This window comes from Ovis canadensis, chromosome 2 (assembly GCF_042477335.2).
Source record: "Ovis canadensis isolate MfBH-ARS-UI-01 breed Bighorn chromosome 2, ARS-UI_OviCan_v2, whole genome shotgun sequence".
In the NCBI taxonomy this organism is placed as follows: Eukaryota; Metazoa; Chordata; class Mammalia; order Artiodactyla; family Bovidae; genus Ovis; species Ovis canadensis.
The window spans coordinates 211,039,666-211,111,754 of record NC_091246.1 but is presented as its reverse complement, the minus strand read 5'-3'; the positions used below and the strand labels follow the sequence as shown (position 1 = coordinate 211,111,754).

Below are 72,089 nucleotides of genomic sequence, written 5' to 3'. Positions count from 1 at the left end.
GCGGGTTGCCATGCCCCTTTCCAGCTCTCCTGCACATGTATGCGTACCTATCTCTCAAGCCCCAAAGACTTGTTCAAAGAAAGTTCACTCTCCAGCTGTTTCGGTGTGGGTGGATTGGAGTGGGAAAGGCAGCTTCAATTAAAGCTGTTTAGTCACTCAGTTGTGTTCGACTCTCCGTGGCCCCATGGACTATAGCCCACCAGGCTCCTCTGTCCATGGGATTTTCCAGGCAATAATACTGGAGTGGGTTGTCATTCCCTCCTCCAGGGGATCTTCCCAACCCAGGGATCAAACCTACATCTTTCATGCTCCTGCATTGGCAGGTGGATTCTTCCCCACTAGCGCCACCTGAGAAGCCTCAGCAAGGAATCATTGTTTCCCATACTGCCATCTGAGGAAGTTTTGAAGGCATTTAGGAGATACTAGCTATTTGTCCCTCTTACAAGGCATGAGTTGTTAGCCAAAGCTCTGATGTCAAATAGGTGAATACTCATTCGAAGTCATTAGTAAGATCAGGTGACTTCCCCTATTGCTTTGGCTTGGAGTAAGGAATTTGAGGACCTTGCATTCTGGTCCCACATAATAAACAGATTACCTCTCCTGAGCCCAACCAAACCACCACATTCTTGCTTTAAACAACATATATATTTTGCCATTTTGGAATGAAAGGGACAGAAGCTTCAATAATCTTTCTGAATTTAAATTGATTCCTCTAGGATTTCAACTCATTGGTCCTCATTCTATTTAGCCCCTGGGTCACACACACAAAAAAGTCGAAACTCCTTGGCAGAGCTCATTCTCTAGGTAAGTGGGGGAAATTATCATATTCTTGCCTAAGAACAATTACAAATTACTACAAGACATAGGCCTTGATTGTTCTCAACAAGTTGAAAGAAAAAGACCATGTAAAGCAAAATGATTAAAAATGTGGCTCTGGAAAGATTAAAACTTTAATCTTTAATTTAAAAGATTAAATGATTAAAAACTCTGGCTCTGAGTTTGAATCCTTGACAAGCCATTTAGATTCTCTAAGTCTTAGTTTCATTGACTATAAAATAAACAAAATACTCTAATAACAAAGCCAAGTGCATAGATGAGTTGCAATGATTGGATAAAACCCTGTGTGTAATGCACATGTTATGGCGCTTCTCTAAACATGGACCATAATATTATGATGGAAGCTTCAAATGTTTGCTTCTTGAATGCCAGGATATGAAAGCTATACTTATATACATGGCATTTGAAAGGAATTTAGAATTTATAGGAGCTTCTGAATGCCAGTGAAGGGTTTCCAGCCAACACTGACCTTTATGTTGTCTTTTGACATCTCTCCCTCCAAGGTTTAAGGCGTGGAGAGTGTTAAAATGATCTTACACAGCAAATTAGTATCACCAAGTTAAGTCCTCTGACTCCAAATTCTATGACCTATCCACTTTGCTTGTTTCATGGCACTGTGTTGATTTGGGATATAGCTATTTAAAAATTCTTTCCCCCTCCTTCCATCTTGAGCTAGGGACTAATTCTCCTGCTTTTGAATATGAGTTGGTCTTAGTGACTCAATTCTAACTTCTAAGGCAAACTACTTCTGTCTGGATCTCTCAAAGGATCCTTGCCCTTAAATTCCAACTGCCATACTATTAGGAAGCCCAGGGCTGCTGGAGAGGCTCTACATAGGCCAACAGCCTCCAGCTAACAGCATTCTCTGAAACCCCAACTGGAAGCCAACATCAGCTGCCAGATTCTACAAAGAAGCTTTCAAGATGGCTCCAGAGACCCAAGAGAGGATTATTAAACTGAACCTAGTCAATCCTCAAACTGTAAGACACAGTAATAATATATTGTTGTTGTTGTGTGCCACTAAGTCTGGGATGGTTTGTTACACATCAACAGTTATGTAGGTAACAGAATGGAAACAGTGGTGCAGAGGGAGGAGACGGCACTCACGCCTTCGGGTACCATTTGTAGATGTAGGCAAAAGCCTTCAAAAAGCCAACTGATCCCATGAAGGGAAGGCTCCACTGCTCTTCCCACACATAAAAGAAATATAATGCAAGCTCTGATGGTTTGTCTTTGCCCCTGTAATATCAAATCACCCTGTGCGCTTTGCACCCAGAGAAGAATAGAAGAGCTTGCTTTGCAGGAAGCAAATCCCCCACAGTACATTCATTGCCTAGTGCAGCAAAAAAATAAAAAAGAGTTGAGAGCAAATGAATGCAATGGCCTTTACCCACACGCTAAAAGTAATGATGCTCACTGCACCGTGCCTATATGTGTATGGGTAAGAAGGAGACCAGCAACCCTCTCCAGGCCAAGATTCTTGTTCCTCCCTCCCTACTGTCTACCTTCTCCAACTCTACCACCCCACCTCAGTGCTCAGGAGTCTTTTTCCATCTGTTATTTTCTCTTATTCTTTCAGCTTTCATTTCTCTGTTCCTACTAGATTCCCCCTGTCCTTAGACAGCTTAAATATTTGCCTTCTAACATCAGCAAAACTTTCCTTCACCTTATCATTTTCCTCTTGCTCTCCAATCAACAAATACTTGTAAGCCTACCATGGCCTCCGTTATTGCATCATGTGCTAGACTTTGGAAATACCACCAAGGAGTTCCCAGACCAATAAAGGTGCCAAGAAGCTTCTCTTCACAAAAAAATGTCTTGCCATAAGTTCTGCTCTTTTGACCTCCTGTTCTTCATTGTCTGATCACAATTTTCCCTGCTAGGACCTCACTTCTAGCCTCACTATCCCACTGAAACCAATCTTGCCAAGGTCTTAGTTGCTAATTACAAGAGCTGACCCATAGCTTATCTCACTTACCTAAAGTGTTGAGCACACTCTCAGATTTAGGATTTTCTTCTTTTTTTTCTTCTTTACATTGAACTACATGAAGTAACAGTTTCAGTAAATCAAAAACAGTCAAATAGTCAGGATTGGGGGGAAAGAAAGGATGAGTGGGTGGACCATGTGAATTTTTTAGGGAAGTGAAACTATCCATATATTATAATGATGCATGTGTTCAGTCATGTCTGACTGTTTGCAGCCTCATGGACTATTGCCCACCAGGCTCCTCTGTCCTGGAAGTTTCCAGGCAAGAATACTGGAGTAGTTGCCATTTCCTGCTCCAGGGGATCTTCCCAACCCCAGGATCAAACCTATGTCTCTTGCATCTCCTGCCTTGGCAAGTGGATTCTTTACCACTGGCGCCACCTGGGAAGCCCAATGTTGCATACACATCACTATTTATTTGTCAAAAATCTGTGGAAAGTATAAAAGCAAGAGTGAACTCTAATATGAACTATGGATTTGGCTGGTAATGATGTGTCAGTGATGGTTCATTGATTGCAATAAACGTACCTCTCTGGAGGGAGAAGCTGATGATGCAATAAGCTGTATGGGGTGTGGTAAAGCAGGGGTGGGGAGAATTTATGAGAACTTCTTGTACTTTTACTCAATTTTGCATTAAATTTAATAGTGCTTTTCAAAGTGAGTCTATTAATTTTTTTTAATAAAAGGTCAAATGTCAGCAGTTTTACATGGTTCAACCTAACAGTTCTACTTGCTTCCTCTGGCTACTCCTGCTAGGTCGTTTTAGGCTTACCTCCCTCAGTTCCTGTCTTAGCTGTTGGTGTTCCCCAGGGTTCCATATTTTCATCTCACTATGAAAACCCCCACGGGAAAAAGAATTCTGCCCTGAGAATTCTGCATATCAGGCTCCAGAAAATGCTCTTCCACATCTCTTGACCTATGACCTGAAAATACTGGGCAACTGCCCTCCGAATGCCATAAATTCTGTAGTTTGCCCCTCTGCCAATCTCAGACAGAAGTTTGGGGAGGTCCGAGAGCCGGAAACTTTTCATCAAAGGAAAGGGAAAAGTAGCCTTTTAAATTCTTCCTCTCAGATAGCATGAATGCAATGGATTCTTTTACGAGAAGATATCACGTCCCACTACTGCTAAACATCCTTTTTCTTGTTTCTCTTTGGGCTCCAATTTGCAGTTCCAGAGGTTCTCACAAAGTAGCACAGTGTTTGCTACAGTTTCACATGATATTTTGGACCATTTTGCAATATAAAGCCATTTAAATGATCTAAAATATGTAAATCTGTAAGCCTAGAGAGCATACACGAAAGCTGATGCTGGTTTTTTACTATCATAGGTTTGGTTTCCTGGGACCAAACTCTGAGAGCCTGAAATTTATTAGAGTTTTTACAAGGAAAAAATGCTCAGTGGAAAAGAGCAGTAAAGGAAGCAGGATGGGGCCCAGGGAGAAATTGAACTGTGGAGCAGTCACTGTTAAAACAGAGCCGTGGTCAATACTATCACAAGTTTCACAACACTGGGGGCTGGTCCTTTAGCATTATCCCAATGGTGGTACCGCCAAACCGACCTAGCACTGAATAAAGCCTGCTCCCAGGGAGAAGGCATAACTCAGGGTGAGTCAGGTCCTTGCAGGAGAGAGCAGTTCTTGGAGAGGGGACCATCAGAAGCAAACACAGCAAGCCGCAGAAATAAGGCCTCAGTCCTGCATGGAGTCTGGATGGCACCTCTTTGTGTCCATCATGTTGACATGGCAACTAAATGGAAGTTAGATGGAAGAACTGCAAATTCTGATCTATTTAAATGTTTAAATTTAAAAGTTTTTGTGATAAAAGTCACATAATATAAAACATACTATTTTAGCCCTATTTAGCTGTACAATTCAAAGGCACGAAGTGTATTCATACTGCTGTGCAATTCTCGCTATTGTCCATCTCCTGAATTTTTCACCCTCCTAAACTGAAACTCTGTCCCCATGAAACACCAAGTCCCCAGTTCCCCTTTTCACCACTCCCCTGACCCCTGACATCTACCAGTGTACTTTTGATGCTATCAATTTGGCAAGTCTATGTATCTCATATAAGTGGAATCAAACACTATTGTCTGCACCTAATGTATATGGGAATACATTTTTAAGGTTAACTTAATATATGTCCTGGAGGAGGGCATGGCAACCCACTTGAGTATTCTTGCCTGAAAAACCCCATGGACAGAGGAGCTTGGCCAGCTACAGTTTATGGGGTTGCAAAGAGTCAGACATGACTGAGCAACTAAGCACAGCATAGCACAGTATATGTCCTACAAACAGATTTTTTTTTCCCTGTGCTGTATAGTAGGTTCTCATTAGTTATCTATTTTATACAAAGTATATATATGTGTGTGTGTGTATGTGTATGTGTATTATATATATATGTTTATTTAAATCTTCAAAAAATTAAACAATTTTAGCTTTATTTTGTTCTTCTTTTTTTCATTGTAAAAGGAAAGCCTATGAAAGTGACACTAACAGGGTTGAAAATAAAAATGTATACAAGCCAGAATTTTGGCCAAAAATACAAAAGTCACATATGTCTCACTGTTTATATTTGGCACTGTGAGTTGTGAGTTCAAATGTGTGGAAAATAATGACATTCTTTGGAAAAACTCAAAGATTATGCAGTGTTTTATGGATCTTCTAAAACAGAGAAAGTGAAAGTCTCTCAGTTGTGTCCAACTCTGCAACTCCAGGCTAGAATACTGGAGTGGGTAGCTGGTCCCTTCTCCAGGGGATCTTCTCAACCCAGATCTCCTGCTTGGCAGGTAGATTCTTTACCACTGAGCCACCTGGGAAGCCCTCCTGGAAAGGAGAAGGGGACGACAGAGGATGAGATGGTTGGATGGCATCACTGATGTGATGGACAAGCTCTGGGAACTGGTGATGGACAGGGAAGCCTGGCGTGCTGTAGTCCGTGGGTTTGAAAAGAGTTGGACCTGACTGAGTGACTAAATTGAACTTATAAGAGAGAAATCTTGATGAAATACATAGCAAATTCAACCTTATAACTGCTTTGAGTATATGATGAGAATGGCAACTAAATACTATTAATATTGCACTGAAGCAAATAGACTTAGATAAGTGTCAAATAGATAACACATTAGAAGAATTATGTAAAACAATAGAAGATCCTCAAGTAAAGAGCAAATTGTGGTCTTTGTTAGAAAATGAAGTTAATTCTATACTTGTTCTGGTTATTTGGCATGAAATATTGCCTATCATTTATTACAAAAATAAAGAAATCTAAATGTGGATGTTTTATTTTTAAAACTACTTTAAAGTATTTTCATTTTAGAGTAAATTATTTTTCTAGATGAAAAGAATGCAAATGTGAAAAAAGAGGCATTTTAACAAAATATAAAGAAACTAGAACAAAAAGCAAAACTGTTTGCATGGACATGAAGGAAAAGATTCACATATAAATAATTCTGAAGCTAAATTCTCTAGGGACTATTTTCTGGCCATTTGAGATAAAGACACAATCTCAGTTGAGACTAAGAATGACAATGAACACAGATAAGTTGTTTCATTTAATCAGAACCCCAAGGAAAACGAGTTTTGCCTGGGGATCCACTACGAGTAGCTAAGAGAGACTGAAAAGATGAGGGTGCCAGGCCTGTATACTGACTGTGACTTTCTGATAAGATTATATTAGGAGAAAAATGGAGATAGATTCTGCCACTTGGAAAAAAAAATTATAATTGGAGGACTTCCCTGATGGTCCAGTGATTAAGAATCCACCTACCAGTGCAGGGGACCTGGGTTTGGTTCCTGGTGAGAGAACTAAGATCCCACAGGCCTTGGGGCACCTAAGCCTGTGCACCACGGCTACAGAAGCCCACGTGCCCTAGAGCCAATGCTCTGCAACAAGAGAAACAACCACAATGAGAAGCCTGTGCGCAGCAACTAAAGAGTAGCCCCCAGTAGCCTTGCAACTAGAGAAAACCCACTCACAGCAGCAAAGAGCCTGCGAGCCACAGTGAAGACTCAGTGAAGCCACTAAAAAACGAAAAAGGAAAGAAAAGTTTAAGCCACTGATCTAGATTAACAATGTGATTTTTTATTTTATATTTTCATACATTTTTAATTTTAAAATCTAATATATTTTTAAAATATTTATTATTTTATACTTTCTAAGGCCTGTCTTTCCTACTTATTTAATAAATTATTAAATTTAAAAGTTATAGGAAACTTTAGCTTTATTCCAATAAACCGGATTGACAAATATCAAACATAAAATATTTATATCTATAAGACTTAGGAATGTGATGATGGGAGAAAAGCCAAAACAATGGCATTTATTTTGGGGAAATTATCCTGGAAGAGTTATAACAAAAAATTTGAAAACTCATAGGAATTAAATTTGAGGTTATTTGGTCTAGCCCCTTCACCTACTGATAACCATGAAACAAGAGAAGACTCTGCCATTAAGTGAAAAATTTCAGGGACATCCTAAGAGTAAACCCCAATCCTGATACTCTCCAGGTTACAAAAATTTGTTTTCCTCTGAAATCTGAACCAGGAAGTTTCTTCTCACTTTACTCCTAAAAGACAACCCCACCAGATGAATGTCAAGAAAAACCAACCAATTGAATTAAACTCTGTAGAAATGCAGGAAAGAGAAGACTATAGAGAAGGGCCCCCAGAGAGAAATTGTTATGGTATGCCATGTTTTTTTTTAACTATTGTTCATCCTGGATCATTCCTGTTTTGAGATAAGGATCTAACCTATTCCATAAAGAACTCAGTAATCAAGCTTTAGAAAGTCAAGCATTCTATTAGGACTTCAATAGCCCTTCAGTTTCAGTTCAGTTCAGTTCAGTCGCTCAGTTGTGTCCGACTCTTTGCGACCCCATGAATCGCAGCACACCAGGCCTCCCTGTCCATCACCAACTTCCGGAGTTCACTCAGATTCACGGCCATCGAGTCAGTGATACCATCCAGCCATCTCATCCTCGGTCGTCCCCTTCTCCTCCTGCCCCCAATCCCTCCCAGCATCAGAGTCTTTTCCAGTGAGTCAACTCTTTGCATGAGGTGGCCAAAGTACTGGTGTTTCAGCTTTAGCATAATTCCTTCCAAAGAAATCCCAGGGTTGATCTCCTTCAGAATGGACTGGTTGGATCTCCTTGCAGTCCAAGGGACTCTCAGGAGTCTTCTCCAACACCACAGTTCAAAAGCATCAATTCTTTGGCACCCAGCTTTCTTCACAGTCCAACTCTCACATCCATACATGACCACTGGAAAAACCATAGCCTTGACTAGACCTTAGATGTTGTCATTACAGAAAAGTGCCCTTTTCAGGTGGGCATAGCTCTTCTAGGGGAGTAGCTTATTTTGTTGTCCTTCAGTTGCTAAGTAGTGTCCAACTCTTTGTAACCCCATGGACTGCAGCATGCCAGGCTTCCCTGTCCTTCACCATCTCCCAGAGTTTGCTCAAACCCAGGTCCACTGAGTCAGTGATGCCATCCAACCATCTCATCCTCTGTCATCCCCTTCTCCTCCTGACTTCAGTCTTTCCCAGCATCAGGGGCTTTTCCAATGAGTCTGCTCTTCACATCAGGTGGCCAAGGGATTGGAGCTTCAGTTTTAGCATCAGTCCTTCCGATTGATATTTGAGGTTGATTTCCTTTAAGACTGACTGCTTTGATCAGATCCTGACTGTGTCTTAGCCTCCTCATCCCTTTGGCTAGAGTCCTCGCTCAGGGCATACAGCACATAAGAGTTCACAGTGGCCCTGCGTGCTGGAGAAGAAAACTCTTGGAATTCCTGCAGCTATTCACCCAGACCCAAAACTTGAATGCCATGTACGAAGTGAGGATAAATCCATTCTACCAGAATCTGTTTTCATTGCTGGCATCCTTGACTGTTGGCACAGTCTTCTTAATCATCTGACCTTTTAGAGGCGATTTCCTCATCTTGGCTGGATAGCTCAGGTTAAATGCTACATTTGGCCCTATTTTTAAATTGCCCAGATGGTGTGAATGGGTGTGTGGCACAGGGTCCACACACACGCTGGGGCTACTTCCAAGGACTATTTGTACCTTGGGTGTAACCAGCAGCTGTAGACAGAAGGGAATGGAGGTGAGGGAATGGTAAGGGTCAGGTCAGGGCCTTTCTTATCTGAGTACAAGTGATTTCACCAGTTACTTGGGAAATGCTGAGTCTCAGTTTGAATTTCAGAGGGATCACTCTTGGTCACCCATTAAATGGCAGCCAAGTGCAGACTGAAAGAATGTGATGGACAGAAAATAGGAGGCCAATGTTGTGCCAGCTGCTTCTGATCTCTGTCATTCCCCCACCCCCCGAGTTGGATTTGAGGGGGCTGGGTGTGGATGAATTAACAGGAAAATGGTCCTTCCTTTTCATTACATAAGACACAGGTCATTTTTTGCCCCTTCGTGCTGTGACTCAAAATGTACTTTGCTTCCCTGGAGATTAAACTGATGTGATGCTGAGAAAAGAAGAGAAAGAACAAACAGGACTAGAGAGAAGAGGAACCACAATTCCTAAGATTGGTAAGCTTTTAGCCGTAATGTCCAGGGCCACTATCATCCCGAACTGGCTTCTCTCCCTGTTTATTTATAATTTCCCATCTCTATCAAAAGTGATTTTCCCTCAGAGGAAGTTTCCTCTTCTTCTTCCACTGATCCAGGTCCTTGTTTCAAAACAGATACTTAACATTCACCACTCCCAAGTTCACACATATCCAAACTAACTCCTTCCAGCTCCAAAAGTATGGAGAGTGACTAGAACCCAAAGACAAGCTTGTAGCTAAAATTGTGGCTTGGATCCAAGTCAAGAGCCAGCAAAGGCCAAATCCAGCCCACCATCTGCCTCTGAGCAGCCCCTGAGCTAAGAGTCGGTTTTACATTATGAGTGGCTGGGGGTGGGGGAGGGCGGACTCAAAAGAATATTAATATTGTGTGATGTGCAAAAGTTACATGAAATTCAAATATCCACAAATAAAGATAAGAACACAGACATGTTCACTAGTTTCCATATTGTCTGTGGCTGCCTTTGGACTCCAGTGGCAGAACTGACTGCAAGAGTCAGTATGATCACAAAGCTTAAAATATTTGCTATCGGGCCATTTCCAGGGAAAAAATTTGTCAATCCTGAGCTAAGATGTGAAACATGTTTGAGATGGGAAATAAAAACATCTCAAAAAAATGTTTCAAGCAAACCCCAAATCAAATAGCCACATTCAGGTCTGAACACATAATTAGGAATAAGTGGTATTATCCTGATTAGGGTATTTTTAAAAAGAAGAGACATACAATATCTACACTCTGTACTTGGTGAGCATCGAGATAGTAACACTGTGTTGCCTGCTGCCACATGCCCATCCTAGCCTACTTCTTAGAGCTGGGCAAGTGCTCATTAAATAGTTATAAGGTGGATGGGAAAAAAAGAGAAGAGGAAGAGATATAGAACAAGTGAAACAAGAGTTGCATAGGGTTGGGAATACAAAGGGGACCCCAAGAAAACCTCAGATTTGTCTATTCGTCCATATTCATGGAATATGTCACAGGTTCTTGAAAGTTAGCAAGAATGCACATTTTGGAAGCTAACATATCAAATGCTAAGTGTGTGCCCAGGAGACCAAGATATGACTAAGTAACCATGGTAATTGCCATGACGCCTACTCAAGCCCACCTTGTCCCACCCCCATCCTCAGTCACCAGACACTCATCTATTTAGTCCAGAGGCTAAATTCAGACTTGGAGATTAGCAAGGGGAAGGAAGTCAAATCTGACGCTCACGAAATAAACAGCACCACTTGTCACTGTTGATCTTTGATTAACTGGCTCTTCTTTCCGAACCAAGGCCTTTCTTTCTCTCTCTCTTTCTCTGTGCTTGCAGGTGACACCCACACATATCCTTCAGTGTTGGCAGAGATGCTCACTCAGATAACAACTGGAGTTCATGCTGCACATTTTCATCGTCGTGTGTCATCATCACCAAGCAAAACCACAACTATAGGAAAACAAAGCTGTTTGCTGCTCTTCTGTCTCAACTGACATTTCCACCTAGCTCTCACAATGTGTTCTTTGGAGCCAGAGGAGTGTTTCAATCTGCCGCTGAGATAGCTCTGCCCGTTGAAGTGTAAATAGAATCCAATCCACCCTTACGCAAAGATAAATTCACCTTTCTGTGACATTTTGTCCCCTCAAATTCCCAACATTCCAAAACTTTTCACTGAGTTTATACAGGCAAATAAGATAAGGAAATGGACTTAGGAAGCACACATTCTGGCCTTTAGAGTGGCCTCAATAATGAGATTAGCTCAAAACAGATGACATATTCTTGGATCACCCATATTTCATCCTTAGTGTTTTTCAGGCATGGAGTCCAGTGTCTGTACTCTGAAAGGAACAAAAGTCACCCTAAGGAAGTGAGCTCCACTTTGCCCTGGACAGTGGCCTGGATCTCTAAGTGCTGAGAGCCTGGGAATCTTCAAAGAGAAAGCCACGCATTCCTTTGGGATGCCAAATCTGAGAACCACCCACTGAGATTCATTCCAGAAGGGCTAAATTTCTGAGCACCACTGTTGAAAAGCTAAGAGTTGGTGCCTCAGCTAAAGAGACACAGATAACATGACCAACTAGTTTCTGGTAACTCCCAGATCATCCCATTTACTACTGCTTAATTTGGTGGTCAAGCCACCAGAGAAGCCCAGGGTAGGGGTTAGGGCCCCTATTATGATTGATCCAGAAGTTTCTTTGATTTTTTTCTCACTCATCCATTATCTCTGTTCCACACAAGGAGAGGAGAAAGTGTTCTGCTTTAAAAGGAATCAATCTCTCTTATCAGACTGGATTTTAAAAAGTGAATTCAGGGCTGTGGCACACTGGTCTCTTAGTTACATAGTTAGAACAAGGTGGGAGGTCTGTTAGGTAAAGTCATAAAAAGTTTGCAATTTATTTCATTTTGTACTTGAGTTACAAAGGGCTGAAATCTTTTCACAGAACCAGATTATACTATTTTTATTAGCCCAGTAAAGGAATATTTATTAAGTCTATTCATTTAATGCCTGATTTTCTTTTACCAACTTATCCTTTTCTGGTTGATTTGGTCTGAGTTACTAGCTAAGTTGAATCTTTCTTGGAGTAGGAGATTTTGGTTATCTTAAAGTTTAATGAGTTCCATTTCCACAAAGAAAATAGTCCATTTGGAGATGAAGTCATAGCACACCTAGGCCACACTCAAAGCACAATTTGCAATCAAGTAGTGGTAGCTATTACATGAAGTAATAGCTTGTGTCTCTTGTGCAAGGGCCTTTCCCTACCCCCAAGAGGGTAGCACTGTGTGTGGTGATTAATATACCTATTTGAATTTTTCAACTTGCTCCAAATGCCACAATTTTGTTTATTTTTCTACTTTTAAACTATTGCATGCCATTAGCCTGTTCAGTTAAGACAAGAGTATGACAGGAGAAGAAGCTTAAACTGTCTGTTCTCAGCATCCTTGAGTTCTTTTAGAATCATAGCCAGGCAAGGCATTTATAGAATTTAGTGGGTCAAGAAAAAAGGAAAAGAAAGAGCAGCGATTTTGTAGTAGGATGAGATTTTAACAGCAAAGCCAACATTTTCAGATTATTTATACTGAATGCATGTTTAAAACATAGTCAATACTCCATTAAGAGGCGATTTGGAGACTTCAATGAGAAATCGACTTAATCTCTAACTTAGCGTGACTTTTTAAGATGACTCTAACAGTATTGGTTTTTCTCACTGCACAAATATTTCTAAAATGTGAATGAACTTATAGCTATCAGGTTTTCTTTCACCAGGTTTGGCTGTGTATATGTTTTACTTCCTGTCTCATGAATAAAGTAGATTTTTGAGCTTACTAATAGGAAAGTGGAAAACAGAACTGGCTCTCTTCTTCTCAGAGTCTGATTACTTTCTTTAGACTGGCAGTTAATTTATGAAGGCTGGTGAAATTCATTCATTCGGTCAATCAATATTTGTTAAACACCAGGCTCTGTTCTGGGCACTGGAGATAGGACAACAAACAAAGCAGTCAAAGCACCATCCCTCTTAGATCTAGTTTGGGGAAATAGGCAGGAAACAAATAAGTTTAAAAATCATGTGAAAGAAATTGTGAAACACTATGGGAAAAAAACAAGCAAGAAAAGCAGGTGTTTTTTGGAGGGATTTCACAATGGTAGAAAGTGACTCTTGAGCAGGGACCTGAAGAAAAGGAAGGAGGAAGCCAGGTAGATATCTGGGGAAGACGTTTCCGACAGAGGAAACAATATGTGTAAAGGCCCTGAGGCTGGAACGTGTCTGTGATATTTGAGGAGGAGTGCATCAGAAAGTATACATATACTTATAAGAAAGAGATTTCCTGAGCCTCAAGTGCCCTTACAGACACCAAGCCCCGTATAGTAACAAGTCTACAACAGTGATGCCCTTGGTTCCAGGTTCATCACTGCCACCATCTCAACCTCCAGCATGCAGTTAAATTTAGCACTGTGGAGTCAGTCCCCAGGCCTGCCATGGTTCCTGTACAGCAGTACAGAAGGCTGAGATGAGGGATCTGATATCCATTTAACCACCAACATCCCCATTAAATTAACCATGAGAACTAGTGGCTCAGTTAGTTAACCTGAGGAACAGACAGAATCAAGGCTGAAGTTTGATCTTTCTGATTCAGCGTTTACATCACATAGAATGCACAGGTAAGCCCTGCCTGACGTCTCAGAGACATAAACTATTGCTCTGATGAGAAGCTGTGACTAAAGCCATGCAAATAATCCAAAAGTGTACTTCCCTTTGAAGTAAAACTAATATTTAAAAGTCTGGATTTTTTTTTAAAGGTTAAACTGGAGATTTACTAGAAGGGTTTATCCCATACTTTTTTTAAATAACAGATTTTCTCCAGATTCATCACCAAAAGTAAAGCATATCTGCTCTACCCAGTTAAAGCACAAATTTTTTTAAAAAGCACATGGTAGTTCAGTAGTTTTATCACTGAACACAGAACATCATGTACACTAAGTCTCTTTAAACTGGCATGTTCATCCCCAAATAAGTGAGCTCACAATCAAAAATTACAGAAACATTGTTAATTATAAGACTCTTACAAAAATAGCAGCAAATGGCATTGTTTTCTTCACAACTGCCATATCTGAAGCTGTAAAAGCCTTGCTCCAACCACTGTTTTTAAACCATTTCTTGGTTCATAGTAATAGTGAAAACGGACTTCCCTGTTAACATTTCTACTCTGGTTCTGTTCAGAGTGAGTAAGAGAAATCTAAAGTATGATTCATCTTCAGTAGACCTATTTTTCCCATCAGAAAATAAAACCATGTATTACCAAAGAGCAAATCTTTCCATTTTTTAATTTATTTTTTGCCATTGCCCTTTCTAAACATTCTCTAGCTCTGTCCTTTTCTAATTCAACCTGATAGCTTGGATTAAGGAACCCTGTATGCCAAGAGCCTGGCAGTCTGTCACGTGCCTCACATAAATTCAACAGTTCTTCATCACCCAAGTACCGCTAGGTTTGACCTTCTTTGAAAATAATTAAACTCATGGAATGGAAACCCATTTTAAAATCAACCGCAGTAGAATATCCTCTGTCTGGAATTATAAGATTTCTATTCTTCCATATGTTACCGAAAAAAGTTAAAGGAGACCTCTTTATATACATAAAAGTGGGAGGCAGAACGCTGTACATTTTTATTACAAGCTAAAGTATTTTGAAACAGGGAATGCGAGGGAGTTTAGAGGCTCTCAAATTTTGTAGCACCTCATCCCTGGGTAGTGGGTTTAAATTTGTGTTATAACAGTCTCTTCTTTCTCAGGTCATTGCCCGGCTTAATTTTTATACATAGGTTATCTACACGACGATAATAATAATAGCTAACATATGTCAGGCATGGTACTACGTGTCAGGGACAAGCAGGAAAAAGAAAAAAGACGAACTTGGGACATGCCCTCATGGAAATGATAGTATAAAAACAAACTTTTTTGATCATTATCTTCATTTTATAGTTGGGGAATCAGAGTTTTAGAAAGGCAGGGACTCTCCTGAGGCCAACTAGCAATAGAACTTGAACCAGGTCTGCTGCTGCTGCTAAGTCGCTTCAGTCGTGTCCGACTCTGTGACCCCATGGACTGCCAGGCTCCTCCATCCATGGGATTTTTCAGGCAAGAATACTGGAGTGGGTTGCCACTGCCTTCTCCATGAACCTGCCTCTAAAACCTGGACTTCTCCAACATCTGAATGAATCAAAGCCCTGAACAAATTATAACGGCAACAGTCAAGCTGTTCTTCAAGGTCCCCAGACATACTCCAGTTGACCCAAACTGGAACCAGAAAAATATCCATAGTGTGTCCAGGGTCTGGCCTTGCAGAGTGTCTTGAGAACTTTGATGCTATCTCAAAAGCATCAAATATTTTTCCATGTTGAAGGATCTCCAGGGTAAACAGGCAGCCGAACCACAGATTTCTGGAGCTCTGAGCCCTAAAGCCAAAAAATCCCAGAAAGGAGCTCTCATCATGGCTCTTTCTGCCTGCTGTTTCTGGAAAACTCCCACCAAATGCTGGCCATCCCTTCAGCACATGGCAAGAATTGTGTCATTCCCTTCTGTTCTCCCTCCTTCAGAGGTTTCTCAGGACTCATCCCTCCTGTTCTAAGGGACGCTAACATCCTTCTTTCACAGTATCTTTACTTCTCTCTCTGGATACGCCCTCTGCATCCCACTTTAGATTTCATGCAAACAATAAAGAAACCAACTGTGCAGATCTAAAATACATGAAACAGAAGAGGCCCCTATATGATTGGACTGAAATGAGCGGCTGAATAAATAGCCCTTCATCATATTCAAATAATTTTTGACCTAAAGAGACCTTATTTCCTGACACATTCTTCCTTGGTGTGGGAGGACTACTTTATTCTTTCAAAATCATATTGTGAAGACTACATTGAGTTCCCATCATAGGGAGTAAGGAAAGCAAGTTGGTTTGCCTCCCATGACTCTAAAGAAAATCTCTTGGTCAAAATGACCAAATAGGACTGGAATTCAAAAAGAGTATCTACATCTTTACAAACTAAAACAGCGTTAAATAGGAACTAAGTGGCTCATTTCATGAGTGAGAGACAGTGTTTTAATGGTTTTAAAAATGTTTACGTCTCACCACTCCCTCCCCATTTCTAACCTATCCCCACCTTAAATCCCCATTTTTTCAAAGGGAGTGATTTCCTAACTTCTTCTCCATCTAAAATGTCTTTCAATATCACGCTTCGCTTGACCACAACGTGTGGGTGAGTTAGAAAGGAGTGGAACTGGAGGCAGATTTCAAGGCTTAACAGAATGCACTCACTTTTGGTTTTCTGCCCTAACCTCTCAATCCAGTCAATAAATACACGGTGAGTTTGAATTTGGGCTGTGGCTCTAGGAGATAGAGACTGCCACAGTAGCCTTCCTTCACTTCATCTCAGAGTCTCAAAATGACGTTCTTTGGTCTAGTCATTCAAGAAAATTTGGCATCAGTGGCCTAACAGGAGGCCACGGTGGCTGGCTGAAGACAAGGCAGGCCTTTCCTATCCAGAGCAGTGGTGTTGAGCAGGTGAAGAGGGGCCAGCCGGCTTGCATCTGGATAGGCGTCCGTGTCAGGAGCGGTAGGCCGCAAAGTCTCGTGTTGGCGCATAGGGCTGGTAGTGCCTTCGGGTGGGCCCTGGCCTGCGGGGGGTCATGTTCATGTAGTCGCTCTGATGCATCCTGTTTCTCTTACTCTTCATCTGTGAAAAAAAAAAAAAGAAGTGTCATTGTGCAGGGGGTAGGACACAGAGAGAGGTGTCTGGGGAGGAGTTCTATGATTTGGGGACAACCACTCAGAGCACGGCCAGTCAAATGAAGCCATGAATTCACTGAGCACCATGGAGTTCGATGGTTAATCCAACCCAACTACTTTGGACTCTTCCAAATTAACTTGAAAATTTTGAATCGAAGAAAGTGTTTTAGAGAAAGGCACCCCTGTTATTCTCAATGCAGCCATGTGGATGAATTCCAAAAGCATGTCTAATTAACATATCAACCGTTGATATGTGAATATTCTTAAAGGTCCTTCCTCCTTTGAAAAGGTTAAGCATCCCCATGGCAATCTTCTTACGTTAATCATTTGCTTAAATAAGCCATTTTTCCCCATAATTAACCAGAGGAACTTCAGCCCTCCAGAGTCTGAAATAGTCACAAATATATAGCAGTGGAGTCCAAATTAATTGAGTGTTACATTCTAGGCAACTAGTTACATTCCTGTTCCTTTATGTGTATGTACATTTCCATTCGGGTTTCCCTGGTGGCTCAGGTGGTAAAGAATCCACCTGCAATGTGGGAGACCTGGGTTCAATCCCTGGGTTTGGAAGATCCCCTGGAGGAGGGCATGGCAACCCACTCCATTAAAAACAATAGCATCATTCATCTCCATTCCTCAGACTCAACTCCCTCTGGATGAATTTCTACCAGGGCTGAGGGAAATAAGGGTGATACTAACCCTGGAACAAGAGCTATATACACCATGAACCTTAGCAAAGTTTTGACTGAGGGTTAAGAACATCTTTTCTGGATCAATGTGCTGGTAAAATTTACTTGTTTCATAAAAGACCCATAAAAATTCTAAAAATAGAAAGCCATCCAGATTTCTGGATTTAGAGTTCTCTAAAATGAAAAAAAAAAAAAGTCTATTTCTTGGCATATAGGCCCTGATGCAAAAGTGAATACGTTGGACAGGAATGTCATGAACACCTGAATAAGCAAAAGACTGGCCTTGTTTCCATGCACTCCTACCTGAGCCCTTCCCATCTTCTTTGTGAAAGGGCCATGAGTTAAGTGCTGAAAGTTGGCAAAACACTTGTTTTCAGGCCTCATCTTTTGAATTCTCAGCTGCATTCTAGATGATCCATTATTCTCTCCTTTCTGAAACGCTCTGTTTTGCCTTCTGTGAGATGGTACTTCCAGGTTTCATCCTACCTTGAAGAAGGATGGCCACTGTCTCCTTGCCTCCTTTGCAAACTCATTCTTTCTTAACTAGACATTCAGTGTTAGAGTTCCTCACGGTCCTAGGCATTCTCCTCTACTCATCCTCTCTCCTAGGCAACTTCATGCATATTCACAGCTTCAGTTATCACCTATTCACCTGAATTTATATCTCTGGATTAGACCTCAAAGGTGCTTTAAACTCAACATGTTCAAAGGCATGAAGGCTGGTCCCTTCTAGTGTGTCTCATCCCAATGAGTGACACTATCCTACATATAGTCGCCCAAGCTAGACCTCCTAAGCTTCATCCTTGATACTTCCAGTTCCCTTATCCCCTGTCCCAGGGGACATCTGACAACATCTGAAGACATTCTGGGTTGTCACAACTAGGATGAGTGCTACCGGTCTCTAGTGGGTCGAGGCCAAGGATGCTGCTCAACATCCTACATTGTACAAGGCAGCTCCTGACGACAAAGTCTTATCCAGCTCAAAATGTCAGTAGTGCCAAGACCAAGAAATCCTGGTCTGAAGAGTCTGATCATGAAAAAGAAAGGAATGAAAAGGAAGCAATGGATACAAATACATCATCAAGTTAGAGTGAGTTTTGTTAGACTGTTTGGGTCCTCCTTCTTGCTCATACTCAGAGATGACTGATGATCGGAGCCCGGGTGACCAAAAGGATAGTGTTCCATCCACAGGTATAAGGCAAGAAGAGAGGTGAAGTAGGTTTGAGAGTGGCTCTCAATTCAGTTTCGGTTATTTGGGATTTGAGATGATGGATGGATTATCTAGCTGGAAATAAGAAGAGAACAGCATTAAATAGACATAACTGGGGGATTCATTCAGAGAGAGAGAGCTATGGAAACCAAGCGTGTGAGGGAAGTTGCCCTTGAAACATCTTGGTTCTACATCCTTTTGATAAATAAAAGACTAGAGTCCTCTTGAGCACAGGGTTATGGCAGGGAAGGGATGACACAAGAACTGCCCTGAAATAAATGTGAAAGGCTGCTGCTGATATCGTGGGAGGCAGGATAATACTTAGTAAGTTAGTACTTACTCTAACTCTGAGGACTCCTCTTGCCAGACTTCTAAGGACAGTTTTTGCCTCTGGACACTCAAATTAAACTATAGCCAATTAGAAGGACCCCCATAATGAAGATGTCTTGATTCTGAAGTTCTCTGGAGTGCACCAAAATTATGAAAAATCTGCTGCAGTCTGCTCCCATGCTTACCCTCTTGCTGTTATCAGATAGAAGATTTAGTCATTTTCACCCTAACTGTAAATACAACAGTGGGGTAGAAATGACACATGCATGGCTGGGAACAGTAAACAGAACCCACAGTGTCCATGAGCATGTAGCATATGTGTATGTGTGTGCAGAGCACTCACTTTACATGCCTGGGTGACTAAGTCATTCAACCCTTCACCATTCACTCTATGCCACAGACGTGTGATTTTTATTTCAGAACCACTCCTCCCTTTCTCTTCCTCCTACCCCATCCTTACCCATTCATTTCTTGGAAGCAGCAGAAAGACACAGGTAAACATAAGACAATATATTTAAAAGACATGGTCTTCAAGAACCCACTGGAGGGACTTCCCTGGTGGCCCAGTGGTTAAGAATCCACGTTGCAATTCAGGGGATACAGGTTTGATCCCTGGTCAGGGACTGAAGATTCCACATACTGCTGTGCAACTAAGCCCAGGTGCAGCAAGTACTGAAGCCCAAACTACAGGTCCATGTGCTGCAATGTAAGATCCCACATGATGCAACTGAGACCTGTTGCAGCCAAATTAATTCATTATTAATAATTGATTTTTAAAAGCATATCCACTGGATTTAAAGACAGATACTACCATACACACACTCCCCACATTCCCCACAGTGTGATTTATAGAGGAGAAAACTGTTTTTTAAGTGTTCCTTTAGACTAAGAAGGAGAGTGGGCTTACCAGCTCCACGGAGCAAATGGAGGATTGAGTGAGGGTGACAGGTGCTGGTCTGTGGCCGCCTGGCAGAGGAGAGCTCTTTGTTTACTCAAATGTCAGCAACAGGTCAAGAACTGAGATAGCATCTGCAGCTGCTCCCAAAAACCCACTCAGCCTAGAACTGCTTAAGGCAGTACATCACAGGTCCTCAGGAAGTTCCGGAAAACAGCAGCTTACACCAAGGCACAGTGCAGACCAGCCAAAAATAGGATCCTAGAAAAGTACCCCCGACATGGCTAAACTCTAGGGATCCCTAATGATCTGCCTGCCTATCTCAGGAAAGTGCTGGTTGCTTGAACAGTAACAGTATTGGACAAGCCCAGGTAAAAATCCTGTGTTATTCAATGAAATATGCATATATATTTATTCCATCCCCTTTTGGTCAGAGAGTACAAACACCTATGTTTGAGATGAGAATAAAGGGTACTTCTTATTGAGTAACCTCATTAACCACAAGAGGCCACAGAAGAAGATAAGGTATACCAAGCACTGAGACTTCCCAATTTTCAGGGAGCTCATGAGACAGAAAGAGACCAGAACAGGTTTGCTCAAGACAAAGCAAGATGAACCTCACTAGGAGTTAGTGTTAGTCAGTCATGTCAGACTCTATGTAACCCCATGGACTGTAGCCCATCAGGTTCCTCTGTCCATGGAATTCTCCAGGCAAGAACACTGGACTGGGTAGCCATTCCCTTTTCCAGGGGATCCTGGAGATCAAACCCAGGTCTCCCATACTGCAGGCAGATTCTTTATCATCTGAGCCACCAGGGAAGCCCTAGGAATTAGTAGTGCTGCCAAAGAAAAATGTATTGCATTATGATATTTCCAAGTTGAAAATCTACTTTTTAAACTCATTAAAAATGAGAAGCCACTTTTGTCCCTTTGGATAATTCGAGCCACTTAGTATATTAGTTATATAATATATAATTATATTATAGTTATATAATATATAACCAGTTATATATTATAGTTATATAATATATAATTAGTTATATAATATATAACCTAGTTATAATAACTGATATTCTAGTGCATATTGACAATACATTTTAAATGGTGAGTAATACCCTTCTGGCCTCAAAAAGTTAAAACAGTTTCCAAAATTACTTTTCACAAAGCTAGGAAAGTACATTGACCTAGGTCAGCATGGTACAGGGGAGTACCTGTCCTAAAATGTACCCCCAAAAGACACTGCACCTGGATTTTAATTAAGAAGTTGTTATTCTAAGGGGATCAAGATAAAAACAGGAACTGAGTTTCTAAATTATATCATTGACAAACTCCACAGAGGTTCAAAAATAGAAGGTATCTTGGATGAAGATAGCAAGATCCACAAAGATGAAGGGACTCAACTAACATCAGAGAAAGAACTTGGGCAATATTTTACTACATAAAAGTCCCCCAACAGGGCTGGGCAACTTGCAGAAGGCAAGGCAGGCACATTCTCAAGATAATATCTGGTATAAAGGATTTCCAGGAACAAGCAGCCACTTTGGTGCTTACAGATCTTGCTGGAGGTACAGATTAGGCAACAGGCTGCCTGACAAATGTCCATCTGTCCCTTGGTCTCCCCAAATGGGAGAAGCATGCGGGAAACAAGGGAGAGGCAAACTTTGGCCATAGACCAACAAGAGTTTAAAAGGATTACAGGCTGAATTCATCCTGGGCATGACTGTGAACCCAACTGCCCTCCCCCTCCACTCATGCCCTGCCCAGCACCAAGGCAATAGTAAATAGGATGGCTTCAACATGACATGACTCCCAGAAATCACTGATTCATGTACAAATCAGGCGTATGGACTGTGCCTTCAAGAAGAGTATGGTGCTCCAAGCATACTCATTTAAGTCCTTAGTTTGGCCTCTCTAGGGGTTATCAATTCATAGGTATTCTATAAACACTAAACTAAGTGTATTTAATACCAGAGGGATGGTGAATATCCAGAGAAATAGTCTTTATCCTTGAGGAACATACATCTCTTGTTGAGGAAATGATTCATGCATGCATCTAACTACTAGAAAAAAAAAATTCAAAGACAATATGGAATGAATGCCATCCTGTGTACATAAGAACAGCAAGCTTCTGAGTAAGAAAAAGGAAAGAAAATAAGGAGGTCCCTGATTCACAGTATATATGGTTATCAATATGTGTTCAAACCTAGGCCGAAACTTAAATACTGAAGAAGACAGAGAAAAACACTATAAGTTAGTTGCGTGAACAATTGCAAAACTTTGTAAACTCCAATTCAGCAGTGAGAGCTCAGAACAGTCTAACTCCCATTATAGTTTCATAATGACAGCACCATACTTGGCCTCACAAAATTTAATTGCTTCAGAAGAGATAAAATATGACTCAGATAAACAGACCTAGTTTCTTTGCTAGGTTTGAATGTGTAATTTCAGTAGTCAAATTTCTCATGATTTTTGACCATGAACAAAAATGGTTCATTGGCTTCAGTTGCTTAGATTCCCAAGTCACTTATGTTTTTATACATATTTTATATGTCATAATGACATTGCAAAATGGCAAGAAGAAAACTAACTTTCTACCTTACTTTGTCCCCCACCCTAATTTGCCTGTTTAGCTTCTTACTTGCCTAGCCACCTAATCAATGGCTTCTGGAACATAAAACTCACATCAGATTTTTATTTCAGGTAAAACTGAATAGTCTAAAAGAGAATCTAGCAGGGAAACCTACTCAAACCTAGCAGAGAAAAAGAAAATAATCACATGTTAAATGGAAAATAAGCCACATAGGCAAAATTCTTGAATATGTCCAATTGCTTATGCAATAGAAAAGTTACATGAAAGCAATGCTGTTTCTCTTACCCAGCAGTTACAAAGAGCCACTGTTACTAGCAAGCTATAGAAAACTAGCACTCCGTTTACCACCACCAAGGCCCAAAATGGCTTAGAAGACTCAGGAGACTGGGGAGATGGACAAAGATGTTTCTCTGAAAAACAGAATAGAGTAGATTAAACGATATGGGAATGGCATTTGAGTACGTTTCCTTCCTTCTTCCCAGGGCAGAATGTGAGAGGAAACAAAATACGCAAAATATCACTAGCTTAATGTATGTAGACCTCCTCTCTGGTTTTCCTCTTTGAGAGTTAGCCAACCCCCACCACTGATCATGACCTAGTTTTCAAGACTGTAGTTGAAAACTGTTACTTGAGAGCAGACATTGGCCAAGTGGTACATTACCTTTCACATGGATAATGGTGCCATTACTCTTCTCATTGTCTATGTAAGGAGGAGGATAAAGAACCTCAAGTTTGCAGAAATAAATATCTGTTTGGTTGACATACAGATCCTGGAGGTAGAAAGTCACTGTTTCATTGCCTACTTTCACGGTGCAGTTGAATTCCTTATTTGTTGACTGAAGTGGATGGGAGTGGTTTCCATTCACAGCACAGACCTCCACAGCGCTATCTGCTCCCTTATAAAGGGATGCCCGGAACTCCTTTGAGAAGAGGTTGTACGTGTACTTGCAGCTGAGATTGACCTCATTGTCGTTTACCACAAGCATGGGCGACTGCTTCACCAAAATCTTGTTTTCTGGAGGGGGAGAAAATTATTTGCTTAAAAAAAGAGTATGCTAAGTCACTTCAGTCATGTCCAACTCTGTGCGACCCCATAGACGGCAGCCCACCAGGCTCCCCCGTCCCTGGGATTCTCCAGGCAAGAACACCGGAATGGGTTGCCATTTCCTTCTCCAATGCATGAAAGTGAAAAGTGAAAGTGAAGTTGCTCAGTCATGTCCGACTCTTCGCTACCCCATGGACTGCAGCCCACCAGGCTCCTCCGTCCATGGGATTTTCCAAGCAAGAGTACTGGAGTGGGGTGCCATTGCCTTCTCCAAAAAAGAGTATAAAGACTTAAAAAAGATAGAGAGATAGGGATAAGAGGAGAGACAGAAGGGGAGAAGAAAGCACTGATAGTTTGGACTCCATCCTAAGTTCTATTTGTTTGTCACTAGCTTGCTTCATGGGCTTCTCAGGTGGCTCAGTGGTAAAGAATACACTTACCAACATAGGAGATGCAGGTTTGATCCCTGGGTTGGGAAGATCCCCTGGAGAAAGAAATGTCAACCCACTCCACTATTCTTGCCTGGGAAATCCCATAGGCAGGCTACAGTCCACAGGGTTGAAAAAGAATCAGACGTGACTTAGCGAATAAACAACAACAGCTTGCTTCATAAGTTGCTTCCTCTCTTTAGTCTCAATTTTTTAATACACCGTGACTGCTGAGCAAAATAAAAATTCTAGGTTTATTAACTTTCTCTAAGTGAAAAATGGGTGAGAAATGGGATGTTAAGGTTATTCAAAAGTTAATATAGGTAACATATATAACTACTATTAATAATTAATAATAGTATCTTTGTTTGATTTCTTAGATTTCAAAGCACTTTTCAATATAACATCTCATTTTTTTCTTCCTCCAGTTCCACAAGGAAGGAGGGCATGTATCATAAGATGAAACTGAGAACCAGGGCTATTTTGTAGTAGAATTGGGACTTAAAGACTAGCTCTGACTCTAACAAACCATGCTAACTTTCTAATTTGTAAGTAATTAAAGTAATGGAACACACCCAGAAAAAAGAATATAAGGACTTTATTTTTTTTTTCTGAAATCAAGATATGTTAATTAACAAACAGATCTCCAGCAAAGACTTTCTCTTGGCAGACAAAGACACAGGAGCTCTTTGGGAGATAATTGCACTGAATGTTTACATTTTTATATTATTTTCATTCACCTTTGAATGGAACAGTGGAGTAAGTTGGAAGGCACTTGGAAGGCAGAAAGTGGCCTTCTGTTGCTACTGAACACCGCAGCTATGCATTTGAAATTTTTTAATCTATGCTGAGATTTCTAACATGCTAATCATGCTTAATTGTATTAATTTACTAATCAAGTGGTTTACTTGAAAGTGGCTTTTAACACCTGACATAGATAAACAAGTAGATTTGTATTGATATTTTAAGCTATGATTCATCCTTTTATGAAGGAATTTAAGTGTTTTGAAACATTTTTATTTTACTGTCCATTCCAAGAATAGGATAAAGAGGTAACAAAAATGTTACCCAGTGAATTTATCCTCCATAGCAAATTCTGAAGGCAACCTTCCAAGACACTTGCATATTTATTTCTTTAAATCACAGAAGACAGAAGAGGCCCAAGAGGCCCACAAGTTATTTCTCTAGTCTGTCTTCTACTTTTATGTTATCCTCAGTAAATGATCAAAGAATTTGGAGACCACCTAGTTCAGTCTCTTCACTTTTAAGCAAAGAACCTGAAATCTGCATAAGGGAAAAAAGCATATCTATTCTATCTTGTTTTTTCCCCACTATATCCCCATTCCCTAGCACATGACATTATATTCCCTTTTTGGGTAGTGACTATATGAGGCCTAGAAACACTGGATGATCTACCTAATATCACTGAGCAGATGGTGAGCAAAGTGAAGACTAAATCCCAAGTAAATTACAATCACTTGAAAAATAGGCCACTGAAGCACTGAGAATCAACTTTGCAACCAAGACTTTCCAAAATTATCTAAAGCAATAAATCACTTGGTGTCTTTGATTCAAATTTCAACACAAAATACTTTTTTTTTTCCTATTGCTTTGAGGTATACTAACAATTGTCTACCTATTTGCATTTTTTGAAAAGGGTTATTTGAAGCAATACACCCACATATCCATACTGAAGGGTCAATAAAATAATCTCTTACAATGAAATTTACAGTTGAAACTGGATTTGAATCTGTGAAAGTTATGACCAACCTAGATAGCATATTCCAAAGCAGACACATTACTTTGCCAGCAAAGGTCCGTCTAGTCAAGGCTATGGTTTTTCCAGTGGTCATGTACAGACATGAGAGTTGGATTGTGAAGAAAGCTGAGCGCTGAAGCACTGATGCTTTTGAACTGTGGTGTTGGAGAAGACTCTTGAGAGTCCCTTGGATTGCAAGGAGATCCAACCAGTCCATTCTAAAGGAGATCAGTCCTGGGTGTTCATTGGAAGGACTGATGCTAAAGCTGAAACTCCAATACTTTGGCCAACTCATGTGAAGAGTTGACTCACTGGAAAAGACTCTGATGCTGGGAGGGATTGGGGGCAGGAGGAGAAGGGGATGACAGAGAATGAGATGGCTGGATGGAATCACCGACGCGATGGACATGAGTTTGGGTGAACTCCAGGAGCTGGTGATAGACAGGGAGGCCTGGCGTGCTGAGAATCATGGGGTCATAAAGAGTTGGACATGACTGAGCGACTGAACTGAACTGAACTGAACTGAACTCAAGTATTTTGTTTCTGCTTTGGGGAAAACAAAGCTGCACAGATCACTAATAGATTTTCATCTCCTACACGTGCCTGCATGCTCAGTCATGGCCGACTTTTTGTGACCCCCATGGACTATATAGCCTACCAGGCTCCTCTGTCCATGAAATTTTCCAGGCAAGAAAAATGAAGTAGGCTGACACTTCCTTCTCCCAGAGGTCATCCCAACCCAGGAATTGAACTTGCATCTCCTGCATTGGCAGATGGACTCTTTACCACTGAGCCACAACATCGTTCTCAGTCCTAGTTGTACACCAAGAATCTGTCCCTGGGGACTTCCCAGGGAGAAGTGGTTGAGAATCTGCCTTGCAATGCAGGGGACTCTGGTTTGATCCCTGGTTGGGCAACTAAGATCCCACATGCTGTGGAACAACTGAACCCAAGTGCCCCGAAGCCTAAATGCCACCACTAAAGAGTTCATGCGCTGCAAGGAAAGATCTTCCATGAAGCATGGAAGATCTTGCCTGCCCAACTAAGACCCAACACAGTCAAATAAACAAATAAATAAAATTTGTCACAAAAGAAGAAAAATATGTGCCTGACTCCCATTCCCAGAAATTGTAATTTAATTGGTTAATGCTGGTGGAGGATAGATTGATTTTTTTCATTTTTTATTTCTTATAGCTTATTAAGATATAATTCAGCTTCCCTGATAGTCCAGTTGGTAAAGAATCCACCTGCAATGCAGGAGACCCTGGTTCAATTCCTGGGTCAGGAAGATCTCCTGGAGAAGGAATAGGCTACCCACTCCGGTATTCTTAGACTTCCCTTGTGGCTCAGCTGGTAAAGAATCTGTCTGCAATGCAGGAGACATGGGTTTGATCTCTGGGTTGGGAAGATACCCTAGAGAAGGGAATGGCTACCCACACCAGTATTCTGGCCTTGAAAATTCCATGGACTACAGTCTATGGACCTGCCTCTTGAGAAACCTATATGCAGGTCAGGAAGCAACAGTTAGAACTGGACATGGAACAACAGACTGGTTTCAATAGGAAAAGGAGTACTTCAAGTCTGTATATTGTCACCCTGTTTATTTAACTTATATGCAGAGAACATCATGAGAAACGCTGGGCTGGATGAAGCACAAGCTGGACTCAAGATTGCCAGGAGAAATATCAATAACCTCAGATATGCAGATGATACCACCCTTATGGCAGAAAGTGAAAAGGAACTAAAAAGCCTCTTGATGAAAGTGAAAAAGGAGAGTGAAAAAGCTGGCTTAAAGCTCAACATTCAGAAAATGAAGATCATGGCATCTGGTCCCATCTCTTCATGGGAAATAGATGGGGAAACAGTGGAAACAGTGTCAGATTTTTTTTTGGGGGGGGGGTCTCCAAAGTCACTGCAGATGGTGATTGCAGCCATGAAATTAAAAGACGCTTACTCCTTGGAAGGAAAGTTATGACCAACCTAGATAGCATATTGAAAAGCAGAGACATTGCTTTGCTAACAAAGGTCCGTCTAGTCAAGGCTATGGTTTTTCCAGTGGTCATGTATAGATGTGAGAGTTGGACTGTGAAGAAAGCTGAGCGCCGAAGAATTGATGCTTTTGAACTGTGGTGTTGGAGAAGACTCTTGAGAGTCCCTTGGACTGCAAGGAGATCCAACCAGCCCATCCTGAAGGAGATCAGTCATGGGTGTTCATTGGAAGGACTGATGCTAAAGCTGGAACTCCAATACTTTGGCCACCTCATGCAAAGAGTTGACTCATTGGAAAAGGCCCTGATGCTGGGAGGGATTGCGGGCAAGAGGAGAAGGGGACGACAGAGAATGAGATGGCTGGATGGCATCACCAACTTGATGGACATGAGTTTGGGTGAACTCCGGGAGTTGGTGATAGACAGGGAGGCCTGGCGTGCTGCAATTCATGGGGTCACAAAGAGTCGGACACAACTGAGCAACTGAATTGAACTGAACTGAACTGAACAGTCTATGGGGTTAAAAAGAGCTGGACATGATTGAGAAATTTCATGTTCAAGATATAGTTCATATACCATAAAACTCATCTTTTTTAAAAGTTCACCCTTTTAAGTATATAATTCAACGACTTTTTATTACAGTCACAAAGTTGTGAATGGACCATCACGATCTGATTCCAAAATGGTTCATTACTCCCCCCAAAAATCTCATACCCATTAGCTGCCCCTCTGCATTCCTTCTTTTTTCCAGCCCTTGGCAATCACTAATCTATTTTCTATCTCTATGGTTTACCTATTTCCATATAAATGGTATCATGTAGTATGTGTTCTTTTATGTCTAGCTTCTTTCACATAGCATGTTTTCAAGGTTGATCTATGTGGTACCATGTATCAGGACTTCATTCCTTTTCATGGCCAAATGATATCACACTGTATGGATATACCACATTTTTCTTCATTGATCAGTTGTTTCCACTAGTTGGCTATCTTATGAAGGCTGCTATGAACATGTACAAGTTTTTGTGTGGATGAACATTAACAATTCTCCTGGGTGTATTCCAGGAGTGGAACTGATGGTCATGATGGAAACTCTATATTTAACTTGTTGAGGAACTGCCAAAATGTTTTCTAAAGCAACTGCACCATTTTACATTCCCACCAGCAGCGTATAAGGGTTCCAATTTCTCCACATGCTTTCCAACACTTGTTGCTGTCCATCTTTTTTTTTATTATTATAGCCATCTTAGAGATGTGAAGTGGTATTTCTTTATGGTTTGATTTGCATTTCCCTGATGACTAATGATGCTGAGCATTTTTTCATGCACTTGTTAACCATCTGTATATCCTTTTTAGTGAAATGTCTATTCAGATCATTTGCCCATTTACCTGAATTATCTTGTTAGTATTGAGTTGTCGGAGTTTTTTACATATTTTTGATGCACATTCCTTTTATCAAGATATGTGAATTGCAAATATTTTCTCCTGATTCTGTGTGTCGCCTTTGGCATTAGTTTAATAATTCCCCCAGGTGATTCTAATATTCAGTCAGGATTGAAAACTGCTATAGCCTAAGAGAGTTCTCAAGCTGACAGCACATTAGTGACCTGGGAGCTTAAGAAACTCTTGATTCTCAGGCCAATTAAATCAGAATCTCTGGGTATAGGACCCAGACATCAGTCTATTTTAAATTTCTCAGGAGATTCTAATATGGCTTAACAGTTGAAACTCATTTCTTACCCCCAATTCATGGGCTTCCACAGGCTTTTCCAACCTCATTTCCTCAAACCAAAACCCCCCAGGTTAGCCAAATCACCTAAGGTACCTTCCCAGGACACACTGTGAGTGCCTCTCTGCGTACTTTTCTCAGTGACTCCTTGGCCTACAGTGTCTCTCTTTTCTTAGGTCTCAAAACAATCACTCTCTGTTCTACATTTTGAATATCTCTTGTTTCAGAGGCTTCCAGTTGTTTAGCTTTTGATCTGCATGTATTTTCTCTACACCCCTAGTTTCTAAGTCTCCTTTGAGCAAGGACAAGAGGTTACACTTTTTTGTACAATACTGTCTGAATAAGGGAGTCTCATTAAATAATTGACAAGTGAAAGATGGTGATAAGACTGTACCATTCCTAGCAGCTAACTCTGCCTAGTATCTCATTAAGTCCTTATTCGAAATCTGTGTCTCAATAGCAACTTTAACTTCATTTATTATTCACCCTAAAAAATCCTCGCTAAAAGCACTGAGCAGTTAACACGTAAAGACTCCAAAAGTTCAGCTTGTCTTGATAGGAAAATCCAACTCATCTTTTGTTTTATCTTCCATGGCCTTTTTCTTTGCTTACTTAGAAAGAATCACTGAGTTGGTTCTGACTGGAAGAATCAACCCCAGCAAGAAATGCTAGCATTGCCACTCCTTTTCAGGTTAGGTATCTGTATTTCTGCCTATTGAGGACCCTAGGAAGTGTGTTTCCGTGACTAATTACTTGAATTTTGTTCTAATGAGCATTCAAATTCTTCCTGATATTCCTTTGAAAGCTGACGTAAGAAAAAACTTCCTCCTCCCAGCACCCACAGTGACATGGAGAGGGATGGAGGGAGAGAAGCTCAAGCATCTACACCCCAGGAGTTTGCTTAGTGCATCTTGATAACTCAGGTGTGACACCCTTCCAAGATGCACTGGGAGAGAGAAACCAATTTCCCAAAGGGGAGCAGGGCTCAGCTTCTATCCTTGGGCAGCTCAGAATCTGGTGGGGAAGAAAGATACATAAACAGACAGCTCCTTTTTTTTTCTTTAATTGGAGGATAGTTGCTTTACAATGCTGTGTTGGTTTCTGCCGTACAACAATGTGAATCAGCTCTAAGTATACATATATCTCCTTCCTCTAGCGCCTCCTTCTCACTTCACCTTCCATCCCATTCCTCTAGGTCGTCACAGAATACAAAGCTGAGCTCCCTGTGCTGCACAGCAGCTTCCCACTAGCTGCTGTATTTTACACATGGTAGAGTATATATGTCAATACTACTCTTAATTCGTCCCACCCTCTCTTTCCCCAACTCTGCCCGCAAGTCCATTCGCTATGAACAGTCACTCTAAAAACAGTGGCACAGTGATCTGCATTAGTAGGGGCAACGAGGGAACCAGCTAAAGATTTCCGGATGAGCTGACTGCTGACCTGAGTCTTCTAAGGATTATGCAGATGTTGATTCAGCACATTTTTATGAAGTAAAATTTCCTAGCTGAGTCTTTGTTTTAGGGGATGTAGGTGAGGTAGGGGACTGTAGGAAAGATAAAGACAAAGAGAAAAATACAGAGTAAGGCAAGTGTTGGGAATTGCAGCTACCTCCATTTGCTGGACCTGAGTTGTTAAAGACAAGGTTGGCAGTGAGCACAGTTCATAGCTTGGGCTCTCTCCTGCAGATGAGGAGGACCTGCTGAAGGAGTTTAAGCAGAAGAGTCATACACACAAGTTTTCATTTTATATAGGTCCCTGTAGCATAAATGTGGAAGGTAAATTTAAAGAGAACAAGAGTGAAAATATGGAGACCAGTTAGGATGCAATTGCAGTAGTCTAGGATCACTTTCCTGCATTGGAGAAGGAAATGGCAACCCGCTCCAGTGTTCTTGCCTGGAGAATCCCAGGGACTGGGGAGCCTGGTGGGCTGCTGTCTATGGGGTCACACAGAGTCAGATACGACTGAAGTGACTTAGCAGCAGCAGCAGCAGCAGGCAAGAGATGATAAGGGTCTGAACTATGGTTACAAAGAAGTGGGTGAACTCAAGAAATATTTACAGGCTAAAATTGGCAGAACTCAGCATGGGCTTAGATGTGGTGAGTGAGGGAGTTAAAAATGCTGTCCTCAGACCACACAGACCAACCAGTAAGTAACCCTGTTTTCCTTTTGCCTATGTCTTCATTCATTACATGACCAGAATAGACAACTCAATAACTGAGGGGAACGTTGGACGTCTGGGCTGTGAGGAAGACATTCTTCCAGCATAGGGGATCATTGCAAAGAAAAAGCAAATTCCCTCAAAGCTTCCCAGGCCCACAGTCAACTCTATGGAACTTAGTCAGTATTTGCTCTTTTTCAGAAGGGAGAAGCAGTAGTCATCCTCTGCTTTCCTTCACAAAGCATAATACAATGAGAGAAATGACAGATAGATTCTCTTTCTGTTTATCATGAAACCTCCAGTTCAGACCTCAGCAGTGTTATTACTGATCAATGAGATTTCTCCTGAGCCCACTCTCCTCCAATACTACTTCAGTTCAGTTCAGTTCAGTTCAGTCCAGTCGCTCAGTCGTGTCCGACTCTTTGCGACCCCATGAATCACAGCACACCAGGCCTCCCTGTCCACCACCAACTCCCAGAGTTCACTCAGACTCACATCCAGTACTACTTAGGGAAGAGCAATCCAAGATCCTAGTATTTAGGCTGACTGTTCCCGTCAGTATTCTCCTGGTTGATGGCTTATCCAGCAGTTGAGCAAGGGAAGGAAAAGTGCCTTCTTGCATGACCCTTTGTACCAATATTTTGTTGAGGAAAAAGCTCAAAAAATGGTTAAATGGCCATTTGAGGGAAGAGAGATATCCAGTTCATCTATCAAGGTTTACTTTCCTCTCTCTTCCATATCAGCACATATCTTTTAAAGTTAGCAGCTATGCTTGAAGTAGTTCATTTAATATGTGCTAGTGTGGACAACAGCCTCCCAGTTTAAGGTTCAGGTTGAATTCATTCTGGCCAACAGAACCTCTTGTTTTTCAATGTGTATAGCCTTATAGTACTTGCTCCCACCTCGGTTCATTCATGTCCATCATTCAGAGAAGCCTAAGTGAGAAACCAGTTCATAGGACTTCAAAATCTACATCTGCTTTAGAGAAACACTAAAGGAAGGAGATTACTTTTGGTGGTAGAAAAAGACAATCAGTTGTTCTAAGTGATATTGAATATATGTCATCACTGTGACTTCCCATAGACACAATAATTCTGATTCCTCTTACTTTTTTCTTAAAACGGAGCATGTGTAAAAAATGCACACCCCTTACTCTGTGATACTAAAGTAATAACATGGATCCAGCAAAGCAACCAAAAACCAGAACCCCAAATGATATTTGGATTTGATACACATTTTGATTCTCTGAGTTTTAGGGATTCCACAGTACTTCAAATAATTTAGGACATATTGTAAAATTCAAGGACCTATCTAGACTCAGAAAAAGAAACCAAAGAAATATTTAGCTTCCCCATACTAAGTTCTGTTTGATTCCTTTTTTCTTTCCAGTTAGTGTTAGGAGTGGAAAGCATCCTTCTCAGGTTAATTTTCTCTTAGCAGATCCATCTTTTTCCCTGGAAAATAGTTGGTTTTCCATCTTGTGAGTAGTTAGATAAGGTCTACCTAGGTCAAACCTACTAGATTAAAAGAGAGACATTGTCAATCCATCAGTTGTATTGGCTTCTGATCTCAAAAGATTGGCTTGATTGACATGTCTCTAATTGAATTGGCAAGTTGTTTTGATGATGAATTTAGTGCTTTGCTTTTCAAAGCCTTTCCTAGCAGCTAACCCAGCTAAAGGTGTGGAGACAGGAAGCAGTAACCTCAAACCTCTTTCCCTCACAACTCCTCCTTGACAACAGGCAACATGAAGAGTAAGATGGGAGGTGAGAAGGTACTTATCTGCTGGTTATGAGCAGGGCAGTGAGAATTGAAAGATTTCCCACAGATAATCTGTGAATTTTGTGATATAGCTGACTTCTGGAAAATTGAAAGTTGCTTGTGCTTCCATGAGAAAGAGGGGAAGGGAGCTTGGTTACCAAAAACAAACCAAACAAAACTTTCCCTTTTGGCCTATTGTAAATGGGCCAATTACTATAAAAATAAACAATGCTCTGAACAGGTGGAGTGGATAACCATCTCTAAGGTGTGGTTCCAAACACCAGGGAAGGAGCCCTGACCCTAAAGGACACTCCCCGCCTGTTCAGTTAATGCTTTGACTTCAAAATAAAGTGAAGCCTAAAATGCAATGTGGGAAACACACTGACAAATTAGTACCTAGGGTCTATATTCATAGAGCTACAAAGTGCTTTCTCCTATTTTATCTCATATGAGCTCCAGATTAACCTGTGAAATACAGGACAGTCATCTTTACACCCATTTCATAGATGAGGAAACAGGTCCAGAAGGCCTCATTCTTCCCCAAGGTTCCCAGACAAGTATGTGACCCTTAGGACTTGGTTCATGCCTCAGGACTTCTAGTGTTTTTGTTTTTGTTTTTGTTTTCTTAATTGAAGGATAATTGCTTTACAGAATTTTCTGGTTTTCTGTCATACCTCAATAAGAATCAGCTATAGGATTCTTGTCAGCTGTAGGAGCCATGTCCCCTCCCTCCAAACCTCCTTCCCATCTCCCTCCCCATCCCACCCTTCAGCCTGTCACAGAGCCCCTGCTGAGTTCCCTGAGTCATACAGCAAATTCCCATTGGCAATCTATTTTACATGTGGTATTGTCAATTTCCATATTCTATTCCCTCTTCTAGTTTGCATCAAAATTTCAACATAATTTCAGTGATTGTTTCTGCTGCTGCTGCTAAGTCACTTCAGTCGTGTCCAACTCTGTGCGACCCCCTAGACAGTGGCCCACCAAGCTCCCCCGTCCCTGGGATTCTCCAGGCAAGAACACTGTAGTGGGTTGCCATTTCCTTCTCCAGTGCATGAAAGTGAAAAGTGAAAGTGAAGTCGCACAGTCGTGTCCAACCCTTTGCGACCCCATGGACTGCAGCCTACCAGGCTCCCCCGTCCCTGGGATTCTCCAGGCAAGAACACTGTAGTGGGTTGCCATTTCCTTCTCCAGTGCATGAAAGTGAAAAGTGAAAGTGAAGTCGCACAGTCGTGTCCAACCCTTTGCGACCCCATGGACTGCAGCCCACCAGGCTCCTCCGTCCATGGGAGTTTCCAGGCAAGAGCACTGGAGTGGGTTGCCATTTCCTTCTCCAGTGCATGAAAGTGAAAAGGGAAAGTGAAGTCGCACAGTCGCGTCCAACCCTTCGCGACCCCATGGACTGCAGCCCACCAGGCTCCTCCGTCCATGGGAGTTTCCAGGCAAGAGCACTGGAGTGGGGCGCCACTGCCTTCTCTGGTGACTGTTTCTACACCTTCTCAAAGTGGGACCTGATTGTTGGATGGCACATAAGTGAGAATTAGGGAGGAGAATACTGTTGAGTAGAGGAGTCAGTGGAGGGGGAAGAGGACAGGACCAAGATAAGTTTCATTTTCTACCCTATTTTCCTGGAGCACCATCCTACAAAAAGTGCTCAGCTGGAAGGAAAGTTGGAGGTGATCTCAGCCAATCCCTTATTTTCAGAAGAGGCAACTGAAAACCAAGGAAGGAAATGGCTTTGTAAACAAGGTCACACAAATTCGAGAAGAGCTAAGATATAATTTACGTATTCATGATTCTAGGAGTAATGTATTAAATCATGAATGAATAGAAAACCAATTTTGTACTTTTAGCAAGACTGACTTGATTTCATGGTCATATTTAGAAAAAGTCTCACCAAACTCACTTTGTCTCTACACAAAAGATCTTGCTTACAATGTCAGAGACTACCTAAAGGTCATAGATAGAGCCCAGACAAGGCCTACAGACAGGATTGCCACTGAAATGTCTCTTATCAGTTATTTCAGATCCACAAGCAATAATTATGCCATGAAACAATTCCATTTCAGCTTGCCCAAATGTCCAAGAGAGTTTGAACACAAACATTAGTCAATACGCAAAGTCACTTTCAGTCTATACTTCACTGGGCAAATCCTAACTTCAAGGCCTTTGTGAATTACACTTATTTGTCATATTTAATTTACAATATTCCATCTTTCCATTTCTTTACCATAGCACCATAGAGAAATCCAATGGCATGCAGAAGCTTGTGAACCAAAATGGGAATAGACAGCACTTAAGACTGAAGGCTGTAAGGAAGCACTAAAGAAGAGAGAATACATGTTGGGTTTTTTCTTTTTTGGTCGTTTGTAAATAGTGCATTCTTTTCACTTTTTTTTGTTGGTGTATAAATGCTTCACAATGTTGTGTTAATTTCTACTTCACAACAAACCACATCAGCTATATATATACATATATCCCCTCCCTCTGGAGCCTCCCTATCTCCCAGCTTCCCCTGCTCCTCCACTACAATCCCACCCCTGCTGCTGCTGCTGCTGCTGCTAAGTTGCTTCAGTCATGTCCAACCTTGTGCGACCCCATAGACGGCAACCCACCAGGCTCCCCCGTCCCTGGGATTCTCCAGGCAAGAACACTGGAATGGGTTGCCATTTGCTTCTCCAATGCATGAAAGTAAAAAGTGAAAGTGAAGTGGCTCAGTCGTGTCAGACTCTTAGTGACTCCATGGACTGCAGCCCACCAGGCTCCTCCGTCCATGGGATTTTCCAGGCAAGAGTTCTGGAGTAGGGTGCCATCACCTTCTCCAACCAGGCTCCTCAGTCCATGGGATTTTCCAGGCAAGAATACTGGAGTGGGTTGCCATTCCCACCCCTATAGATTTCCAAAGAGCACAGAGCTGAGCTCCCTGTGCCTTACAGCATACATGTTTCTTTACCAACATCATTTTTCTTCAGAACTTCTCAAGAAGTTCATTGGGGCCATTCTGTCAGGAAGATCCGCTGGAGAAGGAAATGGCAACCTACTTCAATATTCTTGCCTGGAAAATCCCATGGACAGAGGAGCCTGGTGGGCTACAGTCCATGGGGTCACAAAGAGTCAGACATGACTGAGCAACTAATACTTTTCTTCTGAACATCACAATCAGAGTTTCTTCTGCCATTCAACAATCAGATTGTAAAGATCTTAATCACCTTGTTTCCTTTTTAAAAATTTTAACTGAACAGAATTTAGCATGTTAGGCAGGAACCAAAAAAAAAAAAATGAAATCCTTCTCTTCTCAACCATCTTGCCCTGTGATGTTTGTGAACATACTGTGAAGGTGATGCTGGTTCACCTCCCCCTGACCACAGAGCTGGTGAAGTTACCGTAACTTTCCTCTAATCACATTTCCTGTTCATGCCAGGGATACCCTTCCACACGTGGCCATCTGACCACTGACTCCTTTTTCAGGCTCCACAAGGGGCAGGTGGCTCACAGTCCAGCCCATTTTTTGCTCAGGAACTTAGAAGACAAACTGTGCTTCCTTGGAGGTCAGGGACACCCAGCCATCTGAGGCTCTGGTAACTCTAGCTGGTGGCTTGGTTTCACACAAATGTGAGAAAGAACACAAAACCTTCAGACTACAGCGTCTCTCACCATCCTTTTCAGTGAAAACAAAGAGGCAAACAAAGTTATCAAACTTTGAAAGGCTCCAGACTCTCTGAAATCCATATTAAAACAGGGAAATAAAAAAGGGGTAATTCACACGATGTTTCAAAATAACTTTGGTGTCATTTCATCTAGTTTTCTATTGATTGTCATCTTGAAACTCTCCTCATTTTCATAAGGAATAAATATTGATGGGAAGCCCCTCCCATCAAAAGGGCTTTGAAAAAGCATAGTCCATGTATGTATACTTTGTCTCATTCAGAAAACAGCACACTCAAAACTGGGCAATAGGAGGTGAGTAATTTATAATAATAATAGGAAAAGACTGTTGACAAAGGTTTGGAAGCACAAGCTATAGTATCAGTTTGGCCAAAACGTTCACAGCTTACAGAAAAACCCAAATTAACTTTTTGGCCAACCCAATACTAGAACCTGTAGCTAAAAGCGCCCGAGTTATAACCACCCCCAGATCTAAAGGGACAAGGGGAGGGCAAGGTTTCCAGAATCAGAAGGAAAAGAGAGTCACGTAAAGGAGGCCACCATGACAGAAGCAATGACTTCTGTAGGGAAGAACAGTCAGGCCAAGCCACCAGCCCTGCCCGGGATTGTGTAAGCACCACTGTCAATTATATGTGTACACTAAGTCTTATCAAGAGCAAGTGTGACTTTCAAACAAAACCTAAAGAGACCTTAGTTCAAACAAGTACCTACAATGACAGATGATAATAGAAACAGAAATAGAAGCTTCTATTGGCCCTCACCAGTCTAAGCACCACCTTTAGCCTTGATCTGTGTTTTCACACCGCCAGACACTGTACTGTAGAGGACAGTCGTCCTTGGCCTTTTAAAACCTTGCTGTGCTCCAGGCAATTGTCAGAAAGTAACTCAGAGGTCAGAGAGGGACAAAAAGTCCCATCCAAGCACCTAGATCTAAGGCACTAATTCTTGAGAGAGAAAAATTATCAATACGATCAACGAATACTTTCTGAAAAGAAATTTTGATGTGTCAGAAAATTACTCTTTGGTATTCTGACTTCTCCCTTGACAATGTCAAGCTTTCACTCAGCAATAAAGTAATGGGGCCTACTGTACTAGGTTTCTGGGAGATGGGAAGATGTAAAGATGCAGTCTCTCCCTTCTAGGAGAGATCCTAAGGCAGCTTCACAATTAGCTACGCTCCAAAGCCAGGTACAGTGTGTGAGGCCTGCAGAGGGTCACTAACAGTTGTGCGGGAAGAGCCCTTGTTTCCAGACATGAGTCTGCTTTTGTGAAGACTGGGGTTTAACTGGGCCATGAACTTCTGGGCAAATTTAGACAGGCTAAGGTGAAGGAAATGCCCTTTAGTGTAAGGGTTTATTGGGGATCAGCTGAACATTGTATCTACATAGAAGGAAAATAAGTGAAGATGCCTGATGCCTCATGGCGAGCTTTTGATGCCAAGACAAAGGCACATGGATTTTACTAGAAAGACAATGGGAGACACTGAAAACACCTGAGCTGAGACTAAGGTAGTAAGTGCTGCTTTGGCAAGGTTAGCACAACAGCAGGGAGCGCATTAGCCAGGAGGGAGGATGGGGCTGAGGCAGAGATGGGTAAGATCTAAGCCAACAGCATCACTGTGAGCTCCTAGGGCCTGAGGCTCAGAGGCAGCAGCTGAGATAGAAAGGGTGGGCAAGGTGTTGGTACTGGGTTATGCTTGGTGATGGTGAGCAGGAATCAAAATGACGTGTAGCTCATGGACTAGAGAGACCAGTGACAAAATTAGCTAAATGAAGAGAGGAAATTTGTTTGGAAAAAAGCTGTTGGGTTTTACATATGTTGTGTTTGAAGGGCAGGTAAGGCATCCTAGAGGAAAAGTCCAGGAGTTTGACGAATTGGACTAGAGCTCAAGAAAATCAAAGATAGACACATACATTCAAATGTCATCTATATTAGGGCAATAGTTATAATTAAACCTGCTAAATAAACACTGCCTGTACCATAATCCATCCCCACCATTCAGAGACACTACCCAGCCACATACATACAAAGCAACAGAAACTTGAGTGGTGGGACTTTTCTGGCAGTCCAGTGTTTAAGACTTCACCTTCCAATGCAAGGGGGTATGGGTTAATCCCTGATCGGAATGCTAAGATCCCACATGCCTCGCCACCAAAAATCCAAAACGTGAAACAAAAGCAATATTGCAACAAATTCAATGAAGATGCTTAAAAAATGGTCAACATCAAAAAATCTTAAAAAAGAAAAAACTTGAGTATGATGGGACTCAGGCCCCACCATCAAGGCTTTGCATTATCCTCTCAGCTCCTAATGCTGGAAAGATCATCTAAGAGGACAACATGACAGGGCATCGTAATTTATATAAAAGAGTTACTTATGACAAAAGTTGGAGCTTCCCAGTGGCTCAGTGGTAAAGAACCCACCTGCCAATACAGGAGACAGTTTCAATCCCTGGGTCAGGAATCTTCCCTGGAGTAGGACATGGCTACCACTCCAGTATTCTTGCCTGGAAAATTCCATGGATAGTGGAGCCTGGTGGGCTGCAGTCCATGAGCTGAGCAACTGCGCATGGATGATACCAAAAGCCACCAGACCAGTCTAAAAGTCAAACTTTGTTACCCTAAAATGTTGCTTATAGTTCAAGTGGTAGGTAACCAGGATTTTATAACTTTCTACATAAATAATATGGCAGTAATTCAGTTAACAGATGCCCATAGGTGTCAATGAACTGGCTGTATTAATATATTGTATTCTAAATACATATTTTAATCCGGTAACCAAATCTTGGAACCTTGTTTTCCTCCTGAGCCACCATCAATCCGAGTCCTCATTCAAAACAACTCTGTAAAGAAGACAACAGTACTTTTTCCCTGTTTCTTTCTCCCTCAATCTTTGGGTGTGTGTGCTCAGTTGTGTCCAACTCTTTGTGACCCCATGGACTGGAGCTCACCAGGCTCTTCTGTCCATGGGAACTTTCCAGGCGAGAATACTGGAGTGGGTTGCCATTTCCTACTCCAGGGGGTCTTCCTGACCCAGGGATCAAGCCCTCATCTCTAGTGTCTCCTGCACTGACAGGCAGGTTCTTTACCACTGCGCCACCTGAGAAGTCTACACCTTTGAGAAGTCTGCTTAGGGTCACCTTGACTCATTCAGAATCTTCTAGGTAAGTCATCACCTGGAAGTTCGAAAAATAATTAGTGTTAAACCTTAGCATATGTAGGAAGATGGGGAGAACAAAGGCAATATTGTTCCTCAAAACCCTGCTGTCATTTCTAAGCATATTAGCATCTAAGACCCTGATTCACAATCTCTCCAATTTCCAAGGTGACCAGTTACAGTTCTTGTGTTTTCTCTATTATAAGAGCATCCACAAAGGGGTGGGGTGATCTGGTTGCCTTGCTAGAGCTAATAAAAGCTAAACCTTTTATCCCATTTAAGAAGAATTTTTAAGCCAGAAATAGACCTGAAATGTCTTCTTGTCCCAATCCCGTTGTATATCAGATGAGGAAATGAAGGCCTAGAAAAGTTAAGTCATAGTGTAACAAACTAAAACTCTTCATCATATTCCCCTCTCTTGATAAATCAGGGGTTTTAGCTTTTGAGTTTGGAAAAAGAATAACAGTCACATTCCCCCTAAAGCCAAGGGCAAGCCACCATGTCCTTCCTCTGAAAAACACAGACAAACAAACAAAACACAGATGCCAAGATTAACATCCCTGACTGGAAGCTGGAGCCCTGCCCATGATGCTGGGGAGGCTTGGTCTGAACCTTGTGATACTGTTATCAAAGCTGTGAGCTGAGGCCAAGTCTAGCCACATGTACAGTTTTGAAGACTCAAGCAAATTTATGGTACAAACCAACTAACTCTTCAAAGTTAAGGTATGTACTGTCCCAGTCACCATTGTTGAGATAGGTTTAACACAATGGCCTATCTTGAGAGAAATCAAATATATATATATATAATTATATTTATATACACACACACACACACATACACACACACATATATATATCTATTTCACAAACATTTTCCATGTCAGGTTTGCCAGTGTGGAATCACTCGTCTACCCTGGCTTCATCCTCACACATCTCTCCCTCTGTAAACCTCTTCCCTTCCTCCCATTCTTCTTAGACCATTCTTCTTGGTGCATTCTTCTTTCCTCTCCTCTTTCTGATGCTCCCATTCTCCAAATCTCCATCCCCATCTCCTCAAAGAAAATTGCCCCCATTCTCTTGCTTTTCTCTCTCTCTTCCTCTTTCCTTTCTTAATAGCCTTCTCTCCCTACCACCCATGCAACACACACACACATTCAAGACCAACACGTGGCTCCTTCCACATGTCAAATGTAATTAAGTCATTTGGCTTGGAAACATTACATGTGGACTATGTACAAATTACTATGATAAACTCTATAGGTGATATAAGTTCCTGATGGTCTTCACTTTATCTAGAAATTTCCTCTCCTTTTCACTATCTCGTTTTTATCCCCCTCCATCTCTTCTCAACCCTTTGAAGAGTTATCTTCCTTCACCATCTCTGCCTAAACTCAAAAAACCCCAAATGGCCTCCTTTCAGCCAAAATCAATAATCTTTCCAGGGCTTCCCTGGTGGCTCAGTGGTAAAGAATCCACCTGCCAATTCAGGAGACATAGGTTCAATCCCAGGCTCAGGAGGATCCCCTGAAGAAGAAAATGACAACCCACTCCAGTATTTTTGCCTGGGAAATCCCACAGACAGAGGAGCCTAGCAGGCTACAGTCCATGGGGTCAGAAAAGAGTCGGACATGAATTAGCAACTAAACAACAGCAATGACTTTGCGCGTCTGTGTGTGTGTTATTCACTCCTCCTTCCCTTATACAATCAATGTATTAACCATTGCCTCTGTTTGAAACTCTTCTTCTGGCTCTGGTGACATTCCATGAGCCTCGTTCCCCTCTTCTCTCTCCAACACACTCTCTGTCCCCTTCACTAGCTCAGCCTCCTCTTCAGCTAAGCCCTAACTAGGCCTGTTTTCCAAACTTTCATTCTACTCTCTGTTTTTCTATAGTTGTCCCCTCTCCTTTCTACTATCCATCAATTTCCATCACTTCAATTTTATTCCAAAGTTGAGGATTCCTAAATGTTTTCTTCTTACCTGGTTCCCATATCTTCAGCTATGTACTGACATCTCAAGTCTTTACTTCAAACTCAGTACATCTAAACTTAAACACTGTTTTCCTCCAAAACTCAGCTGAACAACAATATCTTGGTTTCAGGTGGTAACACCACCATTCCTCTTAAGCTAAAATCTTGACATCATTCTTTATCCCTCCTTCCCTTTCACAAGCCAGGTACTAAGCCCTGAAAGATCTACTTTCAAAATATCTCTCAGAACAGTCACTTCTTTCTATTTCCACCTTTGCCCAAATCCTATGACCCTCTTCCTGACAAAGTGACAGAGTGACATGATCTCCTGGTCACTAGTCTCCATACTTTCTAGATCATCCTGCTTCTGCAACCTGTCAGCTGCTTCCCAATGTCTTGAAAATGAAGTTTGAATTTTCATTATGAGCATTCAATCTTTTTGACCTGACTCAAACCCATCACTCCAAGCCTCTATACCTTCAGACTGGCCATCTGTTCCAAGAACATGGAATGATAATCCTGGTATAATTTCTTCATTTGTATTTCTTCTCCTTCCTGAGGCAACATAGCATTGGTAAGAACATGAACCCTGGAGCAAGAGTGCCTGGACTGACTCACTGATTAGCTGCGTGACCACAGATAAGTTGTTCTATCCGCTCCATGCTTCAGTTTTCCCATCTTACAGACAAGATAATCGCTGTAACTACTTCAAAGGATTTAGGGAAAGAATAAATGATTTAATACAGAGAAGGCCAGATAAAACAGTGTATGGAACATTATAAGTGTAAAATAAATATTAGCTAGCAATTATTATTAATAACATCATGCATTCACATCTCATCTAGCTTTAAAGTCCAGCTTAACTCCCAGGTTTCCATAAAAGCTTCTATATTAACCTTACTAATTATTTTACAGGCTTCCCTGGTGGCTCAGAGGGTAAAGTGTCTGCCTGCAATGCAGGAAACCCGGGGTTCGATTCCTGGGTCAGGAAAATTCCCTGGAGAAGGAAATAGCAACCACTTCCTCTTTTTAGTTCATTCGTTTCCTTCTTCAACAAATATTTGCCCAACACCCATAACACATCCTGCACTATACATAGTTTTGAGGTTATAAGGATGGATATGATACAATCCTGTCTGTAAGGAGCTCACAGTCTAGAGGAAAAACACAGATGTACCAGCACACAATAATAATTTTAGGAATCCTGATGAGGAAAGAAGTCCCTCACTTTGCCATGTAGAGTCTCAGAGAAGAACTTCTTAGGTGAGAGGAGTAGGGAACATAATGGATTACAAAAATAATATATGTAAATCCATTATAGCATCAAATAGCATGATGAAGTAGGAAACTGCCAAGTTTTATTTATCTGTTTCCAGCTGTTATATCCTGTTATATATAGTCTTTCCAACTAGAGCTGAAGTCTCTAAAAGCACAGAGAACTACTTAATTACAGAAGCAATTCTTGTGTGCCAATTAAGTCTATATCTCTTTTCCTGTTTTTATATTCCTTTAGATCCCAATAGAAATCGAAATATAAGAGAAGTTTAACAGATATGTTAAATTGAGTTACACTCCCACTGGGACTCCTCTTTCAAGACCATAGGAAAGACTGAATACCAGGGGAACGCTTCCTCGGGGAGATGGATCTTGCACTAAAGACTTAAAGTGAAAGTTGATTAGCGTTTGGATGCATGGAAAGGAGGCATGCATGCTCTGTCGTTAAGTCACTGCTGACTGTCTGCAATCCCATTGACCATAGCCCACCAGGCTCCTCTGTCCATGGGATTTCCCAGGCAAGAATACTGGAGTGGGTTGCCATTTCCACCTTCCATTCCCTCTTCCATGGAAAGGAAGAGGGAATCCAAAATGGAAACAGCATCAGAAAGGTCATAAACATGGAGTACAGGTGTGTGAGACAGTGAAGAAAGCCACAATATAAGAAAGGGTTAAGGATCTTTTACTAGAGTATGAAAGGAGATAGATTGGGTAAGTAAAATGGGTCCAGTCTAAAAGCATCCCAAAATGCCAGGAAACATTGCAATGTCATCTTCTAGTAGCATCTTCTAGGAACCATCAACACAACTTCCTTTTCTATAAATTGAGAGATGTCTAAGTTTCCTCTTATCTTTAAAAAAAGTCTGTGGTTGAATTCAGCAATTCTATGGATGCTTCAGCTTATACCTGTTTTCCTTAAAATCTAGTAGTATAGATAGGAAATCATTCACAGTGTTCCTAAATTGAAAGAGAAAAAAAATCTGGAAAGATTTCACAATTTTCATTTTTAACTTCACTGAAGCTCAAACTGGGTTTTGTATCAGTCACATAACCTAAAACAACATGTTGTTATTGTTTAGTCCTTAAGTGGTTTCCAACTCTTTTGCTACCCCATGGACGGTAGCCTACCAGGCTCCTCTGTCCCTGGGGTTTCCTGGTGAAGAATACAGGAGTATTCTGCCATTTCCTTCTCCAGGGCATCAATCCAACCCAGGAATCAAACCCATGTCTCCTGCATTGGCAGGTGAATTCTTTACCCCTGAGTCACCAGGGAAGCCGTAGAAGATGTTAATAAATACCTGTTGAATGATAACATGAAGATCTGTCTTCCCAAGGAGTAAGAAGGAGCAAGCACTTCAGAGAAGAGTAACTTAACTAACACCCATGTTAGTCTCCCCAAGAGCCTTATGGTGGGAGGAAACATTCTTCTCCTAAGATTCCATTCTGACCCACTTTCTATAGGATAGAGTCTGTGAATCAGAAATGGAATCCTCCTGGACTCAACATTCCTGAAGCTGGTCTAAATTATGTACCCTTCTTACTAGTCCTGTTCAATTTCAAAGCAAGTCATCAGGGTTACACAGAAGCTGCAAATACAGCCACAGTGATGTTCTGACACTTCAGTTCAGTTCAGTTCAGTTCAGTCACTCAGTCATATCCAACTCTTTGTGATCCCATGACTTGCAGCACGCCAGGCCTCCCTGTCCATCACCAACTCCCAGAGTTCACTCAAACTCAGGTCCGTCGAGTCCGTGATGCCATCCAGCCATCTCTTCCTGTATCGTCCCCTTTCCATCCTGCCCCCAATCCCTCCCAGCATCAGAGTCTTTTCCAATGAGTCAACTCTTCACACGAGGTGGCCAAAGTACTGGAGTTTCAACTTTAGCATCATTCCTTCCAAAGAACACCCAGGACTGATCTCCTTTAGAATGGACTGGTTGAATCTCCTTGCAGTCCAAGGGACTCTCAAGAGTCTTCTCCAACACCACAGTTCAAAAGCATTGGTTCTTTGGTGCTCAGCTTTCTTCACAGTCCAACTCTCACATCCATACGTGACTACTGGAAAAACCATAGCCTTGACTAGACGGACCTTTTTTGGCAAAGTAATGTACACGTCAAATATCCCTAAGCAATGAAAAACTCTATCTTTTCAAGTTAAAACAAAATCACCCACCTAAGTTCTTAGCAGGGGAATCTAAGTCATTGTTAAAAATGTAACATGTGTCCATAATTAATATTCTTGTTTGAGTGAGTGGGTAATGACTAGGAGTTACTCTTATAATCAATACATTACATGGTAGATTGTGAACCAACAAGGTGACTCAGATATGCAGAAAGGGGCTCACGATTAGATTAGAGATCAGAGTGAGCTGCGAGTGGGTGACTCTTACGACACCATCAGGAACTATAAACCTGGTTACCTTGGCAACCAGAGTCCCCAAGATAATGAAGATGATGACAAATGAAAAAGATGACGGTAATGGTGATGCAGAGATAAAGTCGTAGCTCAGTTAAGTAAGAAATTCACCACCACCACTCCCTTCTCAACAATGAAAATATAAGCTAAAATAACCTGAATGGTCACACACAGACTGAATTAAGATGCCTAGGAAATTAGTATTGAAATCTTAATGTCCAAGAAGTCTAAACTCTTTCTCATATCCTCTAACAAGCGGCTGAGTAGCCCTTGAACGTATCCAGCCCACCTCTCTTCTAGTGCTGAGAGTCATCAAAATCAGAATTTAACAAACAAGCAATTAGATACCTACTTTCCATGGGGCCTGGGTTACCTTACTTCCGGCTTCAGGGACCAATTCTCATACAACGATTCTTAGACCGAAAACTCTGGGTACAATTTTTTTTTTCATGACAACACCATGTCATTGACCAAAAAAGAGTCAAAGAAATTACCAAAAGAGACACAGATTCCTTAACACTTCTTAGAAAACCAGAGACCCCTCAGTCTGTCACACAGCCACCTAGCTGTTAATTTTTTTTCTCAAGTTCAGCATAACCGTCTACTAAGAAGAGAAGTCCCAGCCTCAGTGAACTTTCGTAACCAAGAAATTTCTTTTAGAAAATGGCAAACAAAGATTGAACCAAGGTGAAAAGGAAAAAGGATAAATAACTGTGCTTTCAGAGGGCCTGCCCTCTGATTTTTAGACAAGAAAGTCTGCAGTGAAAATTGTGTATCGTTATCAAAGCCAATACGTGTGAATAAAGAGCTATTGTTTTAAAGATGATAAACCACAAACGGCATTTTCTTCTGGGATGTTGGTGGCATAATAATTTTCATTTTGTAAAAGTCAGCACATTGCAAGCAGGAAATACTTGGAGGAAGATAGCCACACATGATAAAAGCTGAATGGTAGCCATGGGGCATTTTGACACGAGAATAGAATAAGGATATTAAAAAAGAGGATGGTGTATGTTTAAAGGAGAGACAGTGAGGACCTTCCCCTCCCCATAGTAAAGGTTTGAATGTGGGAGCTTCAGAATAACCATTACAGATTCATTTCTTTTTCTAATCTACCTGTGAAAATGACTCATCCTATTTCCTGGTATTGATATATTGGCATTAATTTTACAATCCTTGTTGTAAAAGTTCTTTCTGTATGGCTGCCTTTTAAAAAAAAAAAAAGAAAGAGTATCTTTGGGTGTAAGAACAGAGTAAAACAATTTTTTTTTTTTAATTTTTAGTTGGAAGCTAATTGCTTTACAATGGTGTGTTGGTTTCTGCTGTACACCAACATGAATCAGCTATAAGTATACATGTGTCCCCTTCCTCTAGAGCCTCCTTCTCACCCCGCCTCACATCCTACTCCTCTAGGTGGTCAGAGCACCGGACTGAGCTACCCGTGTTATATAGCAGCTTCCTACTAGCTAGGTATTTTATACATGGTAACGTGTATGTTTCAGTGCTACTCTCGAAATTTAAAGCAAAATCTTAATTGCACTTTGGAAATGTCCATTAATTTTACTTGAAATGACAAAAATCACAGTCAATTTTTAGCAGTCAGAATAACTGGCTACTATGTATTGGTTGCCATATAGACACAGCAGTCTTGCATTTTCCATGTCCATCTTTCTCCCTAACTTCCCCAAGCCCAGCCTCAGAGCAATACTTTCCTGAGAGAAGTCAATGACTTTTGTGTACAACTACCTCGAGGGGTCATTTGCTGAACTAAAAATAAAGTATTTAATTACCTTGTTTTGCTGATGGTTTTTTCATTAAATACCAATCATTTTCGTGCCTTCTGTGCCTCTCTCAGAAAAAGAAATGCTGTGGGGAATAGAGCAGCACCAGAGAAATCAATCGTGTTCAAATTGGCCATTTTGGACAGTTTCCTTGCTAAATTTAGGGAAGAAATGAAAAGAAACGCTCTCATTGAAAAAAAAAAAAAGTGTTGTCCTGATTTTTGCCTTCATATTGGATGATTGGCTTGCTGGAAAAAATAACCAATATTGACTGAAAAATCGATGAACAATACTATGTATTATAGGTACCCTCCTTCTATCGTCAACCACAAATTGTTTCCCTTTCAAGGGCCTCCAGTTCTAAGCTGGATTCATATTACAAAGTCAACAAAATCCTCTGTTGTGGATCTCAACTGCACAATTATCCAGTAAAAAAGGACATGCCATGTTAGTAAAGGAATTGTGTCGGCTAAGGTTTTCTTATGCTTCCTAAGTCACTCTTCTTTAATTTTACTCTAAAGATCTTTTATAGTGTCATTAAAATCATAAAGAATCAGGTTCAGGTTTGACCTTCAGAGGATAAATATTTAAAGCTATGCTGTGAGACAAAGAGTTAGAACGTTAAAATTGGTCAAAAAAACTGTCCTTCACACACAGACACATCCACACATCTCAACACAGAGATAGCATTAGGCTTTCACAGTCCGCAAGAGAATGGCTACACTTTGAACAGAGAATTTCCTTAACTATAACTTTTTCATGGAAGGTAAAGAAGAGAGAAACAAAAGCACATGGAAGATTTTGCACCACTGATTAGAAGGAACCAGACATTTTTGTATGTGGTAATTATTTTTTCTCATAAGTTTTCTTACTGAAAGAGGCATTTTGGTTTTTTGTTTGTTTGTTTTCAAGTTTTTTTTTAATTTTTTTATTTTTACTTTATTTTACTTTACAATACTGTATTGGTTTTGCCATACATTGACATGAATCCATCACGGGTGTATGGATTCAGGATCCCAATCCTGAATCCCCCTCCCACCTCCCACCCCATATTATCTCTCTGGATCATCCCCATGCATCAGCCCCAAAGAGGCATTTTGAAAGTACCTTCTCAAAAAAACAGAGAAAGAAAGAAATTGCCTTCTCTACCCCTTTCCTACTTCGTTAGATGGCCACTCAGCACCAAATGTTAAAAGTGATTTTGGGAGGTGAACTGGCATTTGAAACATAGATGTACCTCAAGTCAAAGACAGTTTCCATGGGTATGATCTTTTCATGGCTTCTCTCGCTATCCCCCTTTTAATAAATGTGCTAAAGGAAATGTATAAAGCCTTGAGTCTTACAAAACACATCTGCAAAAGAGAGTGAATGAATTGATGATGATGGCTGTGCACAAAGAAAAGTATTTTGTAGACAGTTGCCAATTTTAAATAATTTTCCATTGGAGTGAGGCTTCTCTCTCCTTTCTGCCCATTCTTTATAGCTTAATAAACTATGAGATTTTAAATAGTCTTTAAAAATAAATTTTAGGGATCCTTTAAAAAATAGACATTGAAGATTCTTTAAAAGTATGTTAGCTCTCAGTGCTGGGTATTAACCTACCTCATCACCAGCTCATGTCTTTTATTATATCAACACCTTTTATAAATACACAGAATTTTTAAGGTGCTCACTGGCACCTCAACAATGCAATGGATGGGTGTATTGCACAGGTTGGGTAATTACACTCTTTGGAACTCAGGCACATGATATTTAAAGGACAGTAAGAAATCATGCAATCCCCATACTACCAACATAAGTGAGAAAGAAAATGGAAGATGCTGGCCTTTCATTATATCGTCAATGGAAAAATAACTATCCTTACTTCAATATGCCAATTAACCCCTATCTGTCCAATTTTTGAGCCAAGTAGGACCATTTTCAAACTCTGAGAACAAGTTGAATGAACACCTGACTCCAGCCCACCCAAGTAAGCAACAAACTCTTTCTGTTGGGAACTGTGATTTACCAAAGATGATCTAACCCTGGACATATCTGGAGCTAAGAAATTGTAAAGCACACCCTATTAGGTGGAGTAGCAGAAAAGCACAGGCCCTAGAGTCAGACAAAGGTGGTTCAGACCCTGGTTCCAACAGCTCCTACATGTAGATCTTTAGCCAAACTAACATTCCTTCCCCCAACTCTTTATCTGAAATGGGGTTAACTGTGATCACATCAAGTTTTTCATCTTCATCCCCATCATCACTGAAAACTTAAAGAATTTCAGCCACTTGAAATAGATATCAACCAATTGTTTAAAAAAAACTAATTTATTAGCATCTGTATGGCACCAGCTTCTGTGACAACTCCAGAATTCATTTTGGCACCCTTTCAATTTCAAGCAGACACAGCAAAAGAGTCAGACAGGACTTAGTGACTAAACAACTAGACATGATAATTGTAGCCAACGTTTATCTTGCCGGCCAAGCACTGACTATGCTAAACATTTCACATGGTTTGTTTCATTTCATCCTCGCAATGACCTTGAGAAGAAGTTATTATCATTCCCACTTACAGATAAGGAAACTGAGGCTTAGAGAGTTTAAATACTAGTCTAAGCTCAGTTATCAAGAAATAGATCTGTGATATGAACCCAGGCAGTCTAAATCCAGAGCTTTCAGAACCAACATGCATACAGCAATTTCCTTATATTTAAAAATATATATGTATACACAAATGCTAAAAATTCTTGGGACATTACCAACTAATAGTTAAATAAATCTGATTTCATTCCAAAGAATGCTTATTTAAGTATTTTGCTGGCTATAGTCTGAGAATCAATGAGTTTCTTCAATAACAGGTTGCCATTTCATAGCAAAAACTACACTTCAAATGCCCAAATGTCCTGAGTTCTTTGAAATTTAAAATGAACCATTCACTGATAAATGAAGAAAAGTATTGCACCTTTTGAAATATACCAAATAGAGGGTGCATGATTTTAAAACATTTTTTCCTAAAAATTAAATGAAATTAAATGAACCAAAAGCCTCAAAAGAAAATACTGGAGGAGCAAAGAAATCAAAACTGTTTACCTGCTACTTGAATGGAGGGGAAGAAATTGAGAGCCAGGAGCAGCCTGAGGATCATGGTGCTGACGGTGGGCCACGGCTCCAGCCCCTCCTCCCTGAGAAGCCCAAGTGTGAGGTGAACCAAAGACACACTTGAGTGACTCGACTCGTCATCCACGGCCACCACCGCCAACTTACTTGTCTTGGGGCACATGATCAAGGGACTCAAACCTCAAACATTTCACACAGGATATTACATTGTTTTGATGACTTCTGACTTTTCCTCTTCTTTTAAAGGCAAACCTTTTCTTGTCACTGAAAGAGTATCAGCCACTCTATGATGGTCTCATGGAAATCATGCTCTGTAGAGGGATGTCGGAGCTGTGAAAAACAGGTGCTTGAAATCTGTGCTTGAAATCTAAAATGTAAGGGTAGACAGATGAGATGATTCTAAGAGGAGAGCTTTTCATAAGACAGGGGTAGACTGTGTCCAAAAGACACCAGTAAGAATTATACTGAGGGACTTCCCCACTGGTCCAGAGGTTAAGAATCTGCCCGCCATGGCAGGAGACATGGTTTTGATCCCTGGTCCAGGAAGATCTCACCTGCTGTGGAGCAGCTAAGCCTGTGTGCCACAACTACTGAGCCCACATACCGCAACTACTGAAACTCACACCACACTGAAGAGTAGCCCCCGCTCACCGCAACTAGAGAAAGCCCAATCACAGCAATGAAGACACAGCATGGCCAAAAATAAGTAAATAATTTTTTAAGGGTTATATTGAAGATTTGGGAAATAATTGTTATTAGCATTGAAATGTATAAATATGAGGATTTGAACGTTTGTGTTGGACGTAGGCAGCCCCATGGAGCATGGAACATAAACTGTTTAGTTTATGCCAAACCTTTCCCAACTGACTTCAAGGAACTTTGAGAGAGACACCCCACTTGCAAGCACCCCACCTACTGAATATCTGGAGGAGGTTCCCTAAGCAAAGAGGGAGTCGAAAGTATCCTGTGTCTTTAGGGGGCAGTGAGGTGACAAAAACCTCTTGGTGTCTCGTGGTCTATATGTTCCTCAAGGAAATTAGAGGTTAAGTGGCAGGCATGAAAGGAGGCTCCAAGCAGCCTCCCCGAGGCTGGTGACCAAGCCTCTGCAGGCCTTACCTTCTGAGAAAGTCTTCTGTGTTTAGGGGCCTTCCCCTGTCACGGCCAGCCCCGCTATCCTCTTTTGGAGCCTGGGTCTCAGGATCTTGTAGTCCACAGCTTGCTAAAACACCTTCCAGGAACTTTTTTCTGTTTTCCTGAAAAATCTAAGCTTTATGTGATTAACTTAGTTTGAAGTCTGTGTATATGTCTTAAAAAATAATAATAATGTTTTGTATATTGATTTTTATTCTGACTATAAATGATCAAACCAATCAATCCTAAAGGAAATTAATCCTGAATATTCATTGGAAGGACTGATGCTGAAGTTGAAGCTCCAATACTTTGGCCACCTCGTGCGAAGTGCTGACTCATTAGAAAAGACCCTGATGCTGGAAAAGATTGAGGGCAGGAGGAGAAGGGGACAACAGAGGATGAGATGGTTGGATGGCATCACTGACTTAATGGACATGAGTTTGAGCAAGCTCCAGGAGATGGTAAAGGATAGGGAAGCCTGGTGTGCTGCAGTCCATAGGGTCTCAAAGAATCAGACAGGACTGAGTGACTGAACAACAACAATTAAAAGAGGACACATTTCATATAGAAAATTTAGAAAAAGATACTTTTATTTTTGTAAATGTCAAAAGAATCACTAAAACAAAATTCACCTATGACCTTACCACTCTGATATAAACACTGTTACCATTCTGCTGCTGCTCCTGCTAAGTCCCTTCAGCCGTGTCTGACTCTGTGCGACCCCATAGACAGCAGTCCAACAGGCTCCCCCGTCCCTGGGATTCTCCAGGCAAGAATACTGGAGTGGATTGCCATTTCCTTCTCCAAAGCATGAAAGTGAAAAGTGAAAATGAAGTTGCTCAGTTGTGTCCAACTCCCAGTGACCCCATGGACTGCAGCCTACCAGTCTCCTCCGTCCATGGGCTTTTCCAGGCAAGAGCACTGGAGTGGGGTGCCAATTCTGGTCCTTTTCTATTAAGATTTTTACATATTTAATATCTGGTTTTATTTATAGTTTTCAACAGATCTACACTATTATCTGTTATATACTGAACATTTTTTTCCATGTAAGCATACTTTATAAACATTATTTGAAACTGATAAATAATGTTTCACCCTATAATCACCTCATAAGCTGTCTGTGCGTGTTAGTTGCTCAGTCATGTCCAACTCTTTGCAACCTGTGGACTGTAGCCTGCCAGACTCCTCTGTCCATGGAATTCTCCACATAAGAATACTGGAGTGGGTTATCACCCTTCTCCAGGGGATCTTTCCAAGGATTGAACCCAGGTCTCCCACACTGCAGGCAGATTCTTTAGCATCTGAGCTACTTGGGAAGCCCATAAGTTGTCTTACAATCCCCTGATGGAATTAACAAGCTTTTGCTATTTTCAAGTACTACATTGAACATCTTTCATGATTCAGCTATAAGTGCAAGAAGACTTCATGTCCTCCCTTCTTCTTGTCTGGCAAATGACAAATCAAAAATATTTCCTCTACATAGAAAACCCTAAAGACTCCACCAGAAAATTACTAGAGCTAATCAATGAATATAGTAAAGTTGCAGATATAAAATCAACACACAGAAATCCCTTGCATTCCTATACACTAATAATGAGAAAGTAGAAAAAGAAATTAAGGAAACAATTCCATTCACCATTGCAATGAAAAGAATAAAATACTTAGGAATATATCTACCTAAAGAAACTAAAGACCTATATATAGAAAGCTATAAAACACTGATGAAAGAAATCAAAGAGGACACTAATAGATGGAGAAATATACCATGTTCGTGGATCAGAAGAATCAGTATGCTGAAAATGAGTATACTACCCAAAACAATTTACAAATTCAATGCAATCCCTATCAAGCTACCAGCCATATTTTTCACAGAACTAGAACAAATAATTTCAAGATTTGTATGGAAATACAAAAAACCTAGAATAGCCAAAGCAATCTTGAGAAAGAAGAATGGAACTGGAGGAATCAACTTGCCTGACTTCAGGCTCTACTACAAAGCCACAGTCATCAAGACAGTATGGTACTGGCACAAAGACAGACATATAGATCAATGGAACAAAATAGAAAGCCCAGAGATAAATCCACACACATATGGACACCTTATCTTTGACAAAGGAGGCAAGAATATACAATGGAGTAAAGACAATCTCTTTAACAAGTGGTGCTGGGAAAACTGGTCAACCACTTGTAAAAGAATGAAACTAGATCACTTTCTAACACTGCACATGAAAATAAACTCAAAATGGATTAAAGATCTAAATGTAAGACCAGAAACTATAAAACTCCTAGAGGAGAACATAGGCAAAACACTCTCAGACATAAATCACAGCAGGATCCTCTATGATCCACCTCCCAGAATTCTGGAAATAAAAGCAAAAATAAACAAATGGGATCTAATTAAAATTAAAAGCTTCTGCACAACAAAGGAAACTATAAGCAAGGTGAAAAGACAGCCTTCTGAATGGGAGAAAATAATAGCAAATGAAACAATTGACAAACAACTAATCTCAAAAATATACAAGCAACTTATGCAACTCAATTCCAGAAAAATAAACGACCCAATCAAAAAATGGGCCAAAGAACTAAATAGACATTTCTCCAAAGAAGACATATGGATGGCTAAAAAACACATGAGAAGATGCTCAACATCACTTATTATTAGAGAAATGCAAATCAAAACCACAATGAGGTACCACTTCACACCAGTCAGAATGGCTGTGATCCAAAAATCTGCAAGCAATAAATGCTGGAGAGGCTGTGGAGAAAAGGGAACCGTCCTACACTGTTGGTGGGAATGCAAACTAGTACAGCCACTATGGAAAACAGTGTGGAGATTCCTTAAAAATTGCAAATAGATCTACCTTATGACCCAGCAATCCCACTGCTGGGCATACACACAGAAGAACCCAGAATTGAAAGAGACACATGTACCCCAATGTTCATCGCAGCACTGTTTATAATAGCCAGGACATGGAAACAACCTAGATGTCCATCAGCAGATGAATGGATAAGAAAGCTGTGGTACATATACACAATGGAGTATTATTCAGCCATTAAAAAGAATACATTTGAATCAGTTCTGTTGAGATGGATGAAACTGGAGCCTATTATACAGACTGAAGTAAGCCAGAAAGAAAAACACCAATACAGTATACTAACACATATATATGGAATTTAGAAAGATGGCAATGATGACCCTGTATGCAAGACAGCCAAAAAGACACAGATGTGTATAGTGGACTTTTGGACTCAGAGGGAGAGGGAGAGGGTGGGATGATTTGGGAGAATGGCATTGAAACATGTATACTATCATGTAAGAATCGAATCACCAGTCTATGTCCAATGCAGGATACAGCATGCTTGGTGCTGGTGCATGGGGATGACCCAGGGGGGTGTTGTGGGGAGGGAGGTGGGAGGGGGATTCATGTTTGGGATTGCATGTACACCCGTGGTGGATTCACGTCAATGTATGGCAAAACCAATACAGTATTGTAAAGTAAAATAAAGTAAAAATAAAAATTAAAAAATATATATTTCCCATTCTAGTAGACCCTCTTTGTCCATATTTTAATTTTCTCACACAGTTTTTGTGACCTTCCCTCTCCCATACCAATATATCTTTCTGCCATTTGGAGTAATCTGTCCTTGGAAATGATTCTCTTATACCTCTGAACTAAAGGTAAATGATGAAGTCATGTCCCCAGTCATGAGGAGGACATCTTCAAGAGAAGATTCATTTCTCAAATTTGACCCAGTATTCCTAGTTCCTCGAAGATATAGAGGAACTTCTAACTTACCCTAATGTTTTTCTAGCAACAATTTGTAAAAGGCAGGATATGACTTCCCTGGTGGTCCAGTGGCCAAGACTCTGCTTTCCCAATGGAGGGGGCCTGGTTTCAATCCCTGGTCAGGGAACTAGATCCCATGAGCCGCAACTGAAAGTGTGCATGCTGCAAGAAAAGACTGAAGATCCCAGCACCACAACTAGGACCCAGCACAGTCAAATAAATAAATAAGTCAAGATACCCTTCTCCAAAAGTTTACCCCTATGCTGGAGTCCCCACACCACCCAGATCCAGAACAAGAGACTAAAATTCAGCATAGAGATTAAGAATGTGTACAGTAGAAACAAAGACTCCCCCATATTTTCTGTGATTGATAACAAAAGATTAAAGAGCAAATTAATAGCTGCATAGAAAAGAAATATGCTTCAAGCATAGAGCATCTAGTTGATATTATGTATGTGGTAGTGCTTAGTTGAATCAACCTTAGTTGGCAAGGTGTGCAGTGATGTGGACTGGCTCCTTTATTTTGTGAAAGAGGATGTTGATGCCCAGAAAAGTTAGCTGATTTACACAAATCCACAAAATAATAGTTAAGTATACTTGATTTTATTACTTGACTAAGGATACTTGATGTTCACTCTTTAGAATATAAAGAAACACAAACTTTGGCATTTGCCTTCCCAGTTCCCTGGTGGCTCAGAGGGTAAAGCGCCTGCCTGCAATGCAGGAGACCTGGGTTCTAATCCCTGGGTCGGGAAGTTCCCCTGGAGAAGGAAATGGCCACCCGCTCCAGTATCCTTGCCTGGAGAATCCCATGGGTGGAAGAGCCTGGTGGGCTACAGTCCATGGGGTCGCAAAGAGTCGGACACGACTGAGCGAGCTCACTTTTTTAACGTACTAAAGAAACAAATCATTTCATTACAGACCTTTCACATTTACTCCTGAAATTCAATGGCATTCACATACACTAAGGAGAAATGATAGAGATGAAATAAGAGGCTTTCAATCCATCAATTCATGGAGTACTGAGACCATCCTTCTTGCTGTTGTTCTTCAGTAGGCCATGTCGAAATCTTTGCGACCCCATGGAGTGCAGCACACCAGGTTTCCCTGTCCTTCACTGTCTCCTAGAGTTTGCTCAAACTCATGTCCATTGGGTTGGTGATGCCATCCAACTGTCTTACCCTCTGTTACCTGCTTCTCCTCCTGCCCTCAATCTTTCCCAGCAGCAGGGTCTTTTCCAGTGAGTTGGCTCTTCCCCTCAGGTGGCCAAAGGATTGGATGACATTTCCCATAATAATAATAGCACTTATGAACCAAGCACTTTACACACCTGATCTCAAAGTACACTCACACAATCTATATAAGAAACATGCTCTTATATCCCCATTGTACAGATAAGAAGACTGACTCTGAGAGCAGGTTAATAAGTCTCAGGAAGCAGTGGAGCCAGGATTAGAAACTAGACCTTTCTAACTTGAACTACCATGCCATAATCACAGCCCTGTACTGCCTCCCCACTAGCCCCCTCCAGGACTGTCAACTCCTTCAGGACTAAAGGATAGGGAATATGCATTGCCTTTCTGGTGCGTGCACGCTCAGTTGCTTCAGCTGTGTCTGACTCTTTGCGACCCCATGGACTATGGATTGCCAGGCTCCTCTGTCCATGGGATTCTCCAGGCAAGAAGAGTGGAGTGGGTTGCCATTTCCTCCTCCAGGGGATCTTCCCAAACCAAGGATTGAACCTGATTCTCCTCCATCTCCTACATTGCAGGCAGATTCTTTACCCACTGAGCCACCTAGAAAGACTTAAAGAAGACGTGGCATACAAACACAATGGAATATTACTCAGCCATAAAAAGGAACAAGTTTGAGTCCATTGTAGTGAGGTGAGTGAACCTAGAGCCTATTATACAGACTGAAATCAGAAAAACAAATATCATACATTAACACATATATATGGAATCTAGAAAAGTAGTAACAAGATCTCTTATGAGACATGTGTGACCAGAGGGTGGAGAAGAAAGAGAATAGTGACCCAAGATGGCACTGCTGCTGCTGCTGCTACATCGCTTCAGTCGTGTCCGACTCTGTGCAACGCCATAGACGGCAGCCCACCAAGCTCCCCAGTCCCTGGGATTCTCCACTGGGAAGACTTAATTAAACAGTACTTCATAAAAATTTTCATAAAAATTCAAGATTCCTTAAACCCACATACACTCTTGCAATTCAAGGACATATGCTCTATGATGGAACAAATGACCTTAATAAATCAACAGGTGTACTAAAGTCCACACTACATGGCTCATCAGAGAAAAACACAAGTGACCAAATTCTATAGGCTGTTTGAAACATAATAGGAACTAACCCTAGGGGTAAGATCCTTTAAAAGAAAAAAGTCTCAGGGTATGTAATATTGTGATATAGTAAGAAATATGTATTTTGGTCTTCATCCCTGGCTCCTACCAATAGCTCCTAAAACTTTTTCAATTCCCTAATCAATAAAAATGCTAGGAGGATCTTTTGTTTCAATATTTGGTCTTTGGCCCCAGTTCCTGACACAGAGCTCCTAAATCCCTTGGAATTTCCTGGATGATAGGAACATTTTTTTTTTCTAATGAGCTAACTCTTGCTGGGTCCCTGGAGAGCTTTCAGAAGCAAGTTGGTGACCAAAAAGTTCAAGCTATGATCAGAAGCTTGGAACTTTTAGTCTCATCCCCTATTCTCTGGGGAGGAGAGAAGGGCTGAAGATTGAGTTAAAAGTTAATCACACCTCAGTGATTAAAAAAAAAAAAAAAACAACTTCATAAAATCCCTGAACTACAGGTTTTGGGGAGCTTCTGGGTTGGTGACCACATCACAAGCAGGGAGGGTAGGGCACCCCAGTTTCATGGGACAGAAGCTCCAGCACTTGGAATCCAGAATCACTCTACATCTGTCTCCTCCCGTGGCTGTTCAGTTACCAAGTCCTTTATTGTGTAATAAACACTCAGGAAGCATGAGTATTTTTCTGAGATCTGTGAGCCACTCTAGCACATTACTGAACCTGCGGGGGCATTGTGGGAACCAAATTTGTAGCCAGTTGGTCAGAAGTACAAGTGACAACAGGGACTTGCAGCTGGCTTCTGAAATGGAGGTGGTCTTACTGGACTGACCCCCTAACCTATGGATCTGACGCTGCTGCTGCTGCTCCTGCTGCTGCTGCTGCTGCTAAGTCCCTTCAGTCGTGTCTGACCCTGTGCGACCCCAGAGACGGGAGTCCACCACACTCCTCCGTCCCTGGGATTCTCCAGGCAAGAATACTGGAGTGGATTGCCATTTCCTCCTCCAATGCATCAAAGTGAAAAGTGAAAGTGAAAGTGAAAGTGAAAGTCAAGTCTCTCAGTCATGTCCAACTCGTAGCGACCCCATGGACTGCAGCCCACCAGGCTCCTCCGTCCATGGTATTTTCTAGGCAAGAGTACTGGAGTGGAGTGCCATTGCCTTCTCGGATGGATCTGACACTAACTCCAGGTAAATAGTGTCAGAACTGAGTTGAATTGTAGGACACCCAGCTGGGAGTAGGGGGTCAGGGGCGGGACAAGAATCACATATTTGGGAACTCCAATGGCAAAAAGCAAAGGATGTGAAGTCCCACAGTCGTAGGAGTCAAAGCCCAGCTGGGTCACCTTGTAGCCATATAATCTTAGAAAGTCATAATGTCAGTTCCTCATGTGTAAAATGAAGATCAAAATGCCTCCCTCAATAGGGTGCATATGTCACACAATGAGTGAATCTCTCCACTCTTAAGCCCATCAGGCTCCTCTCTGTCCATGGAATTCTCCAGGCAAGAATATTGGAGTGGGTAGCCATTCCCTTCTACAACGGATCTTCCTGGCCCAGGTATCGATCTTAGGTCTCCCACGTTGCAGGAAGATTCTTTACCATCTGAGCCACCTGGAAAGCCCACTCTAAAGATAGAAATAAGATTTAATGAACCTCCGTGTCATGTTTATTACAAGAGATGAATAAATATTGGGTCAACCAAAAGATCATTGAATGTTTGATCTGTTTCTGTGGATTCACTTTACTTCATAGCAACAGTGCCACCAGAATCATTTCAAAAACTAGCATAGTATTCCTCCTTGCCAGGCAATTCTTTAACAATAACATAAACCAATATAAACTATATGAATTATCACTGAAGAAACTTCAAGAATCAGAGTTGCCAAGTCAGTCAGTGGGAAACCCTTGTCAATCTCTAACTCGTATAAAGCAAGCCTACGAGGATAAAATCTTCTTTCATCTGAATTCCTGCTAGAAGCTTATCTTTCATATTAGTTTCTAATTTTTCCCAAACATCTGCCTCACAGAGGTTCAAATGCTCACATGGTGGGTGTAGGGAAATAATGAGGCCTGAGATTCTCCCTTTGAGCTATGGGGTATCACTCCAGCTGTTTGTATGAAAATCTTATTCAAAAGAGCAGATAAAAATGAGGTTTAAAAACCTGTATATTACCACAAGCCAGCAGAACCAAAGCCTGAAAAAAATTAGGCTACCACTAAAAGAAATTAAAAACCACTAAAAGAAACAAAAACCAAGAAATAATTGCCATATTGGTGGACTAATCCCAAGTAAAGAAATATTAAAAATGACATATTTGCAGAAAGAATCTAGGGGGCTTTATCAAGGATTTCATGAAAAGTACAGTGAAAAGTAACTTGAAACAATTATCTAGGGACTTCCCTGGCAGTCTAGTGGTTAAGATTTCACCTTCAAATGCAGGGGGTGCAGGTTTTCAATCCCTGGTCAGCGAACTAAGATTCTACATGCCTCCCAGTCAAAAAACCAAAATAGAAAACAGAAAACAATCTAGTAACAAATTCAACAAACACTTTAAAAATGGTCTACATCAAAAAACTCTTAAGAAAAACAATTACGTAAAAATCTTTTAGGGGCTTCCCTGGTGACTCAGTGGTAAAGAACCTGCCTGCCAATGCAGGTTCAACCCCTGGGTCAAGAAGATTCCCTGGAGGAGGAAATGGCAACCCACTCCAGTATTCTTGCCTCATGGACAGAGGAGTCCATAGGGTCGCTAAAGAATCAGAAATGACTTAACGACTAAACAACAACAAAAATCTTTTGACCACTTGGCCTGGGTGGGAGGGGGACTGGAGGAGAATAGATACATATATATGCATGGCTAAGTCCCTTCACTGTTCACCTGAAACTATTACAGCATTGTTAATCGCCTATACTCCAGTAAAAATAAAAAGTTTAAAAGAATCTTTTGACCAGTAACAGAGGCAGGCCTGTCTCTCCACGTGTAAAAGCAGTATCTAGAATAGCATTTCCTGGGAGCTGCCTGCTAGCAGGTATGTGCTCAGCATCACGCACGCATTATCTCCTTCAATCTCCACAACAACCCAAGGTGGTTGGTACTATTAATATCTCCATTTTATAGGTGAGGAAACAGAAGTTTAGAGAGTTAACAATCTACCCACAATCACACAGTAAGTAGCAAAGCTGGGATTTGAACTAGATTTGAACATCATGGGAGAAGAAGTCACCATCCCAAAATAAAAAAAACCAACAGCTTGAATCTATTACTGACAGGGCAGTGGCTAAGAGCAAGGTTTTTAAAGAGGCATGCATCGTCCTGATGGACACATCTATGCTTCAGCAACAACTTCATAAACGTTCTGCAAGAATTCTATAAGATGTGCAGAGCCTTCCTTCAGTCAGCAGCATGGGGTTCTCATATTTCTCTGTGCTTAGTTGCTCAGTCATATCTGACTCTTTGCGACCCCATGGACCGTAGCCTGCCAGGCTCCTCTGGGGCTTCTCCAGGCAAGAATACTGGAGTGGGTTTCCATGCCCTCCTCCAGGAGATCTTCCCAACCCAGGGAGCAAACCCAGGTCTCCCACATTGCAGACGGATTCTTTGGCATCTGAGCCACCGTGGAAGCCCATATTTTTCTGCTGATCCTATATTCAAGCAGACCCAGTCAAGAGGAAAAAACAAATTTTGTGTAGTTGTGACATCATCCTAGAGGATTTAATCCTGATGAGACCTGGAATTTGTGTGCTGTCAACAAGGATACATCACAAGCCCAGGCAATGCTGATCTAAGCTTTAGGACGGTTCTGTGACAACAAGCTCATCCACTTGGTCATCTGAAAAAAAGCAGAAGGGGAGGGGTAGCTACTGAAAGCATCATCACTGTCCCTAAAGATCGAGAGACTATTACCAATCAGACCCAGGCTAAACCACTGTGTGACAAATGGCAGTCTTAGGATCCACAGATATTGTTATCAGGGAAGTCTACTGTGCCATTCTCCAATCCTCTCATTCTGGATATCTAATGGTCTCATGAAGCCGTGTTCCTTCGGCCTCAGAAGGCCAGCGCCTGCCTATGGCAGTCGTTATACAGAGTTACCGAGGGCCCTGAGTCGGCCGAATTTTTTATTTTTTTGGAAGCCGCTGGGACATTTTGGATATTTTCTAGAAAGAGGAATGTTAATTAAACACGATTGGGGTTGGGAGGGCAAGGTGAGGAATGTATTTCACTTCACATCTTGTTTTGAACCTGATCTGACCCTCTTCTATTCCCTGCTGTGCAATCAGAGGGATGGTGAGGAGATGACCTCTGACCTCTCCAGGAAGTGCGATCTTGTCTGGGCCTTGGGAAAACTGTCATGCCTGGTTTTCCTCCTTTCAGAAAAAATGTAAGGACCTTCCTCCCCCTCACATGTGTTTTAGCACAGACCCTCCAGGAAATAGAACTGTTAACTTCAACATTGCTTTCAATGCTCTCTCGTATTACTGGGCCCCCATGGGAACCTTCCCACCCTCCCCCTTGTTTTATCTCCCTCCCCCCTACCCTTTCCAACCGTTCCCACACTCAGTGAATAAGGAAGGTCAATCTGAATACATTTGTCCCCATTTCTGGAAGCCACAGAGGAGAAACAGCTGTTGACCTCTGTTCAGAACACATGATCTGTTTGTCCCAAAAGTAGCTTGGGTGAACTCCAGCTAATATATACAATCTCCACTTCCTATGGAGAAGGTAGGTCCAGGGCAGTATATTCCCCACACTTGCTTTGTTATAAAGACAACCTGCTTCCAAATCCTGGGTCCTATTCCTACTAAGAATAATACTGATAGTTATAAAGAGAACTGCAGCTAAAATTTATTAAGCATCTGCTATATTAAAGATAAAGAACAAAGTTAGATGCAACCCAAGGTTTAGGCCTTAATTTTTCTTGTAAGTTTTGGGAAAAGTAGTATTTTTCTCTCTTTCTATACTTGCACATCTTAATACACACAAGAGAGACTAAAAACCTGTACTAACCTCCTGTGTGTATAGGCAATAAAATTGAGGATTTTTTTCTTCTAGAAATATTGGAAGGGAAAAAAAGAAAGTTGAGGAGGGAAGGGGAAAAACTATAACTGGGATATTACAAGAAGCCCAGTAGTAAGAGTACAGAGCAAGAGTGCAGAGGCTATGGCCCAACATCCAGACAAATCTAGGATTTGTCTAGAAATTCATCCACTAACACCGCAGTGCATCTCATGTCTTATATTCACCGTCTTAAGGAAAATTCTAGACTGAACTTGTCCTCAGAGCATTTAGCTTCTGTTATAATACAGGCTTGAGCAAACTCCAGGAGATAGTGGAGGACAGAGGAGACTGGTGTGCTCCAGTCCATAGGGTCGAAAAGAGTTAGACACAACTTAGTAATTCAACCACAACAGCATAATATAGGCTGTTCAGGATTGGGGCAACCAAAATCCATTCTTCCCTGAGGGGCCAGAATCGACATTGGAAACATAGGGAAATCTCATCCACATCAGAAATCTAATCTATTCTGGTTTCACTGTATGAAATTTGCCCAGTTTTGCTATTCAAAATTGTTATAAAGGAACTTCTAGAAAAGTTGAAATTGTTTAGCCGGCTTGTTAGAACTAACAAGAGGAGGAATGTCTGTAGCACCCTTGAAAATGCACTCATTCATCCAAAAAACCTGGGTTCCAGGCCCATGAAAGGGAAGACCTTGTTCTGCACCCTGAGGAGTGAGGGGAGAAAAAAGCAGCATCCTCGTCCTCAGGGAACCCAAGTCTGGAAGAGCACCGAGGAAGAAGCCCCTCCCTTACCAGGAGCGGCTTTCAGGGCAGGAATGCTATGATGTGCAGGGTGAACGAAACTGGCCAGACTAGCAGTCGGGGGGAAATGGGACTTCCCTTCCAGGCCAAGCATACACTATTTGCAAAAGCCCTTATGCATGGTTTGCATTGGTGATGTCATCCAGCCATCTCATCCTCTGTTACCCTCTTCTCCTTCTGCCTTCAATCTTTCCCAGCATCAGGGTCTTTTCCAATAAGTTGGTTGTTCGCATGAGGTGATCAAGTATTGGAGCTTCAGCTTCAGCATCAGTCCTGCCAGTGAGTATTCAAGGTTGATTTCCTTTAAGATTTTTGGGTTTGATTTCCCTGCTGTCCAAAGGAGTCTCAAGATGCGATGGACATGAATTTGGGCAAACTCTGGGAGATGGTGATGGACAGGGAGGCCTGGCATGCTGCAGTCCATGGGGTCATAATGGATTCACAAAGAGTCGAACACAACTGGGCAACTGAACAACAACAACATATGCATGGTTTGCTGAGGGAAACACAGGGAGCGCAGTATGGCTGGCGTAGAAACAACACTAAGGAAAGGCAAGGGAGGTGACAGGCAGTCAGAGGCTGGTCAAGCCATGGTGAGAAGTTTGCCCTTTGTACTAAAGACAATGAGGACCCCTCACTGTATGGGTCAGAGAGCAGGTTAGGAATGCTATTACTGTTTTAGGAGACATCAGCATATGGGATCCCGGTTTTCAAATAGGTTTAATCTCTCTCATTAACTCCAACTGATTGATCTCGACTGCCCAAATCACAGTTGAATGGGATTTCTGAGACCTCATACCAGTTTGATGGGAGCATGGCAAAGACATGGGGGAGGATAGGAAAAGCTCTCTGGCTCCCTGACCATGACTGTGGATCAGATTGCAGGCTGCTCTTCTCCACCTGTCCCTTGAATCTTGGCATTTTCCCATCATTGATATTTGAGGAGGCTAACAAAGTGCACCCTTCTAGTTGCTAATCTGGGGCTTCACAGGTGACACTAGTGGTAAAGAATCTGCCTGCCAATGCAGATGACATCAGAGACTTGGGTTCCATCCTTGGGTTGGGAAGATCTCCTGGAGAAGGGTTAAGCTACCCACCTCAGTATTCTTGGGCTTCCCTGGTGGCTCAGACAGTAAAAAAAATCTGTCTGCAATGTGGGAGACCTGAGTCCAATCTCTGGGTTGGGAAAATCTGCTGGAGGAAGGCATGGCAACCCACTCCAGTATTCTTGCCTGGAGAATACCCATGGACAGAGGAGCCTGGTGGGCTATAGTCCACAGGGTCACAAAGAGTTAGACATGACTGAAGGGACTTTGCACACATCCACGCCCTCGATAATTCAGTTATAAATCAAACCAGAGAGACTAGGAAAGACAAAGGAGTCGTGATGGTGGAAATGCTTAGATCCCCAATAAAGTACTGCTGGAGAATGTGGCTAAGTGTGTGGCCATAACTAGCACCCCAGACTCACACAGACTTACCCACCAATCATAGGCATCGCTAGAAATCCACAGCCCCCACCCACAAGGGCAGAGTCTTTACCATTCAGCTCCCATGACGCCCAGAGCAGAACACTGTCTACCTGCAGGAAAGCAGGTCTCAAAAGTGGGGGTGGGAGGCAACAGGAACCAGAGGAAGAGGGGAAGTCAAGGCAGGGTTTGTTTGTGAGGAGACAGAGGGAAGCATGTTTTCATGCTCAGGTATGGAAGACATCACAGAGAGAAAGGCTGAAGAAATGGGAGAGAGAGGATAATCTGTGTGTGGAGGGGGAGGGTGGAGGAGATGATAGGAATACACACAGGACATAAGCTAATACCTTAGCATTGACGAAAAAGAAGGAAACTACTTTGAGGCCATCCCACTTGTCCAGGAAAATGGAAGTTAGTTGAGAATAACTAACGTGGACCAGGCATGTTTCAAGTCACGCACATTATCTCATAAAAACCCTCTATAGGAGCCATTATTTTTGGTACATTTGATGGATGAGAAGACCTAGTAAGTAACAGAAAAGGACTAAAACACACTTCTTTCAGTTCTGAGATGGTTCTCTTGGGAAAGGGGAGACAAACTCCTTGAGTCTGACTCCTTGCTCTTTGACAATAAACTGCCACATCAGAAGAAGCTTCCACTAGACTGCATGAATCAATCAGGCATCTGCAGAAACGATCATTCAGTTTTTGTGATGGAGCCTGAGGGTCGGAGTGATTAAGTTTCAATTCAGTTTTTATAATCGCTTAAGAGGGGAACAAACATCTCTTCTTCCCTCTCTTTCTTTTCCTCCTTTCAAGATACAGAAGTAGACACATGTAATTTCAGTAGAAGCATTTTAATGTCAGCATTTTCATTTCTCTGGATGCCACCTCAGACTTTTGGGAAACTGGGTTGACTTCTCAGGGCTTCGCCACTGGTGCTATGTCTCTGCTGAGAAATTAGACTTCCTAAAAATAGCCTCCGTCAGGTGAGAGAGCAGTAGGCGGTGGCAACTGGCTCCTGAGCTGCACTGGCCTTGTCTCAGCCAGATTCTCTATGTACCTGAGGCTTCAGGCCAAAGGAATAGAGAGGGCTAAGGCTGGCCGAATGGACTGTTGCCAGGCCCTGGAGGTCAGAGTTTCATGAAAATGATGTCTGTTTCCCCAGATCTCTGCTTAGGAAAGGTTTGTGGAAATGTACGCTGTGTAGCCAAGATGATGGGTGTGTTCTATTGGATCTATGCCTGCTCTCCCTGGATCTATCACTCTCTTTTTATTTCTCAGAAGTTCAGTCTCTCAGTTGGCCTACAAGCTTCATAAAAATATGTATGTGCTGGGAATTCCCTGGTGGTCTGGTGATTAGGGCTCTGTACTTCCAACTGTAGAGGGCAGAGGTTCAGTCCCTGGCCAGGAAACTAAGATCTCACCGGCCACATGGCATGGCCAAGCAAACAAACAAAGCCATGTATGCATTTCTGCACAGACATGGGATTGGCAAGTACTTATTTTCTCTTTCCTTTTTCTACTCGGTCTAAATGCAAAAATGCCTCACACGAAAGTGGGTATATGGCTGTTTTGTCCCCGACATTCCCATTACTTTACCCAGCTGGCAAGACCGTCTAATAAGTCTGGCAATTCTTAATCATTTTTTGTGTCACGGACCCCTTTGGCAATCTGGGAGCCTAAAAACCTTTTCTCACAATCCTATTCTGAAATGCAAACAAAAACAAAAACAAAAAAACCCACATAGGACTGCAAAAAAAAAAAACCAAAATTATTGAAATGTAGTTTTAAAATATTTTTTAAATGTGATATAGTAAAAATTTTGCTTTATTAATACATTAAACGAAAAGATCTAGTGATGGTGTGGTAACTGTAATTTTGAAGTAATGATAAACATAAGTGATACTTTGAGATACCTGCAACAACTCCACGATACAAAAATATCTGTGATTTCTATTGATGGCAAAGTCACCAGTACTGCTAAAATTACTGTGATTGGTTGCTTCCATACATTGCTGAAATGGTAAATTTCAGTTAGAGAGGTTAGTGAAAATGAACATATCATTTCTTTCCTGTCCAAGATTACATCAGATTCCTGGTCAAGAACCCTGCTTAAGTCAGCCATCAGCATCTCATCAGTCTACACATGGAACACACACACACATATACACACACACATATACACACACGCACACACACGCGCGCACACACACACACACCCACACACACCCCAAGCAATGCATGCCCTGAAATCTCAGTATTAGAATCTGACAGCATCTTAATGGCACCTATAAAGGACACCTCCCACATGTCTCTGGCTTCCCTGGTAACTCAGCTGGTAAAGAATTTGCCTGCGATACAGAAGACCCCAGTTCAATCCCTGGGTCAGGAAGATCCCCTGGAGAAGGGACAGGCCACCCATTCCAGTATTCTTGGGCTTTCCTGGTGGCTCAGACAGTAAAGAATCTGCTTGCAATGCAGGATACCTGGGTTCAGTCCCTGGGTTGGGAAGATCCCCTGGAGGAGGTCATGGCAACCCACTCCAGTATTCTTGCCTAGAGAATCCCCATGGACAGAGGAGCCCAGCAGGCTACAGTCCATGGGGTCACAAAGAGTTGGGCACAACTGACCAACTAAGCGCAGCACAGCACACATGTCTATATCCTGGACAGATATATACATAAAATTAAGGAGCAGAAAGAGTAGGTAACATTGTAGATCTCAATGTCAGTTTTCTCTTTAGCCTCTAGTTTCAAACACTGACCTGACTTGGTGGCTCATTTTAACCTCATACGCAGGAGTCAGTCCTAAGCTCTGCAGGTCTGCCTACATTTGCTTTTCTCCTGCATTTCAGATGTACTCCAATTTTCCATTCTGCTCACCATTACTCAACAGGATGAGACATACAGTAGCTGAGACAAGACTTTGAACATGTAGTGGAAGGACCACACTCAGGCTCAGATCTCAAGCTCTTGTTGGTGATGTCAAGCCTCTTGACTGCCCTGTAAATTCTCCACACCTTCCACCTGACATCCTGTCCTCCATGGTAGTAAATCCAAAAGTCTTTGAAGGACTTCTGCCACCTCTCCTTGTCACTCACTCTGCTGCAAACTCATGAGCATTGTTTTTTTTTTTAATCCTCTGAAACACCAGTTTCTTTTAGGTATTAGGTCCTTAATATGAACGTTTTCCTCTGCCTAGAAAGTTCTTCCCCTTCACATCCTTCCCAGGCCTTGCTCCTCCTCCTGATAGTCATTTCTGACCCCTTCATGTAAATTGGATGCTTCTTTTATTCCTTACCTCAATATCCAGTTTGTTCTTCTTTAATTGCTACAATTTGTAATTTTTCTCTTTTTTCTAGTGTGTGTGCTTGGTCTATCTCTTCTGTTAGAGGCTAAAATCTTAAGGGCAGGTACCACACCTGGCTTGCTCACCCCCAAACTCCAGCCCAATACAATGCCTAGCACAGATAAAGCACTCAATAAAACTGCGGTGAATGGATTAATCAGTCATGAGTATTGCCTTTTATGATATGCTGCTCTGTAATCTGCAATGTACATGCTGTGATCCTAAAGCAGAGTAGCAAAGGGAGGTAAGGCAGGGTGAAGTATCAGATGGTATATATTAAAAAGCATTTCTGGGACTGATGGTCCAGTGGTTAAGAATCCGCTTTGCAATGCAGGGGACACGGGCTCGATCCCTGGTCAGGGAACTAAGATCCTACATGCCACAGGACAACTAAGCCTATGTGCCACAACCACTGAGGCCCTTGTGCCACAGCTAGAGAGTCCGTGCACAGCAAGAAAAGATCCCACATGATGCAATTAAGACCCAACATAGCCAAATAAATAGATGAATATCTTATACATATACAAAAGCATTCCTCTGCTTCAGGACCAGAATTGGTATTTCATTTGGCCTTGTCTGATTGTCTGTCTCCTGTTGATCCAGCTGCCCCAGTTCACTTTACTTGCTGTGCCAGTTTGTAGCACATTTGTCTGGAAAATTCTATGCCTATCTCTCCAGGGAAGATGGAGGTTGAAAGCACAGAACTGTTTTAACCTCTGGAACCATGGAGTTTGGTAGTTCAGGGATGCCCCAGTCTTGGCTGGCCAGATATGCCTTCTGGCAGACTCTTATCTCAGTGTCATGGTACCAAGGAAACCAGTTTCAGGGTAGTTATCCCTTCCCTGGAATTCACTTCCTTGGCAAGCTATAGCTTTCACCCACAGATGGTTAGTGAGCATTGCATTCAGTGATGGGCCCATTAGTGTGGGCTGGGAAGACAAAGGCCAATGAAGCGTGCCCTCCAGTGGCTCGACAGACAGGCAAATCAATTCAACTTGTACAGGTAAGTTTCTGCTTTTACATGGGTCGGGGCAGACAGCATTATCTCAGGTCCTATAAAAATTCTCCTTCTAAAACGTCTATAAGACTATTTAATGAACCAACAAGATAAGGGCACCCACAGATGTTACTGTGTATATGTTTAGTCACATTTTATGCCTCTCATAAGATCCTGAAAGTATCAAGCAGGAAATGGATCTCCCTCCAACGGGTACATGCATCAGATTCATCGTTCAGCACAATTACTGTTCCTTTAAGGAGATGTCTGGAGCTGCTGCACTGCCCAACCCAGTAAGCACAACGGAACATTTTCTTTGGGATTACCTCACTCCCAGTGACCCACACAGGAAATAATTATTTTGGTAGTCGCCAGTAAACAGTGAAACACACTTACTTGAAAAATAAGCTCTTTTTTGACCCTGAAAGACAGTGGCTTCACAAGCATAGCTGGACCTAGTTTCTTCCCAAATTCAACAATTTTGTATGTAAATGGTGACTTATTCTTGAATTGTGGGTTCCCAGATCCAGGCACCACTTCAGAGTTCTGCCAAAAAGCCATAGCAAACAGTGGTTTTCTTGTGTCACTGGCTAAAGAAGCATGTGGCATCAAAGAAAAATTTCTTTTCCTGGGATAGAATATGGAAATTTCATAGATGTCCTAGCAACAAGTTCAAACACTGTAGTCATGTCTGAGAAGGCACTTCTACCCTTACAGACATCAATCACGGGGTGTGCCAGAGAAATATGCCACATTTGGAATAAGTGACAGTTCTAGGCAGGATATTTGAGTCTAAGCGAGAAATCTAAACCTCCACTCCCTATTCTATGTGAGGCCTAATTTAATGGCCCTTTCTTTCTCTGTGAAACGCACCCCCTCCAAAAGGCAGCACCATAATTGGAAGCTACACAGCTCTGAGAAGAGCAAAGTTACCTGTTGAAACAAGACGAGTTGAATTAATAAGGCAATGTTCTCAACGAAAATAGACTCTACTCTACTGAAATCCAAAGTCATCAACTTAGTATAGTCCTGAGACCTGAGCTAATAAGAGTCTAAACACAATAGACAGTTTCTCCTTTCTCATCTGACAGTCCGGGGGTAAGTAGCCCAGGGCTGATGCGGCAGCTGGAGGCCCAGCAATCCAGGTGTCTTCTATTAATGTAGCTTTGCCATTACTGAACCCATGTGATCAAGGATAGATCACCCTCACACTCACATTCCAGCCAATCAGAAGGCAAGATGGAAAAAGAGAGGGCCTACCTCTAAACATTAAGGACGTAACTCAGAAATAGCATCAACAGAGGATGAGATGGTTGGATGGATGGCATCACTGACTCAATGGACATGAATTTGAGCAAACCCTGGGAGATGGTGAAGGACAGGGAAGCCTGGCATGCTGCAGTCCATGGGGTCGCAAAGAGTTGGACAGGACTTAGCAACAGAACACACATACTGCTTATATCTCACTGGCCCAAACTTAGCCATATTACAAATAGAACTTCAAGGCTGTTCCTGGCTATATACTGGGGATTCTGTAACCTTGGGGGAAAAAAGCAGGGGGAGAATAAACATTGAGAGACAGCCAGTGTTTTGCCACAAATGGTCAATTTTCAGATTATTCCTTTGACAATAGATAGGTTATCATAAAACACAGCCTGTTTGCCTCCAAGGCTATCGCACTGTGCTCCTCTCCAGAGTTACTCCATGTATCGGACCACCTAGGCCTGTATGGTATATGGTTTGCTCAAGGAAGGAAAACCACGAGGGTAGAGCTGTGGTGTCCATGCACCTTTGTGTGCTGACATCTGACCGGATCAGTAAGCTGGGCTGTACCTCCTCCTGGGAAGCCTCCCCAAAGATGGCTCTGAGTAGGCCTGCGTAGCATCACCAGTTATTCTACAGACCAAAGGCTCTGCTTTGATTTAGACTCAGAGGTTATCCCATCATTGTGAGGATTAGCTTGTCACATTTTGTCTTCTCTCTAGCCCTAAAAGGAAAATAAACTGAGTCAGGAGTACAAAACTCCCAGGCAATTTCAAGTTTGGGAAGGAGAGAGGATTTCTCCAACCCTGAAACCCTGTGTAACCTAGTACAAGCAAGAGGATTATATGTGAATGTAGAACTTTCCTGTGTGTTTCTGAGTCATTCCAAGGTGAATGCGGAAGGCTTGGGAGTCACTGAATCTAGCCCTCTTCCTGGGTCCTTTTAGAGTGAGACTCAGTGATGTCAAAGGTTTTGGAGAATTTCTGAGCAGGGACTTCCCAGAGACTTTCATTCATTGGGAGGAAAGAGTAAGGGACTCTGTGCTGAATGGATTAGAATCCCACCTGGTGTTTACACTGAAATGCAGGATGTGCTTAATATCCTGGCATGAATAGGCCATCACTTGGCAGCAGCAGGCAGCACCTGCTTACAGTATCCAGTCTGGTCCTACAAACCTAATGATACCTCCTCTAAGATCAAGTGATTAAAAAAAAAAAAACACCAGATATGGAGGTTCAGTATCTCAAAGATGAGCTGTGAGATGATTCACCAAAGGGGGTCAAGTTGAAACAATTTCTACTCAGAGGTATAAAACAGAAAATTAAACTTGTCTTCTGTTATCAGCA

The 72,089-nt window shown here is 41.7% G+C and overlaps 1 protein-coding gene across 1 annotated transcript; it reads right to left on the bottom strand.

Annotated features, from left to right (window-relative positions):
- Positions 1-14,514: 14,514 nt before the first annotated feature.
- On the bottom strand, positions 14,515-50,977 carry CD28 (CD28 molecule). Its single transcript, XM_069578077.1, has 4 exons — positions 50,575-50,977; positions 23,033-23,386; positions 22,657-22,781; positions 14,515-16,604 (listed from the first exon to the last, which is right to left on the bottom strand). The coding sequence occupies exons 1-4, from the start codon at positions 50,762-50,764 to the stop codon at positions 16,476-16,478; spliced, it is 798 nt and encodes a 265-aa protein (XP_069434178.1). The 5' UTR covers positions 50,765-50,977; the 3' UTR covers positions 14,515-16,475.
- Positions 50,978-72,089: the final 21,112 nt, after the last annotated feature.

Bases quoted from the DNA above. Each gene is read 5' to 3' on its own strand.
- CD28 (XM_069578077.1), bottom strand. From the start codon at position 50,764: ATGTGCCCCAAGACAAGTAAGTTGGCGGTGGTGGCCGTGGATGACGAG. The intron at 22,782-23,032 runs GTAATGTACCAC...TCTGTTTTTCAG, and splicing joins CACCATTATCCATGTGAAAG to AGAAACATCTTTGTCCATCT. The intron at 16,605-22,656 runs GTAAGAGAAACA...TTTTTTTCACAG, and splicing joins TGGCTCTTTGTAACTGCTGG to ATGAAGAGTAAGAGAAACAG.